General features: G+C 35.4%; 2 protein-coding genes across 2 annotated transcripts; one reads left to right on the forward strand and one right to left on the reverse strand.

The window, feature by feature from the left end:
• Window positions 1–18620: 18620 nt before the first annotated feature.
• LOC120167084 lies at window positions 18621–31868 on the forward strand. Its single transcript, XM_039176206.1, has 3 exons — window positions 18621–18941; window positions 31142–31592; window positions 31642–31868. Exons 1-3 carry the CDS (start codon window positions 18621–18623, stop codon window positions 31761–31763), a joined length of 894 nt encoding a protein of 297 aa, XP_039032137.1. The 3' UTR covers window positions 31764–31868.
• A 4064-nt stretch (window positions 31869–35932) lies between these two features.
• On the reverse strand, window positions 35933–37783 carry LOC120167076 (two-component response regulator ARR5-like). Its single transcript, XM_039176199.1, has 4 exons — window positions 37571–37783; window positions 37362–37507; window positions 37206–37276; window positions 35933–36455 (listed from the first exon to the last, which is right to left on the reverse strand). The coding sequence occupies exons 1-4, from the start codon at window positions 37665–37667 to the stop codon at window positions 36164–36166; spliced, it is 606 nt and encodes a 201-aa protein (XP_039032130.1). The 5' UTR covers window positions 37668–37783; the 3' UTR covers window positions 35933–36163.
• Window positions 37784–68303: the final 30520 nt, after the last annotated feature.

Below are 68303 nucleotides of genomic sequence, written 5' to 3' on the forward strand. Positions count from 1 at the left end.
TGTGATGCAAGCGATTATGCCATAGGAGCTGTTTTGGGGGCAACGCCGAGGTAAAATCTTTCATGTTATTATTACTCTAGCCGTACTTTAAATGAAGCACAATTGAACTACCACCACTGAGAAAGAATACTTGCCGTAGTATTTGCTTTTGATAATTTAGACCTTACCTAATAGGCACTAAGTTATTGTTCACACTGATCATCGGCTATAAAAATACTTAGTGAACAAAAGGATGCCAAGCCTAGACTTATTAGGTGGATCTACTTTTGCAAGAATTTGACTTAGAGGTGGTAGATAGAAAAGGAACTGAAAATCAAGTTGATGATCACTTATCTAGGCTAGAGAACAATTCTGAATGCCATGACACTGTAGATATCCAAGAGGAATTTCCTGATGAGAAAATTTTATATGCCGCGGAATCCGTGGTACGCTGACCTTGTTAATTTCCTTGTTAGTGGAATTGTGCCTTTTGATTTGAATAGTCAGGCTAAAAAGAACTTCAAGCACGATGCAAGGCACTTTTTTGGGATGAGCCATATTTGTTCAAAAAAATTGTGCCGATCAGCATTAGACGATGTACCTGAAGAGGAGCAAAGTGATATTTTGTACCATGTCATTCGGCCCCAGTGGAGGCCATTTTGGTGGAGCAAGGACTGATGCTAAGGTCCTGCAATCAGGCTTTTACTAGCCAACTTTGTTTAGAGATGCCCAAGCATTTTACAAAGGATGTGATCGATGCCAACGGACTGGAAACATCCCCAGACGACATGAGATGCCGTTGTAAAAATATTTTGGAGATAGAGCTGTTTGATGTGTGGGGCATCGACTTCATGGGACCCCAAGTGGAGGCCATTTTGGTGGAGCAAGGACTGATGCTAAGGTCCTGCAATCAGGCTTTTACTACCCAACTTTGTTTAGAGATGCCCAAGCATTTTACAAAGGATGTGATCGATGCCAATGGACTGGAAACATCTCCAGACGACATGAGATGCCGCTGTAAAATATTTTGGAGATAGAGCTGTTTGATGTGTGGGGCATCGACTTCATAGGACCATTCCCATCTTCTGAAGGAAAATTATATATATTGCTTGCTGTGGATTATGTGTCAAAGTGGGTGGAAGCAATAGCAACATCAAGGAATGACTCCAAGACTGTACTCAAGTTTTTGCACAAGTATATTTTCACTCGGTTTGGAGTACCTCGTGCTATCATCAGTGATGAAGGAACCCATTTTGATAACAAGTTGATTGCCAAGGCATTGCTGAGATATGGAGTTCGACACAAGATTGCCACAGCATATCATCCGCAGACAAATGGCCAAGCTGAGATATCTAATCGAGAGATCAAGCAGATTTTAGAGAAAGTGGTGAACCCAAAGCGAAAGGATTGGTTGCCAAAGTTGGATGAAGCACTTTGAGCGTATAGAACAGCATTAAAAACTCCTTTGGGGATGTCACCCTTCAAGTTAGTGTATGGTAAAGCTTGTCATCTCTCGGTTGAGATTGAACATAAAGCTTATTGGGCTATCAAGCGATTGAATTTCGATGCTCAACTAGCTGGGGAGCAGAGATTATTAGAACTTAATGAAATGGAAGAGTTTAGAGCACAAGCATATGAGAATGCTCGATTACAAGGAGAAAACCAAGAAGTGGCATGACCAAAAACTGATGCCACTGCATTTTCATGTGGGGCACCAAGTCTTGCTTTACAACTCCAGACTTAAACTCTTTCCTGGGAAGCTAAAATCTCGATGGTCAGGGCCATTTGAGGTGCATTATGTCTATCCCCATGGAGCTGTTGACATCAAGAGAATAGGCAATGGGAAGATCTTCAAGGTCAATGGCCAGCGTCTGAAAGCCTACAATAGAATTCCACCACCACACAACAAGGACGTGTTACGGCTGCACGATACTGAAGCGTGCCCAGAGGAGAACCAAAATTCGATGACTCGGCATTGAATTTGTGTCTGTGCATAAATAAAATTTAACATTCAAGTTTTTTTCTTTAGTTTTATTTTATTTTATTTTGTAATTAATTTTTGATCTGATTTGTAGGGACCACATTATTGCAAACCGTACAAGGAGCAGTTACCAAAGGGAGGAAAGGACAAAGCATTAATTGGAGAGATATTCTTTTGATTTGTTTCTTTTTATTTAATTTAATTTCTGACATTTTTTTTTCTTTCCACAAACTTGTCCTATCACCATCATTACCTTTTGGCAAATTTTTTAATTTTTTTCCTTCCCTATACATGCACAACCCCCCACCCACTAATTCATCTCTTAACCGTCCTATCACCCCTTTTCCCTCCCAAATTTTTAACTTTTTTTTTCTCTTTCTTCTTTTTTTCTCTTTCATGTTAACTTTTACTTTTTCTCTCTCTTTTACTCATCTTCTTCCCTTATTCTCTCCATAGCCGAAATACATCCAAGTTTTTAAAGCTTTCAAAAGATTCTTTCTTTTTCATTTTTCTTACTTCAAAAACACTGAAAATGGTGCGCTCAAGACCAGCTTCAACCGACACGACAGCTTGGCAACAGTTTGAGAACGATGAGGCCAAGGCTCGGTTCCAAAACTTCAAGAACCGAAAACTCTTTTTTGAGTTAGGATTTATTTTTACCGAGGAAACCGATGGTGGTTTTGGACCCGATGTTATGGACATCGTGACACCGCTCAGGAGGCAGAAGTTTGCCCGTCATCCTGGTTCGGTGAACGCCTCATTAGTTAAGGAGTTCTATGCGAACATCTCCAAGCCCAATCAACACTCCATCTTCGTTCGAGGTAAGCAAATATGTTTTACATCCACTACTATTAATCGTTATTTTCATTTACAGGAGGTAGTAGACGGCCATGCCATGTTCGAAGTGGAAGCCGATAGCAACACATATGATGGGGTCTTGGAGGACCTTTGTTTTGAAAACACTGAGTGGAATGGACGACAAACGAGTAGATACTCGGTCAACCGAGAACGTCTTCAGCCGCGCGCAAAGTTATGGAATCACTTTCTCAAGCATAAACTAATGCCCACTTCCCACAACACTATGGTATCACTTTCACGCTTATTGCTTTTACATTCTATGATAGTATCCCGTCCGATCGATGTGGGTCGTATTATTGTTCAACAAGTTCATGACTGTTTGGGTAAAAAGGCAAGTGCTTTGGTGTTTCCTAATTTAATTATCGCTTTATGTTGTAAGAAAAAGGTTGAGGAAAATGCTTTTGATGAAATTTTACCTGGATTATCGGGCATCACTAGGGCTAGACTTCCACTATTGTTGGGACTTGAAAATCCCAAGTCTAAAGACCCTGTTCATGAGCAATCTGCAGGTACTACAGAATCGAATGTCGAGGCAAGGTTACTTGCTCTCGTGGAAGCTGTGACACAGACTCAAGCTCAACTGCATGCTTTACACGGTGACATCCGTAATTTCTTTGGATACGTGAAGCATAGAGATGCTATGGTGGAATCGTTGTTTCAAGAAATTATTCCCCACGGTCAACGGAATTTCCCTGGTTTCCCAGACGAAATTTTGCCGGCATTCAATACCGAGGCATCTCCAGAGCCTGAGCACGATGTAGTCGATCCTCCTGTTACTGACCCTACTCCTGATACACACCGGTCCGAGACTCCTGAATATCCGCCCACTATCCTTGTCGAAGAAACACCCAGCCCCGTCCCAGCACCCAATCCTTCTCATGCACAACGTAGTGGTCACCGCACCAAGACCACGGCTGGACGCATTGCGCACTATTAATCCACTTATTCCGAGTCCAGCCCAGCACCTATCCGAAAGCGCAACCGATGAGGAGCTGCTAGCACCTCCAATGCACCACCACCACGTAAACATTGCCTCTCTTGCATCCATTTTCATTTAGTTGTATTTGATTGCATAACATATAGTTTATAGTTAGTTTAGTTCTCTTTAAAGCATTGAGGACAATGCTTCCCTTAAGTTTGGGGGAGGTATTGTTCTTGGTAGGTCATATGCATGATAGCATTAGCATAGTATTATGCCATGGCATCAGTAAATGGTAGGATAGTTAGATGAAATGTTTTGAGGATACCCGATGATGATAATTTTGTTAGGCTAGAATCTGAATGTAAATGACTGTTGAGAATGATAGAACTCACTCTAGGGATTGATGCTTTGTGAAAAATATTTACACGATTTGTATGTTTTCTATACTTAGAAAATTTAGGAAATTTTTATGAAAGAACTTTAGTTAGTCTTGGCATTGAAATATAGTATGGTGTTTAAAAGAAAAATCAAAAACAAACTCCCTTAGAAATGAAACTGTGAATAAATGCTTAAGCATAGTTGTAGAGGGACTCTCCTCTTTGCCGTGGTATTTCCTGGAACTTTCTTTAATAAATGGAAGCCTTGTGCATATGAGTGAATGAAAGAAGTCACGGGATGACTCTACTTAACTAGCTCAGGGATGGAAGGTATGCTCCCTTTCATCTAGAGTGTGGGAGAGTAGGTGTGATGAGCTGACTCCCTTCGTAACAGCATAAAAAAAATCAAAGAAAATGGAGTAAAAATGTGCTTAATGATAAGTAAATGCCTTGACAAAAACTAGGGGACTTGATTAGAAATTGTCTAAATTCGCTAAGTATAGATTGGATACAATCACGCACACATACTACCACAAAGGATTTTGACCTAGGGAAAAGTACTTGAATTCTTGATAAGTCTAGCATGTTGAAGCCTATCGTTCTGAGGGTTGAAATTCAATTTTGTCCTACTGTCTTACTATCGAACTTTTCCATGACATTATGTATGTACTGCTATCCATGCTTGAGGACAAGCAATAGCTTAAGTTTGGGGTGTGTTAACTTCCTAAAAAGGCTACTTTTAAAGCCTTTTTCACTTAAGTTATTGTTTGTTTAAAAGCTCATTTTAGTCATTTTAGGATCATGTAGTTGCATATAGTTGCATTTGTGGTGGTTGTGCTATTTTATTTCCTAATGGTGCTGTTTGAGGGAAAGGTGCAGTTTGTCTATAGTGTGCAGGGAATAGCAAGAAAAAGGATTCTTTGGGAAGTAATGCTGCGGCATCACACGTTGCTAAAGTAGATTGAAATGCCTTGGCATTTCTGGCGTAGAAAAAGACAAAAAGATATTTCTGCATAAGGACAGCTGGCACTGGACAGCTGTCTCTGCACGTGAAGGACTGCTGTAACCGCCTGCCAGAGCTGCCAAAGGACCACTGCCACTTGGAGGATAAGGTTCATGCACAACATGTGATTCTAGGGGTATTTTGCACCCAACAACCTCATCATTATCCCTAGATATTTTTATTATATATGACACCTCATGGGAGAGAGAAAAAAGGGGGACAGAGAGCACACGCATAGAGCAGAAAAAATCACATTTTTATTTTCTCTTTTCCTTTCTTCTTCCTTGGGATATTCCTCCATTGATAAAGCTCCAAGGAGTGGCAAGCTAGGCGCCAGAAGGAGCTAGCGAGCTAGGTAGTTCGTGGTGGCCGAGAGGAGACCTCCGGTGGCGCGTCAAAGGCTTCTTCTCACTTCTCTTTTGATGCTATTTTTCTATTAATTTGTGGGTTGTTGGAACGAATATTTTCATGACTTTGTGTTTAGATATTTCGAACCCCACCATGAACTAACTTATTTGGTGGTGGTTGGTTGAACGATTGTTTAAACTTTATTTTTAGGGTATATTTAAGTTTATTTTGGGTTCTTTATTTGCTTTGCTTATGAATGCTTCACCATCTAGGCTTGTAAGAGGCATGGAAATATCCATCTCTTAGATGAAGGTTAGGTATTCGGAAGAATCCTAAGCTAAAAATACTTGTAAGTATTCGGAAAGAAACGCAAGTAATATCCTCATAAGCAATGGTTATGGTATTTTCAAGGGGCTTTGAACCGGCTTAGGAATATTATAACTTAATCCCTTAGATCTCGGAAGAGACTAGGATAGGATTTCAACGACTAAAAAGGGTGTCTTTTATCAATAGGGTAGGTTGTCCAACATCGTTGAGTGAGAGCAGATACTTTGGCATCCTATTCTGTTAGGTTCTTTTGAACACCTTAGGAAAGCCCTGTCGAGTAAGTAAAGACAAGATAGCTTAAATATACTTGAGAAATAAGTTTAGCAACCTTAGACCAATCATTACCATTCATTTCATTGGAAGCTTGTCACGTGAGGATTATTTTCTTCTTATTTTTTTTTTACTATCTTTACTATTTCTCATTGCCTCAACATTTTACCATACTCAACATTAAACATCCATCATTGCCACTGCATTTCCATTTGCTACACCATCACACCATCGATCCGCATCCACCAGCATACACATATCCATTGCCGTGACATTTGTATATATCAAGACTAACTATACTTAGATAATTTAGTGCGTTGCTTTGGTTAGACTTTCGTAATTTCACCCAATCCCTGTGGAGACGATACTCACTCATCATTATATTACTTGAGCGATTGTGTATACTTGCACATTATTTGCGTATATTTTATAGTACTCACAACACGCGAACAACTCTCTTTGCCTAAGTGCTTAGACGTTGTGTGTTGTTGAGTACTTTTTGTATAAATTAAGTTATTTTGGAATTAATATCGGGTTGCATTTGCATGTGCATTTTTTGCATCTTTGCATTAGCATATATACATTGTACATTGCATGGTATATATTGCATCTCAACATGCATTAATCACGGATATGGGGAATAACTCACGGAGAGTATTGTGATAAAAGCTTTGGGGAAAGATGAAGTCACCCCCATCCGTACCTAAAAAGGATTAAGAGCTATGAACGTAATGTTAGCACCGTATGAAGTTGAAAAAAAGTCATCAAGATCCGTGGGGCACGGAGAAGCAAAGCCCATATTTTTTTGGACCCAAGGGTATTGACCTTTAACTCGTAATGGGACATTCTAGGGCCAATTACCAAGAAATTCTTTCATCCACCAAGAAACCTTGTTGCACCGGCCTTGTCTTGTTTGAACATGTTTTTGTTCTTTCCTTAGTATATATTTTTTTAATTGGGCTTATGTCGTTTTCTAAAGTTATGAGCAATAAATCAAGTTTTAATCTTGTAATTCTTTGAATATCGAATGGATTAAAGGTTCTTTTACTACTTCCTTAATTATAGATCTTTGACAAGGGGCAAGATTAGACCTTTCATGCCCCATCCAAAGCTGAAAGAACCATTGCATATTTCCTTATGCAAAATAACATATGCTTACTACCAAGGGACTAACCTTGATATCACTTCCCCGGAAACCATGAAGTCATGCCTCTATCCTTCCCGAGTCACCGAAACTTGTACATTACCTTCCCAGACAGAAATAACATTTCCATAACAATACCTTTTTCAGAATAACGACTTTAAAGTCAAACCTTTCCCTTCCTAGACATAGAACCAACATTCGTTTCCCAACCTCAATAAGTACTGGGGGCATGACTAAGACCTTTCCAGCAAAAAAGACAAGATGGAGTATTGCAGATCAAGTTTTGAGAATTCGAATAATTGGGGCATACTAGGAGCAAAGTGAAGTAGAAATAAAGGAAATCATTGAAATAATTCTATCATGCATTAATTACATTGTTTTCATGTAAATAAGGATAATCCTGAAAACTCGTCCCCCTGAGGATACCTCTTTTACGAAGACTTCCATGTATGAGATGATGAACGGCTTTGTTTCATTTATCCTTTCAAAATATGTATATATATCCCTTGTTCCCCTTTTGAGCCTATAATATTTTTTCTTCTGATTCAACCCTAAACAAGGATCACCCTCCACATTGGGTGGAAAAGGTGAAGGACATATACTCACATAAGTAAAGATCATCAATCTAGATTTCGCTACAGAAGCAAGTCATGATGAAATAGAGTGAGGAATACCAAGATACCATGAGTTATACCAAATACAAAGTGCTCGAGGATCAAATCAAGTTGATAACGCAGAGAAAAGAAGAAAAGAAAAAAAAAAAAATAGAAATAAATAGAAATAAAAGAAACAAAGAAATAAAAAAATAAAAAAATAAAAAAATAGAGAGAAAAAAGATAGAGAAGGGAAAAGAATGAAAGAAGAAAGAAAATCGATCAATCACTCCAAGACGGGCGGGTCAAAGATATAGACCAATTCGCCAGAAGATCATGAAACACCAAGGAAAAATAAGAAGAAAATAAAAGATTCACGCGAAAAGATTCAAGTCAAGCAAGACAAGATTGAAGACAACATGACGAATTGATCCTTGGTTCAATAACCCTTAAACACTTATTTGGGCCTGTTTATCCATTTCTTTCATAACCGTGAGCCCTAGCCTACATTACGTGCCTGAAAAGTCCCTTCTAATCATACATGAATTTCTAAGTGGAGAGACTATCTTCAGATTTCATTCCGCCCCTCAGGGTTAATTTCATTTGCAAAAATAGTTTTCTAAAATCTTTAATGCATGATAGGAAAAATAATAAAAGGAGGGTTCATGATGTATAATTTTAGATGACGTCTTGAAACCAAAGGAGGATTCGAGTTGAAAACCTGAAAAAGGAAGCTCGAACATGAAGGTTATCAACCACTGTACAGAAGGACAATCTTATACATCTTTTGATAAAGCTTTGCACAGTCCAAAGGCGCTCACAAGGACTGAGAACCAGTAAATATTTCCAGAAGAGAAGCATGACGGTTGCTTCATCAGATCAATGAACACCTGAATCAAGAACGCAAGAGGTGAACCTGAAACACATTACCTCCCTAAATTAACCTGAAATACATTACCTTCGCAAGTCAGCCTGAGCCTTTAATCATCATTAATCTTTACACTTTTCAAATGTATATAATGTTTGAATGATTAAAAGAAAATTTGATTTATTTGATATTCAATGAACTCTTGTTTTATAATTTGTTTTGATTGTGAGACAAAAGAAAATGAAAACATTTTTGAATTTTTTTCAACATATTTTCACATTTCCAAAATAAAAGAAAAGAAATATTTTCAAACAGGACAATCTCAAGTAAAAAAAGGTCCATGAAGTTGATGAGGCTCATTATGCCTCTAGCGAAAAAAAAGAACAAATGATGTCAGAACAATGAAGCATTTCTTGAAAGAAGATAGTCTGAGAGATCATAAGGACTAGAGGACAGAACCTCTAACACTTCATTGTGACATTATCAGAAGTAGATGATCGCCTTAGTTGAAGATAGCACATATCCCAGCTCTTAGAAAAATGAAAGGCAGCCATGATCACTTCTTAAGTGTCCATCTGGTTGTGGCATCCTGAAGAGAAGCCCTTAAGTTATTCGATAACATTGTTGATTAGTGAAACCATTCAAGATCAAAATTTTGTCACAAAGAGAGCCATATGTCATTAAGATAACAAGATTCGAATCAAATAGACATGATAAATGGCCCTCTTCGATTGGAGTGTCAGGGTCCAAAAATGAACACAAATTGAGCTTACCCAGAGAAATGAATCATTCACGCTAGCCAAGGACTCTAGAGAAACATTTCTAATTGAAGAATCAAGTCAAAAACGTGTAAGGTGCCCAGTCACCTACTTGATCGTAGCAAGAATTCAAAGGAGGAAGCATTTCTTATAAAACCATGTTATTGAAGAAGCAAGATAAAAGATAGAAGATGAGAGGGACGTGATTATTCCAGAAGATTAGTTTGACCATGCTGATGTTATGAGAAAACTCCATACAAGAGTGATCAAGTGAAAGAAAACCAAGATCTCCATTTTGAAATTACTGATAAATATTTCTGCACATAAGAAAATCATGCATTACATTTAGATACATGTTGCATTCATATTTCATGCATCAGAGCATATTTTTGTAGATTTTTCATGAAAATATATAAGAAAAAATGACGAAATTCAAGCCTTGAAAGAAGGGAATTATATTCTGATTGGCAGAACCTCAAGAATTGAGGAGCCCAATCCAAGGAGAATCATTACTTTGATGTGGGGGCATGTTACCCAAACAACATGATATTTTCAAATAAGATTTTAGAAACTAAGCCTTTGGGGGTTTCTTGATTTGTAAGTCCTTCAGGCTCTATAAGACCTTCAGTGCTGGAGGTTTTAAAATGAGATTTTAGAAACTAAGCCTTCGGGGGATTCTTGATTTGTAAGTCCTTCGGGCCATCCATAAGACCTTCAGTGTAAGATGTTTTCAAATGAGATTTTAGAAATTAAGCCTTCGGGGGTTTCTTGATTTGTAAGTCCTTTGGGCCATCCATAAGACCCTTGGGCAGGATGTTTTCAAATAAGTTTTAAAAAACTAAGCCTAATTTTCAGGGATTTCTTGACAATTATCTCAAAAAAAAATGTCTCACTTGAGACAATTTTTACTCAAAACAAGTTTTGTCTCTTTTGAGACAGTTTCTCTAAAAAAAGCATGAGTCAGTTTCTTTTGAAACAAAGTTTATCTCCCTTGAGACATGTTTTTGAAACAAAGTTTTGTCTCTCTTGAGACAGTTTCCCTTGAAACAACATCTTTGAATATGTTTCCCTTGAAACAAATTTTGTCTCCCTTGAGAAATTTTTCTTGAAACACAAAACCTTTGAGATTGTTTCCCTTGGAACAAATTGCGTCTCACTTGAGACAGTTTTCCCCTGAAACAAGAAATTTTATCTCACTCGAGAGAGTTTCTCTTAAAACAAGTTTCTTATTCATTTTCATCCAGATATTGAATATTTGACAGAAATTCCAAAGTTAGCAAATGTTTCAGTTCACAATTCCACGTTGAAGAAGATTTCAACAAAGAATCAATTCACGTCTTCATCTTTGAAAGAAATGGACCTCAGCAAAATTCTAGGACCTTTGGGTCAATACCTTCGAGTACTTCAAACACCAAATTATTGACACATGATAATCTTTTGCAGGTTTGAAAATATTCAAAGAGAAAATAAACCGATCAACATTTCTAGTAGAGAATTCATAATGAAGAGATTGTTCAACTGTTTGCTCGATTCTACCATAGAATGAGGTAGATCAACACCAACATTTCGTTCGATTCCATCACAGAATGAGGTGGATCGACATTTGTTCGCTCAAATCCATCGCAGGAGTTGGATCAGCGTCAACTTTTTGCTCGTTTCTATCACATAAGGAGGAAGATTAACACCAACATTTCGTTCGATTTCCATCACAGAATGAGATGGATCGACATTTTATTTTCGCTCAAATCCATCGCAAAAGGAGTTGGATCAGCGTCAACTTTTTGCTCGTTCCTATCACGGAAGGAGGTAGATCAACACCAACATTTCGTTCGATTCCATCACAGAATGAGGTGGATCGACATTTGTTCGCTCAAATCCATAGAAGAAGGAGTTGGATCAACGTCAACTTTTTGCTCGTTTATATCACAGAATGAGGTAGATCAGCACCAACATTTCGCTCGATTCCATCACTGAAGGAGGTGGATCGATATTTGTTCGCTCAAATCCATAGCAGAAGGAGTTGGATCAGCATCAACGTTTAGCTCAATTTTATCATAGAATGAGGTAGATCACCACCAACATCTCGTTCGATTCTATCACAGAAGGAGACGGAGTTGGATCAGTGTCAATTTCTTGCTTGATTTATCATATATGGAGTTGAATCAGAAACACCTCTCTAGAGGGATCAATATTTCCAGTGGAAAGACCATGACAAGAAGAACCTATAATCAGAAGAACTGAAGATGAATACTCAACCAAGAAAATGAAGCAAAGATGATATCATTTGTAGCAAAGAATCGATGATTTCACATAAGGAGAAGAATTGAAATTCCCCAATAAAGAATTCGCAGCATGACAAGAAGAGACCAAGATGAAAAATAGTGCTTTATTATCTTTGCTTCATTCCCGTTTCACAGCAATGAGCAAAGAGGGGCAGCTGTAAACACCATTTTTTATTATTCAAACCCCACCATCCCATTTTTTTCAACATCCTACCAACCATCACATTTTTTCAACACCAACCTCTCATCATCCCTTGATTCCTGCAAGAACATACGCAAAATCACCCATACTTTGTAAAAGTTTGGCTATAAAGCTGAATCAAAATGTATGAACTAGAAAAAGCAGGGGAGATAAAAAAGAAAAAAGTGAAGAGAGGATTCGAACCAAGGGAACCAAAATCAAAAAATAATAAAATACGAAAAAGGTGATTCAAGGGAACATGAGAAATAGAGTTGTTTTATTTTTAGTTTTGATGCATGTTAGTTTCGTAACAAACAATAAAAAAGTTTTTTTTACCTGAAGCGTGTGAATCTCCTTTTGGAGATCTAAGTTGCTCAGGTGATGTCATCGTCACCAAGGATTGACGATTTCTTTGCATAAAGCATCTTCAATCTCTTCCTTGTTGCGTGGGGTTCTGTCGAATAAGGAAAATAGGGGGAAGAAATACTGCAAAAATCTAAAACTACACAAAGGGGAAAGAGCCAAACCAAAAGTCTTACCTTTAAGATAAATCTCAGTTTTTTTCATAATTAGAGCTTGCAAGCCTTCGAATCAAAGATATTTCTGAGACCCTTTTTCATTCTTGGGTTGTTCAAAGGGTAGAGAATTTGTTTTGGATTTTTGCATGTTCATTTTCTTTCATTTGGGAGTGAAACAAGTTCAATAGATGAGATTTCTGCAATAATTGATTCGAAGTGGGTTGCCTAGGAGTTCTTAGCCTCTTATCAGAGCCCTTAGCAGCCGCGATCACGGTGGCCGACTTCATCAGGTTCGATTGTAGAGCTTTGGTTGAGCTCTCGGCCGAAGGAGGAAATACAGAGTTGAGGAGATGAGATATCGGCTGAAATGAAGAAGGACTAGGTTTTAGTTTTCACATAAAATAATATATATTAATTCACTAAAATGACAATGTTTAGCTTTAGGTGAAATACGTGTGTGATGAGTGGAGTAGGTTATTTGCTATTTTCATTCTTATATGGCAGTTTTAAAGCTTTGATTTTTTGGGCAGTAGGTTTTGTTTTGTTTTTAAATGATGAATTTCATATTATTTTAATATATGGTGTTCATATTTCTCTTGCATTTACATATTATATTATTAAATATCATTTTCAACTTTAAGTAAATAATATTAATAGTATATTTATGGTTGTTAATTGATTGATTACATGTTATTATAATTATAATAGACTTATTTATTTTTTTATATGTAATTATATGTGCACTTTATACTTAAATGTTTATTCAAATGGGTGACATTATTTAATTAATTTTTTGTATGTTTACCTTATTTTCATAATTTGAATTAATTACATAATTAGACTAAGGGTAATATTCGATCATTTTAAAATTATCAAAGAAACTTTCTAATACGTGAATATTTAATTATTTTAATATATTATTAGTATTAATACTAGAACTTACATTTTAGATTTGAGCACCTAGGTTCTTTAATTTTCATAATTTGACACTGTAGGTTAGAAAAGAACCTTAATTTATTTTTAGTATAATTAGGATTAAATAAAATTTTGCTTGATCACATTATTTTTATAAATCTAAGGTACTGTTCACTTATTAAGAAATTAATAGTATATCTCCCGCGATCACGCTCAGGGGGTGACTACTGGTAATTCCCTAAATAAGTCGACATCCTTTTCAAAACCACATCATTTTTTTTTAAAAAACGAGGCAATGTTCAGTTATTAGACACAATAGCTGATATCCCGCATTTACGCTCGGGGGCGAATTCTATCGGTCTCGATAAACGAATATCCTTTTCAACTTTGCATCCTTAATGATTTTAAATTATCAACTTTTTATTTAAATATAGGGTAATCAACTAGTACTAATTTTTGGGCACTTGTGGGGGTGCTACTCCTTCCCCACGCGTAACTAACTCCTGAACCTAATTTCTGGATTTTCGTAGACCCAAAAACTCGGTATTTTATTAAAATAAAATGTTTTATTAAAATCATCTGGTTTTTACTGTGTTCCAATCTCACCTTAAATGATTGGTGGCGACTCCTCACAATTCGAAACGATTTTCAAAGAGAAAACCCCCGAGTCGGTATCGGTCTTTCCCCGCCCGGGCGAAAACGGTGTCGACAAGAATAAAGAGGGAAAGAGATTTTCTCCCCCACTTTACGTCCAATCACAATTTTCTCATTAAATGCTAAAATCTTTTCACCTCGTGTAAGGATTAAACTACCCCGAAACCACCCATCACTTTCCAAGAAAAACTACCCAACTTCTTCTTCTTTATCGTGCTTCTATCTCTCTCTAAAAACAAGAATATATTTTCTTTCTCTCCAAAATACTTCCCCATCGCCACCACAAATTTTAGCCAAGAAAAATGGTGAGAACAAGGAAAACCCCACCCCCAACACAGAGTTTCGACCGTTTCCAAATAGCAGAAGCACGCTTCAAAATTCTTCAGAAATGGAAAGTCTATTTGAAAGATGGAGTTGTCTTTTTCGTCGAGGAAGAGGAGCCATTTGGACAGAGGTGATAGACGTAATAAATAAACATAACTAGGAAAAGTTTGCTAGCAATCCAAAAGCTGTAGAACCGGCGATTGTACGGGAATTCTATGCTCATCTTGAGGACCCATCAAACCACACAGTTTATGTTTGAGGAAAGCTCATTTGATTTTCCCCCTCTACAATCAACCGATATTTCAAGTTGGGGAAAGTTGAAGAGAAACACAAGGGATTTGTGGCAGAGGACGATCAAGAAATATACAGCGGCGTACTGCAAGATCTATGTTTCGGTTGGGCCAAGTTTGAAGGGAGTACCCCAACAAGGAAAAGAGTTTATCACCAAGCACTAAAATCGCACGTGAAACTGTGGAACCACTTTCTCAAAGGCAAGCTGATGCCAACATCTCACAACACCACTGTCATCGTGAAGAGATTGATCCACCTGTACTTGATCATTTACGGGAGAAAGATTGACGTGGGAGAAATCATCTTCGATCATATCCATGAATGCGCCAAGAGGAACTGGGGTAACCTACTGTTTTCAAACCTTATAACCGCATTTACAAGAAGAAGGTTCCTCAGGACCATTTCGAAGATTTCATCAAACCCAAGGAGGGTATCACAAAGAAAAAGGTCCCCGAGTTGATGAGTTTCAATGACGACGACCCAAAGGAAGGACTGGAGCGAGGAGCAAAATTCGTTACCCGGCCAGAATGGCTGCTGTGGTCACGCACACTCGAGAAACGCGTGAAAAGTTTGGACGTCTGGAAGACCACATGGAAATTTACTTCGAGTATGTTAAGGCTAGGGACATGCAACTCAACGCATTCATCAAGGAGTTGCTCGACCATAATGATCAGACTGCCGACCTTCCCCAATGTCCGCCTTAAATACACTGCGGGCGATAGCATATTCCATGCCTCGACATCATAAGTCCCTCCAGATGCTCCCCCAGGAGTACCCGTTGATGTGCCACCACTAGCAACGCAAGTACCACCTATACCAAAGGAAGGCCAGGGCGATACAGAAGAATTTCTCACTCCTCTTCCTTTTCAACTTCCGAAAGCAGTGATGATACTCCACCCCACTTCTTCTCGATGAAGATTTTACTCCAGCACCACCGTAAATCGAGCATGATCCTACTCAATCCCCTGTCCATACAGCACCTTCAGTCCCAGCAACAGCTACTAGTCCAGCACCAATCCCAACACAACCAAATCCTGTGACCGAGCAATCCACTCCAACACGAGCCTCATCTAGCAAGAAATGCTACAAGAAACCGCATGTCGAATACTTCAGTTGTCCCTTTCTCAACTAGCAGCAGGAGACTCTGGATCATAGAGTCCATCTCCTCCCAAACGACACCAAACGAGGGCGTTTAGTCAAGCCACCCCACCACAGTGAGTCTTTACTTTAGTTTTTTTCTTCTTCGCATAAGCATTTAGAATCATGTAGTTTAGATTTCATGTATTGAGGAAAATGCATCCCTCAAGTTTGGGGGAGGTATTGTACCATATTCTGTCATACTTTGTTAAAAAGCAATTGATGTTAATTGGTTGAGAATTTTGGTTGTCATGACACAAGCAGATTGAGATTATTGTTAGGAATGAATTAATGATGCCCAGTGATGAATGCAGAAATTTATTGCCTAGGCCAGAATTATTGTTAAGACTGTCTAAAGAAGAGAACCAACCATAGGCTTAATTCTTTGAATTTTATAAACACGATTGTAGGTTGTCTTTGCTCTAGGTAATCTGTAAAATTTTAAGGAAACAACTTTCTATTTGCCGAGACTTCAAAAATATTCTAAAGGTAAAATGAAAACTCTTTAGTGTTTAAAAACTTGAAAAAAAATTAAAAAATACAAAGGGACACTCCTCTGTGCAAAGGCATGAACAATAAAAACTATAAAACAATTTAAGAGTAGCCAAGGCATATGAGTGAATGAAAGTAGTCACAGGATGACTCTGCCCAACTAGCTTGGGGATGGAAGGTATGCTCCCTTTCACCTAGAGTGTGGAACGGTAGGTGTGATGAGTTGACTCCCCTAAAAATATATGAATAAAAAGAATAAAAGTTGATAAATAACTAGGAGTATAAACTAAGCCTTATGAATAATTTATTGCCTTGATAAATCAGGAGTGCTTACTTTAAGTTTTCAAATTACCTCTATGCATAGACTGGTTACAATCACGCGTACACAATAGCAAGGGATCCTGTCTAGGGAAGGGACTTGACTGATATGACTGTCAACATGTTGAGGCTAAACAATTTTTTTGCTGAGGGCTAAAATCTCAAACCAGATGATTTTCTTAATACTGCTTTGCCATGATAATTTTAATTCTCTTCTAGCTATTATCCATTGCTTGAGGACAAGTAATAGCTTAAGTTTTGGGGTGTGATAACTTAAGTTATTTCTCATCTAGACAAAGTGTGCATTGCATTTTTAGTTGCAATTAGTTGCATATAGGTTATATTAGATTGTGGTGGATAAGTGTTGTTTAGGTAAGATTTATTTGGTTTGACTGATGCTGCTGAAGAGAAAGGGTTGTTTGGGTTGTGTTTGTACAGGATTCCTACAGAGGAATAACATTTCAGTTGTGACAATACAAAAGTGCAGAGGCCAACAGAACATATGAGAACGTGAGGAGCAGATTTATCTAGCCAAGGCAAGATTTATTTGAGGAAATCTGAAGCATGTATGGCTAAACTGCCTAAGTCACACGCCAGTTGGATAACCTACTTCACGTGCAAGCAAGCCTCAATTATTTCGATAACCGCCAATCGCCTTTCCTTTTTAAGTTTGGGCAATTAATAACGGCTAGTTAAGGAAACTCCAAAAGAGGAGGCAAGGAAGAAGAGAGAAGAGTTTTACCTTAGGCGTGAGCAAGCAACTACAGTGCTTTCCCACCGTCTACCCACCAACCTTCCTTGGTGTCCCCCATAGCCAGACGATAGTAGAGCGGTGATCAAGCCTTGAGAGAGGGTGATCACCATGGTAGGCGCGGTGCTGATCAGGATTGTCATGATATAGCCCCCAGTTTTGGGAGTCATTCTTCCTTTGTTTTTAATTTTGCCTCAACCAAACTTTTTTGAAATCATTGAATTATTTTATTAGTTCATCAATATTAGGATAATACTTAGTAAGACTTAGTTTGTGACATTAGTTCTAGTTGTGGTAAAAACATATTCCTAATATAATCCCTGTGGAGACAATACTCACTCACTACTATATTACTTGCATCGATTGTGTATACTAGCACAGATTTGCTTGCCATAGCATATACATTTACAAGCGATCAAGTTACCAAGATTACCTCCAGATAGAGAGGTAGAATTTCAAATTGAGATGATTTCGGGAACAACTCCGATTGCAATAGCACCATATCGTATGGCTCCGAAAGAATTGCAAGAGCTGAAGAATCAATTGCAAGAGTTGCTGGAGAAGAGAATTTTGATAGAAGCTCATGTATTGGTTCAACCTGAATCTGGCACGAATTTTGGGGTTTTTAGTGACGCTTCCCATAATGGATTGGGATGTGTATTAATGCAAAAGGGGAAAGTGGTAGCGTATGCATCCAGACGGTTGAAACCACATGAAAAGAATTATCTAACTCATGACTTGGAAATGGTTGTTGTAGTGTTCGCTCTCAAAATTTGGCGTCACTACCTGTACGAGAATGTTGTTACTTGTATATGGATCATAAGAGTTTGAAGTATCTAATGACTCAAAAAGAGCTTAATTTGAGGCAAAGGAGATGGGTTGAGTTCTTAAAGGATTATGATGTAATAATTGACTTCCATCCCGAAAAAATCTAACGTGGTAGCAGAAGCTCTAAGTAGAAAAATGTTTGCAACCTTACAAGCTATGGACGCAAGATTATCTTTGACTGGAGACGGTGGTCTATGTACAGAGTTAAAGCTTAAACCAACATGGTTGGATCAAATTGGAGAACTACAAAGTAAAGATGAATTGTGTTTAAAAAGAGTAGAACAAGTAAAGAATTGAGAAATTAAAGATGTTGAGATTAAGTCGGATGGAAATTTGTATTATAAAGGAAGAATTGTGATACCCGACGATGAGGAGTTAATGAAGTATCACCGAATTTGTGTCTAGGTGTTTAGTATGTCAAAAGTCAAAGCCGAGTATCAAGTCTCATCAGAATTATTGCAACCGTTTTCCATTCCTCAATGGAAGTGGGAAAATGTGACGATGGACTTTGTTTCAGGGTTACCCCTGACTCTAAACAAAAGAGATTCAATCTGGGCAATTGTTGACCGATTGACCAACTCAACACATTTCCTTCATGTCAGAAATGATTTCTCTATGGAGAAGTATGCGGAGCTGTATATCAGAGAAGTTATTAGATTGCATAGAGTGTCTGTTTCCATCGTTTATGATCGAGACCCTCAATTCACTTCAAGATTCTGGAAATCCTTGCATGAAGCGTTGGGGACTCGCTTAAATTTTAGTACGGCCTTTCACCCTCAGACTGACGGGAAATCAGAGAGGATTTCAAATCTTGGAAGATATGTTGAGAGCATGTATAATGGAATTCAAAGGGCGTGGGAAAAGTATTTACCTCTGGCAGAGTTCGGTTACAACAATAGTTACCAAACCAGTATTAAGATGGCACCCTATAAGGCGTTATATAGAGGAAATGTCATACTCCATTAAACTGGTATGAACTCAAAGATCTAAGCGTTCTTGGTTTGGATTTGATTCAAGATGTGGAAGAGAAATTCAACATAATCTCAAAGTGGCATTTGATCAGCAAAAGTCCTATTCTGACCTTAAAAGAAAAGAGATTGAATTTGAAGTTGGAGATAAAGTTTTCCTGAAGGTATCTCCCTGGAAGAAAGTATTACGGTTTGGTCAGAAAGGAAAGTTGAGTCCGAGATTCACCGGGCTATATGAGGTTGTTAAGCGGATAGGACCAGTAGCATATCAGTTATCTTTACCACCGGAAATGGACAAAATTCATAACGTCTTTCATGTATCCATGTTAAGGAGATATATATCTGATCCCTCACACATCGTTACGCCAGAGCAAGTAGAAGTCCAACCTAATCTGACATATGAAGAAGAACCGTTGCAAATATTGGCTTATGAAGTCAAATAGTTAAGGAATAAAATGGTTCTGTTGGTCAAAGTGCTATGTAGAAATCACAAAGTAGAGAAAGCCACGTGGGAACGTGAAGAGGATATGCGACATCAGTACCCTCATTTGTTCGTGTAATGAAAATTCGAGGATGAATTTTCTTAAGGTGGAGATTTGTAACATCCTCAATATCAGGTTAGTGACCAAAGTGTGAGATTTTAAATTTCAGTGACCATATTAGATAGATTGAAAAGTATAAGGACTTAATTGGAAAAATTTGTGTAGGATGCATATCAAAGGAATGAAAGATGGAAGGGTAAAAGAGTCTTTTAGCAAGGGAAATGAATTAAAAATTTTAGCCAAGGGATTTTATAACACGTGCAAAAGGGGGTTATGGGATTTCATTTTCCAGATAATTCCTTACTCTTCATCATTTCTCCTTTTCTTCTTCGTGAGCTGATAGCTAAGGTAAGAATTCCTTTCGTTGAATAATTCTTGTAAATTATACATATTTTAGATTCTTGGAAGATTAGGAAACCTAAACTAAGGTTTAAAGTGGTTTAACATTCAAAGAATAGCAAGATATGGAGGATTTAAGGTGTGGAGTTTTTAAGTGAAAATTTGAATAAGAAGGTTTAAATGAATTTAGAAGTTGAATTTGACTTTTCATAGGTATGAATAAGAAGTTATAAGTGTTGGAACAAATTTTGGATTACATGGAAAAATTAGTGAGATTCTTAGTTTTAATAATTTGGGAGATATATGGAAGATAATAAGGTGTTGGAATGATAAAAGATAGTTAAAGTATCTATTGTTGAGTTTGGTAGTATAACAAGGGCTTTATATATGAAAATTGGGTGAAGTGTTTATAATTTTCGGGTGAAAATAGGTTGTTCTGGGCAAGGGGTATCGATACCCTATGAATGGGTACCGATACCCTAAGACCAATTTTGATGAATATCTTCATGAGGTACCGACACCCAAAGTAGGGGTATTGATACCATAGATACCGATACCATTAAGCATGTATTGATACCTGTAAATATCGAATTTAATTTGGGTACCAATACCCCAGTAGTGTATCGATACCCTTCTGAAGAGAAGTATCGGTATCGTACTTAGGGGTACCGATACCTCTTAAGGGAAAAATGTGAATTTTTTTCCTTAAGTAGCTTAAGTTATTAGAATCGAATTATATGTTTAGGTTTCTGATAATGTCTTGGAAATTATATTTATGTAGATATTGAGCCTACATGAGCTCCGTAACCATTTGCAAGTAAGAACAATCGAGGGAAAGGCAAAGAGTTATAGGTGAGTGCATATGCATAGTAGGATTATAATTGTATATTAAACTTTAGACTTGTGATAAGTCTAGAGTCAATACACTAATACATGATTACATTCTATATTATGATACATGATATGAATTTATACCATATGTATTATGTGACATGCTTTAAATGAATATGTATGAAAAGTTACATGAGCCATGTGATAAAGGTAAAAAATTATGTCTATGAGATACACTATGTGAATTGTAAAAAGCCAATGTTATATAGATGAGAGCTATAGGTATAGTTGGCATACCATGAGTCGAGGGTCTATGCGGTCCTTCGGGACATATATGTATCATTTGGAACATTTATGAGGTCCTTTGGGATATATGATTGGTCTTTGGAATATGTATATGATTCTTAAGGAATTTCTATGTGGTCCTTAGGGACATTTTTTATGGCACTGCGGTGCAATTCTACACGGTACTTCGGTGTAAATCTACGTGACACTTGGCTGCATTTATATTAGTTGTGGTGACATCATAGTGCACAACCTTATTGTACTCGTATACCTTAGGTTCTCAGTATAATACCATGGGCTAGTGAACTTATGAATATGAATTCATGATTGGTTAATTTATGAGCTTATGTGTAGGAAACATAGTTATGTAAATTGCATTGATTAAATATATGATTTCATTACACTTCATCACATTATGCATTATTATTATATTTTATTTCTATTATTGTTATGCCTCACTAAGTCGATGACTTAGCATGTAAGTGTTTTACATGTAGGATCTGAGAAGGTAGACAATCAAGATTAGTCAGTTGGGACAACATTACTCCTGCAACCATCAGATCAGAAGCAACTTAAAGTGTAAGTCATTTTGTTATGTAAATCACTGTTGGCATGTAACCAAAAGTTTAAGTTGTGTATACTCTAAGTATTTTGTGAACTTGGTATAAACCTATGTATAATATCGTATTTTCTTAATATAAGTTCAAATGTTTTATTATTTTAGTTAAGTTATTGTTTTAAAAAGTCAATGTGACATCTCGAACTCGTATCCGGGTCGGATACATGTTGGGGGTGTTACAACATGAGTATAACATAAGGTGTGCACTAGACACATCACAGTGTCAATCTTAACTGAAACATATAATGCACTTCAAGTGCAATCATAACATGAGCACCAATAGTGCAGATCATTACGTACACGAATGTACCATAACTTAAGTGATAACTGGAAAGTACTCAACTTAATGGCATGCCAAATGTACCTACAACTCGCAGGGCAACATACAATGGGCTTATCTATCATAATAGAATCATTAATTAATCAACATTTGAAAATCATAAGCCTTTAAATTCATCATCATAAAAATCGTACTTAGGCAGTTCACATCCAAAATCATTCATAGAACTTATTGAAAATATTATGGAAATCATCAATAATTAAAATTTATAAATCATACTTGAAAATAAAATGAGATTGACTTATCGCAAGTCGTTCTCAATCATAATAATTAAATAAATAAACTACTCTCACTTTGATACTTTATTTATAATTCAAATATAAGCATCATTAAGTTTTAAATTTAATCCTTTACTTTCAACTGCTTCAATTACATAATTTATCAAAATTTCATACTCTGGTAGTTTGTACTACCTTCAAAGAAATATTATTCTATATCAGTATAAATTCTTAAAAATTATTTTGTTTATACCATTAGAAACTATACTCGAATGAATCTAACCACATAAGGTACTTCTTCTAGTTCAACTTGTACAATTTATAGCGAATTTTTAAAGTTGACTTACAAAATTTGTTTTGAGCATAATCTGCTGCCCTATTTTCTAACTTATCATCGATTAAAAATTTATATCTTTTTGTGTACACCTCTAAATCAATATCCGTTTTTTTTAATTGAAACTAAACTGATATACAAATCGAATGGTATAGATATCATTCTCTAATCACTTCTCTATAATTTTTGGTGATTTTCTAAACTTATTATTCAAATCATAATTTCTAGTCAACTTTCCCTAATTAACATCTTTAGTTTATTCCATAATTCTATTAGCTTTCCAAATGAACATTTATACATGAATCACAAATCTCATAATATTTAGGAGTAACTTCTTACCATAGTGACTCCGTTACTGGCTCATCGTAAGTCAAAGTTCGTACGTAAACATAAATACAAATTAAATATGCACTCACCTTTGCCTCACTATTGAACATTTTCTACGATAATCTTCTCAATCTCGCACTTTCCTTCCCTTTCGAGTCACTTGGATCACTAGACTTATCTTGGTCTGGCAACATCATTTAATAACATAAAATATTCAAACTATATGATGGTATCGTACTAAAATAATCTAAACTTAATAATATAAAAGTCTATAGAAATAAAATCGATAATTAATCAATAAAAAACTAAATCATAAATCCATAATAATTTCAACTTCCCAAAATCTTCATTTGATTCCATAAATATTTATTTTCATCATCCTCCCTTCAACTGTTACAAATTTCACAATTAAACCACTAGTTATGAATTTCCTTTTTGAATTCATATCAGCCTTTCCATTTAATTCATAATGATCCTTCACCATTATGATCATTTCACATAAATTACTAAAATTTCCAGCATTAAAATTTCATACTAAAATAATACCATCGCATTTGAAAATTCATAATTAAGTCCCAACTTTTGAGACTATTCAAATTCCATCACCAAATTTACCCAAATTTACACTTTGATCCCAAATCACTTATTTAACTTAAAATTCTAGCATTCTATAATTAAAATTCAACATTGAATACTCCAATTTACACATTTATGCATAAATGTCCCTCAATTCTCGAAACATGCAAACTAGCCCTTTTTCTATTTCAAGGTTCTAAATTAATTCAAATTAATTTCCAAAGCATGTAGAATCATTCCAATATTAATTCTAAACCATAGGAAATTTTTGAATAATTTTCCCCTATTTTCCCCCTTTGGCGAATCTTCATTAAGCAATAGGGCAAGGATTTCATTCAAATTCAAGCATGAATTCAAGCTCCTAAGATCAAATTCATGCAATTCCAATTATCATAACATCAAATTAAATCAAAATTCAACCAAATTTCCCAATAATCCCTAACTTGGCCAAAACCCATATAAGCTTTTATACTTGATTTTGCTTATCACTAAGACTTGTAAATTAATCTATAACACCAATAACATAAAAATCAAGCTTTAAATCACCAACACCCAACTTGTTCTTCAACCAACCAAATCATAAAATTCATCATCCAAGCATGTTTTCATGAACTTTTTATACCAAATGATAGAAATTTCAACAAGATTAATTCTCTATCTAATAGCTTAATCCAAAAATCAATTAAATAAGCCTAAAATTGAAATTGAAAATCCTTTCCTTACCTTTCATGGAGTTTAAGGTTTGAGGAAGAAGAAGGTTGAAAATTTTCTTTTTTTCTCTTCCTAATTATCACTCAAACACATGGCTTTATCCTAATTTAAATGAATTTAAAATTTATTTTATGAGAAATCCCAAATTTGCCATTAATAAATCTAGATAATTACCATTTGCCATTGAAATATCTTCCATTAAAATATCCCATAGTCAAAGATGAACCAACTTATAGTTGATTTTCTACTTTGGCCTTGCAATTTTTGAAAATTGCAATTTAGTCACCAAACTTTCCCAATTTTGGCTAAATAATGAAAATTAACTTCAATTCCATTGATCCATATTAATTTCGCTGTTCTAAAAATATAGAAATAATATTTTCAACCTTTATCTAGCATCCTTCAAATTTTCATGAAAATTTGGTTGATATCTGATTTCTTATCAAACTTTACTACTTTATAGCTTTTAGTACAAATCCCGAATCAAAATTCTGATTCCCACAAAAACATTTAATTCGGGACAAACTATTCATTTACATAACACAATATATAACTTTTAAAAATTATATTTTTGGTCCCTAAACTTTTACAAATTTATACTTTGGTCACTAAACTTTTAAAGCTTGCATCACTAACCAAAATTTGAGGTTTCACATTAGATATGATTCTAAAAATAATAAAAGTTTAGGTACAAAAACTGATAATTTAAGTACTAAACATGTAATTTACTCTAAAAAATATCTAGCATATAATTAAAAAACGAGCAATACATTTAATATAAGTATTCAATCTTTATCATCAATGTATCTTCAACAAGACATACCTATCATCCAAACGTATCATATCACAACATATTTGTTTATATCTTTCCAAAAAAAAAAGGCAACATATATGTTTATATGTTCACATACTTAAAATGCTTCTCTACGCAATAACTAATATAATGATCAATCAATATACATATAGTAACTATATATCAATTTTACATACATACATACATACCTAGCAACTAACTCAAGGCATTATTCATATATTTATATTACATCACAAGCAGTGGCGGACGTACGTTAAGTAAGGTGGGCACGTACCGATCCTGGAATTTCCTAGAATTCAAATTTCTTCTTTAAAATTTGAAGTTTTCTTCATTAATATATGTGTGCTCACCTTGAAATTTAATCTATCAAAAAAATTATATTATTAATATATGTGTGTCCATCCTCAAAAAAATTTCTAAATCTGCCATTGATCACAAACATACATCTAGCTTAATGTATGCACACAAAACATGTTTAATTACTATACATACATATCATGTTCATCATAATTGTACACATATAGATCTTCAATATAATATATACATTTTTTTTAACAACATGATATATACATAGTAAGTATTAAGTTTAACATGTCAATATAATTAGTTACACAATTAAATACATGTCATCATTTTAGGAGTTTCGAAACAGAAACGAATTTACATCAATTAATGTAAAAAAATGGCATGATTTCTCAGTCTCATATATAATTCAAAAGCAATATAACATAACCAAATTCATGAGGGGAAAAAACAGCAAACAGATAAAGTTTTAGATTTTTTTAGACCAATGGATGAGAGAAATTAAAGGCTGAGATTAACCGTAAAGATGAGAAGATATTCACTAGAACAAAGACAATAAATTAATTATTTTCCTCAATCCATCGATCCTAAAAAGGGTTTTGGATAACGAATTTTTTATATATAAAAAAGTTAATATTTGCGGTGATTCTATATAACACCCATATAATTCGGTTTTAGTTGAGTCAAATTTAGGGTGTTACATTGTGTTGATTATTATAAAATTATAAAAATTTATAATAGAAACAAGAGATAAACGAAAGAGAGAAATAACAATATCAAGGAGAAGTTTTTGCTTTAAATTGCTTATATCTTATGGGCTTTACAAAGCCGCTGTTTATATGGATAGAATCCTACACATTAAGGAGTGTTATAAGGATATTAAAGATAAATAATTATTTTGTTTTCAACTAGATTTATTATTTTTTTCAGTAATAGTATCACCAAGGCCTTTGGTATTGGTTGCTTCTTCATTTTCTCTAACTTGCCGTCAGAGTGGCCTTTACTAAGAAAACTACCTTAACATTTTACAAATCGCGGCGTTTATATGAACGCCACTAAATGTCAAAATTAGTGGCATTTTTTGAGAAACGCCGCAAACACAATTACTTTTATTGGCATTTTCAGTAGAAACACCATTATAAAATGATAAACAGTGGCATTTTAGACAAACACCGCTATAGACTTTTATAATAGTGCCTTTTTTTCAAACTCCGCAATAGACTAGTACAAGTGATTTTTTTGAGAAATGCCGCAAAAGCCATTTACTTTTAGTAGCATTATCAGTATAAACGCCGCAATAGACTAGTACATTGGTGGCGTTTTATTACAATCGCCACAAAAACCATTTACATTAGTGGCCTTTTTAGTAGAAATGCCGCTATAGATTTATAAACGGTGGCTTTTTTTTGATAAAACGCAGCCATAGGATGTATATATCTCTAACATTTCTTCCGCCCGATCCCTAATTTATTTTTAATCTAATCTTCCTCCATCCTCAGCAGTAGACCATCTTCATCAAATTGGAGCGCCAATCACCACCGTTGTGCCGTCGGTCAATCCTCAAGGCTCAAAATTCAGTTTCGCTCTCTACTAGTTTGATTCTCGCCTTCGCCTTCTACTGGTTCGTTTTCTCTTTCTATTCTCGCCATTATCTATGTTTCTTGCCTTTTATTTATTTTATTATTATTCTGCCGCCTTCTACTGGAAAACTGCTACAAACGCTAAAAGGATATAACTGGTCGGCTCTTTATCTAGCAAATTCCAGGAGGGGAAAAGGAACAAATGTAATTTTGGTACAACTATAGAACAATACTTCAATTTGTTTTTATGCGAACAGAACAATCAGTCCATTGTTTTTATTTTGGTTCTGGGAGACTTTAATTTGATGGAGAAACTTGGTGCCCATTAATGGAATCGGAAGACCCAAGTCAGTTCCCATGTTGATGCATGCACGGTGTTTGATAAAATGCTATGATGACAATTCTGCCACTGCCCATGACTACACGTATATCAGTGGGCGTTGGCTCTTATTGCCATGAACTTTTGGCTGTGGTTCATGGACGGTCTGCAGAATTTAATATGCAGTTTTCGAAGAATTGAAAAAGAGTTTTTTTAGTGTTATGGTAATAATCATTTCAAGAAAAATTGGTTTTTTTTTTGTTCATTTCAGACTATTACCAATTTTGTTGGAAATAATCATTTCAACTAAATGGGTTTCATTGGAAATAATCATTTTCTTGTCAATAATGATTTATTGAGGTAAAGTTTTCGGACTATAAGCTTTTGTTAAAACATGAAATTTTATTCTTTGTTTTTTCAGTGTTAATATATGATTGCTTCCCTCAGAACTAACTGACAAAATATTCACAGTATGTTGTATTCTCCATGCCAATCAGCTTTGTAGCAAAATATTGGATTAAAAATTTGACCTGTAATGGCAAAATTTGACCCTTTTTTACTTCCCGGTGATCCGGAACTAAGGGATTTATTTGGTGAAATGGATGAAGAGATTCTCCATTTACAGTTTACATGGAAGAAAAATTTAACGATGCTTCATCAAACAAGAAAAACTGTTTCTTTTTTTTACTTCCTTTCCCATGAAAGGGCAATGAAGGCTCACAGATTGTGCATGTAAATTCTCTATCTCTCTCTCATGTTGTTTTCGTACTTATTTCATTTCATTAGACTCACAGATTGTTCATGTAACATAGGTTGAACGTGTGAGAGCTGAAAGGAAGTTGCTTGCAGAAGTTGCCAGTTTGAGAGAAGACATTATTATTGTTTTCAAGATGCTAAGTATCTATCATGGAGTATCTTCCTAGTGGTGACATGATGACTTTGCTGATGAGAGAAGCCATTCTAACTAAGGCAGTGGTTAGAATATGCATTGTTCAAAGTGTTCTTGCCATTGTTTATTCTAGTTAATGATGTTAAAGTACATTACATTTCACTTACATGTTTGTAAACTTTGATTTATTTATGTCAACTATTTTTACTTAATTCGAGTCATAATTAAATTTTAAGATTATTGTTATTGGATATTGCTACATGATATTATATTTGGGTAATAAATAGCAGAAAATAACATTTGCAAATCAGGTTTCATTTGCAGCGGTTTAAGGTAAAAACGCCACTAATGGACTACATAATTACGGCGTTTGTTCCAAAAACGCCGCTAAATGACCTAACCTTTTGCGGCGTTTGTTCCAAAAACACCGCTAAATTACCTAACCTTTTGCGGCATTTATTAAAAAAATACCGCTAAATTACCTAACCTTTTGTGGCATTTATTCAAAAAAATACCACTAAATTACCTAACCTTTTGCGATGTTTCTTGCGGCACTTTCTTTTGCGCCATGAGCTATTTTAGCGGCGCTTTAAAATGCCGCTATTGGGCTAAAAAGGTCATTATAGACCAAGTCTGTTGTAGTGTGTTCATCATTTTTTTCATTTTTCGTTAGTAAACAAGGACACTAGCCTTGATACTGGTTTTCGTCGTCGATATTTCTTTTTATCTTGTATCTTTGTTTTCTTTGTTTCTAATAACTTTGTCTTTATGGTATGATTTTCTTTACTCTTATAGCATATTTGTTCTCTTTCTTCTAGCATTTTTTTTTATTTTTTTCGGTCTTTTTCATTTATTTTTCTCAGGTTTGGATTTGACATCACCGTGATTGATTAAGATGACGCTCATTTGTTATCCCATTGATCTTTCCTACTTTGGACTCTCGAATTGGATTTAGATACGCAACTTACGATCGTAGATAGTTTTTTCACGATGCTTGGTACTAATTTGGATTTTGTCAACGATCTTTCAGTAGTTTAATCCATGTTATTGTTTATTTATCGTAGCTATTAGTCAGATATGTTCATATCTACCTTTTTTTGAGTTTTTTGGATGACAGTTTCACATTTTTCTTGTATGGTCCTTATATGATATTCAGTGCCTAGTTACTTCTGTTAATGGTTATAGGAGAGTATCTCAATTATTAATTTACGATTTTAACCATAAATATATATTGTAATTTTGGATTTTTTATTTATTAATAAAATTAATTGTTCTATATTGATATATTCTCATAAAGTTTTATTAATATTGATATATCATATAACAAATAAAAAAAATTATAACTAATAATAGAGATGGCAGATAGGTATAATTTTGTGGATTCTGCATCACACCTGCTCTAATTGGGGCGGGGATGGGCATAAGTTTAGTGGGTAGTGGGCTGGTGTGGATGTAAAAAGGTGTACCCACCGTGGGTAGTGAGTAGGTGATGGGTTCGAGACCTTACCAGTCCTGCATCCGCCTGCCCCTGTATCTGAGTGCCCACTAATTACTCACCCTATAAATTTTAGACCATTACGAATTGGGTTAATTACCCCATTCATACATGAAGTATATCAAATTCTAAGTTTCACACACAATGTTTTAAAATTCTCGATTTCATACGTGGTGTTTTATGCCGTTAACGGATTCACCCACTTTCGTCACGGAAAGTAACATGAAACCTATGACCATTGACAAAATGACATGTGGCACTTACATCAGTGTAAGTATGTGTTATGTGCTACACTTTTTATTTTATTGACTTACACGATGTGAGTATGTGTTATACGTTTTTGTCAAAATAAGGAGGAATGAGTTTTATTTTTTTTTTAAATTAAAAGTATATATTTTTTAAAGTAACACGTGTCATTTTGTCAGTGGTCACAGGATCACGTGAGCGGGTGTGGATTTGAGAATGTATCTGTATGGGTGGGTGTGAATTTAAAAAATTACTCGTCGTTGGTGATGGGTAGGTGGTGAATACAAAAATATTAGGTGTATGGGGATTGAGGAAAGGGTATCCGCACTCGCCCCACCCGTTTGCTATCCCTAACTAATAAGTACCTGACACCTTTATAGCACATACATATATAAGCCGAGAAAATGTATGTTTTCAAATGTACACAAATAAATTGAGGTGTACCTAATCTTAGTTTATCAAAGGATCGATAGTCCGAATTGTTACATGTTCGTCAATATTTAATAATATTGTAAATCAAAATGAAGATGCCCAAATCTTAATGTTCAACTGGTTTCGGGTTCAAGCATCAAAAATATTAAGGGTATAAGTATTTAATGTGAAACGGTTGAAAGTTATCTTTGAACATTATACTTACGTAGATTAATAAAAAAAACTATTTCATTTAATTTCAAATATTATCTAATTATTACTATTATCCTCAATTAACTTAATCTATATTTTAGCATTATTGATAATATTATAACTTAACATTTTAATAAATCAATCTCTTGATAAAAAAAATTAGATATACCAAAAAATTTGAACATAATTTAATAGATAGATACACAAAATATATCAAACTTTTTAAGCTAAGTTGAATAGGTAGTGAATGTAGTCATCAATATCTTATTGAAATTGTTGTCGAGAAACATTAATCAATAGTTAAGATAATTGAGTGAATTCATGTTGATAATGTGTTAAAAAAATAATAGAATTTATAATAAGAATGAGATATAAACAAAAGACAGACAAATAACAATACGAGAGAGAAGATATTGATTTTCAATTGCTTATATCTTATGAGATTTACAAAGTCACCATTTATAGGACTAGAATCACATACATAAATATAATGTTACGAGGAGGGGGAAAATCACTCGGTTTATGCAAAAATTAAATGATTAAATATAACTTTATATCAATATAATTAATATCTTTCTTGAACAGTCCAGTCCCCCAAACTTCACACTTTCTTTGTTCATTCTTCTTTCATCCCATTCCATCTCCTTTGTATGCAAATGCAGGCTGGTTCGGTTGTTTCGGTTTCCTCGAACTTCAGCACTCAGTCTTCATCACGCGTGCTGGCTGAGATCGCTGCAAGAGTTGTCGAGGAAGACGACGATGGTTTCGAGTTTGCATTCGTGTGTCGAGACCCGAAGATGTCTCCGGTGTCCGCGGATGAGATCTTTTACAACGGACAAATCAGGCCAACCTATCCAGTTTCCGACACCAGCTTGCTCAACAACAACATTTATCAAACTCATGATGTGAAACCACGATCGCGCCGTTTGCCATTGAGGGAACTCATGGGCGAAGAGCGCGAAACAAATTCATGTTCAGCGTCGGAAGGCGGTGAACTCGACAGGGTGACGCCGGGGACTTACTGTGTCTGGACACCAAAGGCGGCAACATCGGCAAAGACCGACGACCCGGGAGATGCGACAAGAGCGACGGTAAAGACGCATATGCTTTCTTAGGACAGAGCAAAAGAGACAAAACTTGAAACGTTCTTGTTAATAAGAAGCCGGTTGTAACCGAGACGAGAAAGCAGGTGACATGAGAAGATCCATTTTGCCTAACAGGCAGGACCTGGTGGGAATATTTTCCAATATCAATGGCTTGAGCAGGAGCTTGCCTCCATTTTGAACATGCCAATATTATTGTTTGAGGTTTGCTTTTTTTCTCTCCTCCATTGTTTGTATTTGATAGTTTCTCCTTTAGAAAGTAAATATGATTAAGATGGGCTCTCATTTGCAGCTTAAATCAATACACACAGTGCTTGGATTGCATAAATCATCCACTCTTTGCTTTCTGCTTATATTCATCATGTTCATCTGTATTTTTTAATAATTAGTACTGCTATTTCACGTAAAGATAATTTGAATATATATACAATAGTTTTAATATATTAATGCTTCATTCTTCCAAAAATCATCACTCTAATACTTTGAAATAGTACAAATAGTTTAAAATACTTAAGAATACTTTGATAAGATTTGGTGGTTCTGATTTTAATGAGAAAAATATTCTATCCGAGATAATAATTATCTCTCAAATATTTAGAAATAATATTATAATAATTCTCTCTATATTTTTTAGTTAAAATCCTATTTTACTTAATAAAAAATGGCTTAATATAAAAAAGTTTTTAAACTATACATTTTATACATTTTTCCATTAAGGTTCCTAATTTAATTTTGGTCAATCTAGGTACCTAATGTTACCATTTTAAGTGTCCCGATCATAATATCCTTAGAAAATTCATTAAGTGATATACGTCACATTATTGTAATTTATAAAAAAAATGAAAAATATAATCTCTTTTTTAAAAATCTTAATTTTTTAAAAATTACAAAAAGAATCTCTAAAATCATCCCCAAATCCCTAGCCCTAGTTTCTCTCTTGCCAGCTATGATCGCACAGTCGCCATTTTCATCTTCTTTTTGGTCTTTGCTAGCACCGTTGAGTCCAGTGGGGTTGTATAAATGTCGTAATTTTTTTTTTCTTATCATTCATCGAGTTTACATCTCGATTGGGGTTCATCAGTAGATGTTTGTTGGGTGGAGATACAATCGGAGGTAGGTCTAGTTGACATAAATGACGAAGAAAAAGGATGGTGGCTGGTGAGGATATAGAGATTAAAATTAAGGTTTTCAAAGTTTTGAGGTTTTCTTAAGATTTAGGAAAAATTTGGTTTTTAAAAAATTATAATTTTAAGTTTTTTATTTTAAATAAAACTTTCAAATTATATAAATGCGACATATGTCACTCAACGGAGTTTTTTAATGTTCGTTACAGTCAGGACACTTAAAATGATAATATTTAATAACGTTACGCACATAAATTGACAAAAAATAATAATTTAAGAACCCTAAATGAGAAAAAAATGGTATAAATTGGACAATTTAATTTTATATTAAGCCTAAAAAAATTATATATATATATATATAATTGTGAGAGACAGATGTGTGTACATGTTCAAAATTTTCTAAAATCATATCAAATTTTAAATCGAATCAAGTAACAAGTGAAGACATACAATACTCAAATAAATTTTAATTTAATCAAAAATCTGATTTGATCCAAACTATATCCTATGATTAGAAAATCCACGTTACATGATTTTATAATCATATCATATTTCAGTTATCTTTTTATTAAAATTTTAAAATTTTTGCAATCATATCATAAGTTGATGATGGAAGATATCATATCTTATTCCAGGAATGATGTTCTTAGCCAACTTTGGGCATATTTACTTTTTTAAAGTATACTCAGCAGATTCTTTTTGGATTGAAGAAACTAGGTTAATACCAAAATAAGTATCCAAATTATACCGATTTTCTCAAATAGGTGTCTAAACTATTTTTGACTCATTCAGGTGCCTGACGTTACAAACGTTAGACATTTAGGTGCACGGGCCGTCAACAGCGTTAATTTTCCCATTAAATGACACGTGTCACAATCAGGTGATTTTTAATTTTATTTTTTATAAATGTTATGATATTTATAAAAAAAACACTAACTTTTCTTATATTATAAAACAACCCCAAAATCCCAAATCCTAACCTTAATCTATCGTCGCTGCCCTTTCTGGTCACGACCACCGCCACCGACATAGCGCCTATCATCCTCCTACTCATATGTCATCGTAGTTTCCGTCGATTGGCTTCAGAATCGTGTGGGATCGTGATTTTCATCCTAAGTCTCGCGGGGTATAAAACGTTGATTCCTCGTCAATCGACCATCGATCAGTCACGATTTCACAGGGGTTTTGGTCTCCAGGGGAGGGGAGGTCGGGTGGAGCTTCACGACGGCAAAAGGCGATGGTCGGCGTGGGTTTAGGGGTTGAAATGAAGGTTTTCAAAGTTTTGAGTTTATTTCAAAATTTGTGTTTTCTTTTTAATATATATATATATATATAATTTTAATTTTTTAGTTTTTAAAATTTATCAGGTTATGACACGTGTCACCATTGACGGTCTGAACACCTAAATGTGTAACGTTTGTAACGTTAGACACTAAGATGAATCAAAAAATAATTTAGGCGTCTATTTGGAAAAAGATGTATAGTTTGAACACTTATTTTAGTATTAAGCAAAGAACCTATGAACAATTTTGCTTTCCCAAATGAAGATGAACATATTCCGATTAAATTAGATTAGATTAAACATAAAATCATTACAGCATCGGCATGCTTATGAGTACAATACCTAAGAAATGATAGAGTTGACATCGTTTTTGGGAAAACACACACCATTAAATAAAAGGATAAATTACACCAATCATCACTTAACTTTCCTCTCATATTTCACTCCTTGTACTTTAAATCCGTTTAATTTTCTCACTAAATTTAAGATAATTAATATGTTTGGTCACTCAGCTGTTAAATATTTAACGGCGTTAAAACAAAACCGTTTTAGAAAAACAAAACTTTTACCAAAACGACATCGTTTTGCATTTATATAACAGCTCATTTATAACGCCGTTTAGCGAGAAAACGGCTGAGTGAAAAAATGTTAATTATGTTAAATTCAGTGAGAAAATTAAACGGATTTAAAGTATAATGAAGGAATAAGAGAGAGAATAAAAATAAGTGATGATTGGTGTAATTTACCCTAAAATCAAAAAGTTGCAACCAAAAGTGATGAAGAACCATTTAAACTGTTTTTTAAGACGTGGGTCCTTAGTATCCCAGAAAAAAAAGGCAGTAATGAAGAATCATTTAAACTTTTTTCTAAGAGGTCCTTGTTCTTGGCTTTCCGATTTGTGTAGAGCTCTGGTGATGTATTCTAATATGGTTTATGGTCTTATTCTTCTCTTTTTCTTCCGACTAGTGGTTGATCATCTAATATACTCCTACAATTTGTAACATCGAGTCCCATAAACTAGCCAAGGAAGGGGAATCTAGAGACATGGACTTTTGGGTGTTTTCTTTTAAAGTCTGTTGTTGAATTACGTTCGTTTATTAAGCTAATTAAATAAGTATGAATAAAATTTTTATGTTCATTTAGTAAACGAACAAATACGAACATAGGTGTATTTGATTCATTTATATTCACAAACAAACTCGTTTATCAACTCTTTTATAAGCCCATTTACCCGGTTCTCGTTTCCTTTTTTTTTTTTTTTTTACATTTTAAATAACAATGAAGGTAGGAATTGAATTGAACCAAGGGTGGACTTTGAAGTTCAAACTATGACGCCTAAAGAAATTAAAGACCAATGACATAGTTTCATCATTTATCTTTGACTTGCAAGTAAAAATATAAAATGAGAGTTTTGATTGCCAAACAGTTAACGGACATATTCACGAGTGTTAAACGAATCGAACATTAACAGCTTTAAAATAAACAAACAAACACGAACAAACGTACACAAACAAACAGAAACACAAACTTATTCGTTTGCACATCAACTCAAGTTGAGAGCAATGCCAAAGAAGGCGGGTTTCCTCTTTCCACATGCACGTAGCTTAGAAATGGCAATTTTGGAGGAGTTGTCAGATTCTGAATAGTCCTCCAACATGCAATACAGCACTCCCAGCAGTGCTTCAATTCCAGCGATTGTGCTTTGCAGACCAGGGGCATCATTGTATAGTTTTAAGGCCTTTTGTAGCAAGCTCATTCATTGATTCATAGATATAGAATGTTTTAACTTTTAAGAGACGAATATGTCAAAATCATCGATATTTAGGGAAGACAATAATAATTATTGTTCCCTTTTAACTTAATTAAGCCAAATGGAAGCTAAAATCTTGAACGCCCTTCATAATCCAGTAGAATAGAAAGATCATTCATATTTTGACTGCTATTTTCATTGAATTTGGTGGAACAAAAGGGATGTCATTTGTATTTCTTCTCCTCTCTCTCTCCATTTCTCTGTTTCTGCTCCTGCTTATAGTTCTTTTCAACGACTAAACTGGCCAGGGTAATGCAATATACACAAAAGTTATCCTTCACCTCATGGCCTATATATATATATATATATATATATATATATATATCTAGAAACTACGAGGCTACTGACAAAAATCGAAAATCGAATTAGTCACTGCTCTGCAATTTAGACCTCTTCGATGAATGTCGGGGTGATGATGGTAGTTTCGACGCTGTTGGATCACAAGCAAACGGGGATACAGTCAGTGGTGAGGGTGGTAGGGGTGACGGAGGTGTTGCCTTAGGTGGGGGAAGGCAATCATCCTCAAATTTTCTCTTGCAGACTTCTCCGATGCCGTTTTCCTCCGGCTCTCCTCTCTTTATAAAATCCTTCAACCTTTTTACATCCGACAGTTTTACGGGCTTAACCAGGAACTCCTCTGCTCCTTCCTTTAAGCACCTGTAGATGAAAAGAATGCTTTAGCCATTTTTCGCCCCATAGAGCAACCGTTGTCAACATAAGGGAATCGATCTGATTTTTCATATTCTACATCAAATCTAATCATTTGAGATTATGAGATCAAATTTTATCATATCTTAGTCAGCAGGTTAACATATAGCTCAGACTGCCGTCGATAGTCGGATGATCATTTTATGACTTTTAATATTCAAGGGACTCAACCAAGCAACTCCCTATAGTCAGAGGATCGTTTTGTAAACTTTAATAATCGGAGACTTAATAAAACAATATATTTTAGTAGGGGGACCATTTGTGTACTTTACCCTCAACTAAAACTATACGATGCAAGTGTCGAATTTCGGTAAACGCCGGGGTACGCTTGTTTTTTCTAAGTTGTTGTACGCATTCGGAGAGTCCTTGAAGGATCGTATCTCCACATGGCATCGGTCTTTCAAGCAAAAGGAAAAGAACTCGATGCAACAATAGACCTTTTCCCACAAAAATCCACTAAAGTATACAATCTTTCAATCACTCGTATAAACAAAGACATGATTGACAGATTGTACATATAACAATGGCTCAAAATCAACACACTCGAAGGGATTCATCCGTTTCAATTTTCGTCGTCACGGAATTATGCTAAAACAACTTGAAAGCATGTGAATTATATCAGATTTCCTCTGAAAGAACATCATCAGACATAGAGAAATGCACAAAATCAACAGCAGACCGAAGAAATGAAGAGCGTACCGATTGATTCGAGTGAGGATGTTCTCAGAGGACATAATCACAACAGGGATTTCTCTAAAAGCCGAGGAATGCTGTTCCAAAATACAAATTAGTCATAATCATGACATCTCGAAATCATGGTTAGGAGTTGTTCATATAAATAGATTCAATTATGACCTTGATCTTCTTGAGGAGTTCATATCCGTTCATCCCAGGCATTGAATAATCAGTCATTATAAGATTCACCTTCAAACCCAGAGACCCTCCTTCTCCATTCAAACCAAGAAACTGTAAAGCCCTCGTTCCACTCTCAACAGTCGTCACTACACGAAAACAACGAAATCAAACCCACTTATCAAAATCCAAAACCATAAAAGAAGAAGTACCTTTACAAGAAGATATCTTGAGCAGCTTCTCAATGACCTTACGATCCACGAGGCTGTCATCGACGGCAAGAACATGCAAATCCTGAGCAATCGCCATAACCCAGCAAGTGTTTTTGTGTGGAGGGTTTGTGTTTGAGTTAAATAAAAGAAAGAAAAAGAGTAATAAAAAAGACAGGGAAAAGGTGAAGATTTGAGGATCCAATAGTGTAAGATCTTTGCAATCTTTGAAGCAGAAAGAGGGGGAGCATTAGCGCCCACTTGTTCCTTGTCCTCTTAATTTTACTTCTTTTAACTACTTCCACTTCCATGCGATCCTACTAAATCTTATCAAAAAGTTTTAAAAAATTAGTACTTTATTTAAAATGTAAAAGATAATTTAAAAGAATATTAGTTATTAAATTAATATTATTTAATAGTTCGAGATAATTAGAATGTAATATACATTCTAACTCTGTTGATAATGCATTGTATGCAAGTACTTGAATCTAAGATTTCTCATAGCTTAGTAGACTATTTGTAAGCCAAAGAGACAAGGGTGTTAGGTCTGCGGGACCTTCACTCTTTCAAATTGGCTATGCTAAAAAAGTATGGCGACTCATAACAAACCCTGATTGTTTATTATCAAGAGTGTTATGCGCGAAATATTGTCCTTATGACGATCTCCTCACTGTGCCTATCAGAAATAACAGCTCGTATGCATGAAAAATTTTTCCATAAGACGATTCGAGCTTTTAACGGTGCATTCTAGTGGATAAGTATGGACACTAAGCTCAACTTACTATGTAACAAATGAGGAGCCTCTCATAAAGGGACGGATCTAGGATTTTAGTTTAACGAGTAAAATATAATTAATAATAGAAAGAAGATAAAATCAAAATAAATTAAAATTTAAATATTTAAATTAGTAATTATCTTTATTTTTAATGGTAAAAAAATTGGAAGGCAGTGGGCCCCCAGGGCTTACATGGCTCCGTCACTAATTTAACAGGTGTATGGCTCATTCCCCATTCAATACTTCAAGGCATCTTTATTTCGGCTTCTAGGTCATCTCAGGGCCGTCTTGTAAATTTTGGTGGTCATGTGCCATAACAATAAAATAGGCCTTTTAAAACTAAAATATTAAATATATAAAGAAGTTCACTAATATTTTAAAATTTGGTGATCCTATACCATAACAGTAAAATAAGCCTTGGACTTAAAAATTCTTGAGCTAAATATTCTAAATACACATACATACAAAAGGCTTAAAAATTTTTGGAGGCCCTTATAAAAATTAGGCCCTGTGCGGTTGGGCAGCCCGCACAGGCCCAAGACCGGCCCTGGGTCACCCGAGTTGGGACGAACTGAAAGGCCACGCCACCTTTCAAGGTAATGATGTAAACACGATCCTTGCCACCTCTATTGCACCCAATTAGGAGGAGGTCCTTGTGTGGAGTTACCTTGACTCTGGTATTTACTCTGTTCGTTCTAGGTATTAGTGGTTTTGACGTCCGTCACATTCCCCCAAGCTAGCTTCTGGAGTTTGGCAAATCATATCTAAATTGCAGGTTCTTCCAAAGATTTTTTGTCTTTGCATGGAGATTGGCACACATAGGTTTATCTATTGGACGTCGCCTTAGGATAGTTTGCATAGGTGACAGTATTTGTCCCATGTGCCAGTTGACAAAGTTTGAGAAAATGGCTAAATGCCTATTTCACTGATGAACTTCTCTTTAGATAGGAGTTGTTGTACAACCTATTTTAGACGAGTCAATATTTACAACAATTACACTAAGTGTTGTTAATCTACTTTAGGTAATAACATACAGCTAATACACAAATTATATCTTCAAATCTCATCCACAATTTTGCCATAATCACTGTGATAACTCCGTAAAAAAGATTATTTTAGGTCTTTTTACTCAAATTATTGAATGTCTAAACGTCATTGACATAGCATTTTAGTTACATATAATTGCATTTAGGGCATTTCTGCATATGGTGGATAAGTTTTGCCTCGACAAAGTTTATTTGATTAAACTGATATTGTTGATTAAAAGGGTTGTGTTGGTTGTGATGATGCATGTGATAGGAAATGACCAATGAGGAATTTACTTGTCGAGTCAAATTCTGTGCCAGGGTCAAAGGAACCGAAGATGATAACCGTGAGGAATAATTTTTGCGGCTGGAATTTTTATCTTGCAAGTCTGACGTAGTACGAGACAAAATTGCTAACGTCATGCTGCTAATTTGGGACCACTGCTAGTTGTCTTGTTTTCACGAATTGGGCATGAATTCAAGGAAAATTTGGGGAATTTCAAGGGCACTAAACCCTAAAAATTCTCAAATAAAAATAGGATATGATGCCCACCATTTGAGAGAATATATACCATATACCCTAAAAGAAAGGCTTAGAGAAATACGATTGCAGTACCTCTTTTCCACCGTTCCCCCTCTCATCCGTCCTTGGTGCCCTCCATAGCCAGGCTTCACCTAAGCATCGGCTAGGCCCTCAAGAGAGGCTAGCATGCTAGAGCAGTCTTGGTGGTGGTCTGACGTCACGGCAGACCTCTGATCTGGGAGTTTCTCTTCCCCTTGTTCGTCATTTCTTATTTTTTTAGGGCTTGTACTTAACGAATATTTTTGGGATGATGTTAGCCACACCATAAATTGTTTTATTTGGTGCTGGAAATACTTGGATGATATTTTATTTTATGGTTAATGGATGATTAAGTATGTTTTTGTTAAATGTTGTTTTGTTCACTGTTTTAATTTTTTGTCTTAGCATTGTAAGAGCTTTTGAAAGATTGTTTGGTTCCTTGGCAAAATATTCCTAGTCTTTGTAAGAGCTTTTGAAAGATAGTCGATTTTCTAGGAATTGATACATAATATCGAGAGAGTTAGGTTAGATATATGTGAACAAGAGAACTAATCAGGGATGGTGAGGTTCTAATCCGCCTTAGAGATAAGGAGAGGGTTTCATTCGACTAAGAATGATAAATGCTTGAGTAGATAGGCTAGCTCTGCAGTTTACACTGAGGGGCATTGCCGCAGCAACAGTTTGACAAACCAAGGGTTGCAATTCAGTTGTGTAGTATTGTCATAGCAATAGTTTATCAGGTTCCGTGCTAGATATACTCTTGGTACACTTTAGTAAATCCTGTCAGGCAACATAGGCATAATGTACTTAGATTACCCTAGCCATAGAATAATTTCTCTCCGTAGAAAATCCAACTCAAGTGCTCTGTTAGAAGTCTGATTGTGTGAGGTTGCCAGTCTATTTCTAGCTTTTTTGACAAATTTTAGCCTTAGCAACTTTTTTTTTACTATTACATATTTTTCTTGCCACGAAAAAATTTATTTGCTTACTTCATTTCACACTTTTCTTGCCTCGGCAAACTTTTTTCATCTGTTCATACCATTTGCCACTGCATATTTTCCTTGTTTATATCATTAGACTTAGATACCTAGGATTACTTAGTGACACCTATTCCTAGCTGTAGCAATCTTTCAAAAGCCTTCCAATCCCTATGGGGACGATACTCACTCACTACTATATTACTTGCATCAATCGTGTATACTTGCACAGGTTTACGTACCACAACACTATATATCTACAAGTGATCAAGTTTTTGGCGCCATTGTCGTGGATTGGCAATTAGTGTTTTTAAAAATTTTGTTATAGCATATCTTGTTTCTTTATTATTTTTTTATGGATTTATTCGTTATTTTTGTTTACCCTTTTCAGGTGAAGTGCGGTTCCATGACTTGTAGAAGTCCCAATGAACCATTATCTCATTTTGAAACTTGAGATTGAATAAATTTTCTATCAAAGAAGATATGTTCAAGGAGCTCAAATAACTATATATGAAGTTCAAAATGAATTGGAAGAACCTAAAGAATTAAATGTTGTGGAAAATAAAAATACAAAGACTACTGCAAGACCACAAACTATTAGAGATCACTTAGTTCCCACATTGGATGACCTAAAACATGCTATTGTAACTTCCAATATTCATGTAGCCCACTTTGAGCTAAAATTGGTTATGTTCGACATGTTGGACTTGATTGGACAGTTTGCTGGTGCTCTTCATGAGGGTGCAAGGAAACGTGTTCAAGAATTTTTAGAGGTTTGTTACTCCTTTCGACAACAAGGTGTACATTAAGATGTGCTAAAATTGAAGTTATTTCCATATTCTTTGAAAGATCACCCCATAGCATGGCTTAATGGAGTATCTTCTGGCTCGATAAGGTCCTAGGTAGACTAGTGCAAAAATATTTTGCTATGGCATAATCCACCCAATATGAACAACCATCTTAGGAATGTCGTAAAATGTTTTCACCAAGGCAATGAAGAGTCTATGTATAAGTGTTGGACCGATACAAAAGTTTTCTTCGCAAGTGCACCAATCATGGATTCCAAAACTAGACTCAAGTTGTGATGTTCTATAATGGAGTCAACGCAACCACTCGCATGATGTTGGATGCCTCGGTGAATGGTACTTTGCTTGACAAATCACCTGAGGAAGCCTTTGATATCCTTGATAGGATATCAACAAATGATTATCAATTTTCATCCATAAGATCAGGGACTGGGAGGAGAACCCAATGGACTTTTGAGTTAGATGCCAAGGATTCTGTGTCAGCACAATTATCTGCCATAACAAATATGTTGAAATATTTACAGTGCCCTAGTGCAGTGCAGGAAGTGAAGGTGGCCAATTCTGCATGTTTTTTGTGACATGGAAATCATTATGAGAGTGAATGCCCTGACAACCACAATTCAGCCAACTACGTGGGGAATTTTAACCGAGGCAGCAACAACCTATATTTAAACACTTACAATCTAGGATGACCTCAACATCCAAATCTTTCTTCGGGGAATCAAGAAGCCAACAATTCCAATAACTCAAATTGGCATCATAGTATGACTAAACCCCCCATGTTGTCAACAGAACTTGTCGTGGAAAAATTTTCCTAAGGGGTAGCATCTTCAGTGAGCATCAACTCTTTGGGAGCTACTCTCCAATACTTCATGGAAACTATCAAGGATCTATTGCAAGATCACACCACGTCTATTGAGAGCCAAGGAGCATTATTACAGAGCCAATTAGTGTACTTGCAAAGTCATAGTTCATCTTTGCGAGCCTTAGAAATCCAAGTGGAAAAAATTGTCATGGCAGTACTTACATACCCACAGGGCAGTCTACCTAGTGATACTGAAGTCACTAAGGCTCAGGGAAAGGAGTATTATAGTGCATTCACCTTAAGGAGTAGTACTCATATCTACAAAGAAGCTAAGTTTGGGGGGAGATACTCGAAGAACCTAGCCATGAAATTGTGCACGAAGATCCGGAGATGCAAAATGACTCACATTCTATGGAGAGCATGGATGAGGGTTCGAAGTGTGCAACCAATGAAGATAAGAAAAAGGTTTACACGAAAAATGATAAACCCCCACTAACAGGAGTGAATGAGTAAATGGTAACTTCCAATGTCTTCAACACTATTAAATATGTTGATGATTCTAGGGAATGTCAATTTCTTCAAGATGTGGAATTATGATAGAAGAGGAAGCTGCAGAATTTTGCCACGGTAAATTTTTATGCACTGATGATCACTTGAAGCTTGATGAAGAAGACGAAGATGAACTCTAGGATATTCCAATATAGATGAATCAGTTTAGCTTGCTCATAGCTAGACCAGGTATGAAATTTGAACCTTTGGATTTCATTGAATTTACTCATCCTAAACCCCAAGTAGTTACCCATCTGTCTAGGCTAGAAGTTATGAAAGAATTAAGGAATGAAATAGAGATTAAGGAAAAATTCCATGATAAGAAATTATTATTTGACGCGGCAATTTTGTGATATGTTGACATTGTCAATTTTCTCGTTAGTGGTCTTTTTCTTCCTTACTTGAATAGTCAGGGAAAGAATAAGGTCATACATGATGTGGGTTATTGTCATTGGGACGACCCCTACCTCTTCAAAGAATTTACTGCCTAAACGATTAAAATTTGCGACAGTGAAGAGGAGCGCAAAGAGATATCATTCCACTACCATTTACCTTCATGGAAATAGCACTTTGAAAGAGAGAGGACTACTAAAAAGGTCCTACAATTCATATGTGAAAGAAAAAAAAATGTGAGGACAAAATATTTTGAAGGTGGAACTATTATATGTGTGGGGCATTTTGTTCTATACTAGTGCTCTGATCGAACGTGACAAAACTGCCATATCAATTCAGGATGTTTGGAGTTTGCATCCCTTCAACCATTTTTATTTTATTTGTCATGGAAAAAATAATTTTTTTTTTGTGTATTTGTTTTTCTTTGCTTTATTTCTTTATTTACTTTTAATATTAGTTTTTTAGAAGAACATACTCCCAGCATATGGACAAGGGTAAAGCCCTTATGGTTGCGCACCCACTTAGAAAGATACTCATTGGTGTTGGCACAAATGATGACATTGCTGATGATGTCCACCCATCTGCATAAATGCCACGGGGAATTGCAACACCTCTGATCAAGCATCACCTGAAGAAGACATACAATCACATTTGGACTTCTCCACCTGAGGAATCTGTGCAAAACAACCCCACCACCATCAAAGTAGATGTTAGTCAAGGTACCTTGCATTTCAGTTCATCTTTAGTTTAGTCTTCAAGCATTGAGGACAATGCATCCCTCAAGCTTGGGGGAGATATTGTTCATACTTAGTCATTTGCATTGATAATGTTTAGTAGAATTTTTTATGGCATTAGTTAGGATTAGGCTAGTTATTTGGAATAAGTTCATGATGCCGATGATGATAAAAAAAACTAATTTGCCATGGCTGGAAATTAATGTACATGACTATTAAGGAGGATTGAACCAACCTTAGTACTTGATTCTTTGTGACTCTTTGAACACGATTGTATGTTTTCTATGCTTAAGGAACTATATAATTTTATGAAGGAACTTTTACGCGTCGTGGCATAAAATTCTAGTAATGAACTAACTGTTTATCAATGTTTGAAAGGCTAAGTTAAACTCCTTAATGTATTGAATTGTGGTGATTTGTGAATAAATTCCTAGGCATAATTGTAGAGGGACACTCCTCTGTGCAACAACATTACCTAAAACCACCTTGAATAAATGGTAGCCTTGGAACATGAGTGAATGAAAGTAGTCATAGGATGACTCTAACTGACTAGCTCGGGAGTGGAGGTATGCTCCCTTTCACTAGAGTCTGAGATGGTAGATGTGATTGGTTGACTCCCCTCGTAGCGGTGTTAAATTAATTAAATTTTTGAAATTAAATAAACATAAGTGACGTTATGCTTAATGAATAATTTATTCCTTAGAAACCAAAAGAACTTACTTAAGAGCTTTCTAAATTCATTAAGCATAGACAAGATACAACCACGCACACACGCTGAAAAAGGATCTGGCTTAGGGAAAGGTACTTGACTTCTCAATTAGTCTATCATGTTGAGGCCAAACTTGTTGCTGAGGCTTGAAATTTAAACCACTTGATTGTCCTGATTTAGACTTTGCCATAGTTTCATTTCTATTGCATTATACATTGCTTAGAACAAGCAATAGCTTAAGTTTGGGGGTGTGATAATTCCGTAAAAAGACTATATTTAGGTATTTTACTCATTTATTGATTGTCTAAAAGACATTGACATGGCATGTGGTGGATAAGTTTTTCCTCGGTAAATTTTATTTGATTAAACTATTGTTGCTAATAAGAAGGGTTGTGTGTTGGTTGTGATGAGGCAGGTGATAGGAAATGACCGAGGAGGAATTTTTCAAGACAAATTTTGTTCCAGGGCCAAAGGAACTGAAGACGATGACTGTGAGGAATAACTTTTGTTGCGGTAATTTTATCTTGCAAGCCTGACACAGTACAGACAAAATTAACGTCGCGTAGCCAGCTGTCCAATGTACTTCACGTGAACCTATTCTCCACCTGCTAATTTGTGACCCCTACTAGTTATCTTGTTTTCACGAATTGGGCATGAATTCAAGGGAAATTTGGAAAATTTCAAGGGAACTAAACACTAAAAATTTCAACTATAAATAGGACATGATGCCCACCATTTGAGAGAATATATACCATATACCCTAAAAGAAAGGCTTGGAGAAAGGTGATTGCAGCACCTCTTTTCCATTGTTCCCCCTCTCGTTCGTCCTTGGTGCCCTCTATAACTAGGCTTCGCCGAAGCAGCGCTAGGCCCTCAAGAGAGGCTAGCGCGCTAGAGCAGTCTTGGTGGTGGTCTAAAGTCACGGTAGAGCTCTGATATGAAAGTTTTCTTCCCCTTGTTCTTCATTTCTTATTTTTTAGGGCTTGTACTTAACGAAATTTTTGGGATGATATTATCCACACCATAAACAATTTTATTTGGTGTTGGAAATGCTTGGATGACATTTTATTTTACAGTTAATGGATTATTAAGTATGTTTTTGTTAAATGTTGTTTTGTTCATTGTTTTAATCTTTTTCCTTAGCACTGCAAGAGCTTTTGAAAGGTTGTCTGGTGCCTTAGTAAAATATTCCTAGTTTTGTAAGAGCTTTGAAAGATATTCATTTTTTTAGGAGTTGATACCTATCGAGAGTTAGGTTAGATCTATGTGAACAAGAGGAGAACTAATCTAGGATGGTGAGGTTGTAATCTGCCTTAGTGATAAGGAGAGGGTTTTCAAACTAAGAAGGATAAATGATTGAGTAGATAGGCTAGCGTTGAAGTTTATGGCGAGGGGAATTATCGCAATAATAGTTGACAAACCAATGGTTGCAGTTCACGCTAAGTAATTTTGTGTAGCAATATTTTATCAGGTTCCAGCTAGAGATTTCTTGTAACACTTTAGTAAATCTTGTCGGGAATCATATACATAATGTACTTAGATTTCCAGCTAGAGATTATTGTACACTTTAGTAAATCTTGTCGGGAATCATATACATAATGTACTTAGATCATCCTAGACATAGAATAATTTCTCACCGTAGCAAATCCAACCCATGTGCTCCATTAGAAGTCTGATTGTGTGAGATTTCCAATTTATTTCTAGCTTTTTTGACAAATTTTAGCCTTAGCAACTTTTGTTTGTTTACTATTATATATTTTTCTTGCCATAACAAATTTTATCTGCTTACTTCATTTCACACTTTTCTTGCCTCGGCAAACTTTTTCCATATGTTCATACCATTTGCCACTGCATATTTTCCTTGTTTATCATTAGACTTAGATACTTAGGATTAGTTAGTGACACCTATTCTTAGATGTAGTTATCTTTTAAAATCACTACAATCCCTGTGGAGACGATACTCACTCACTATATTACTTTCATCGATTGTGTATACTTGCACATGTTTATGTGCCACAACACTATATTTACACGAGATCACATAGAAATTGACATCCCATAAAATCCCTATCATTGATATCCCCCTCTAATCGATGTTGAATGATCAGAAAGCATCAATTTGGTAACAAGAAAATGATGTCGTTGTCATGAAAGGGCTTTAGCAAATACAACAGTGTTTGTTGATCAGTGATGATGTGAGGAAAAGAAATGACATTTGCATCTTAAGCTTTACGAATAGAATTACAATCTACTTCTATGTGCCTGTGAACTTGTGAAACACTTGGTTAGTTGTAATTTGGATAGCAATGGTATTATCTGCATGAAGCAGAGTAAGTTGTTTTTGAGGAAACCCAAGCTCACCCAATAGTCATTGAAGCCAAACAATCTCAGAACAAGCAGAAAACTTAACATGATATTTGGATTCGGTGGAAGATTTTGATACTTGATCTTGCTTCTAGTTCTTCCAAAAGATAAGAGAGTTGCCAATGAACATGCATCATCTAATAATGGAACATCGAGTATCAGAACAACCAACCCAATCAACATCACTATATGCAACCAAGTGAATAAGAGAATCCACTGGAAAAAAAGATCTCGAGTAAATGTGCCTTGCATAGAGAATAATGCAACGAACAACAACCAAGTGAAGGTGCCGAGGGGCCTTCATAAATCGACTTGTTGGACAGCAAAAGAAATGTCGGGCCTAGTAATAGTTAGATAATTCAAGCTCCCCACTAAATGTCTATATAAGGAATGATTAGGTAGAAAATCACCCTCATCACGATAATATTTAACATACACTTCTAAGGGAGTATTAACAGATCGACCATTGTGAAGACCAGCCAATGTAATAATCTCTTGAATGTATTTATGTTAATTTAAGAAAAGACCAGCTGTTGTAGATTTCACTTCTAGACCTAAAAAATAGTGCAAAGGTCCTAGGTCATTCATATGAAAAGAGCTTTGAAGATGTTTTGAAGATGAGAAATCAATTCAGAGTCAGTGCCTATAAAAATGATACCATCAACATATATCAGGAGCAAAACAAATCCTTTAAGAGTCTTGCAAAGAAACAAAGATAAATCATATTGACTCGAGATGAAAGAGAAACTAATGAGCGTAGATTGAAACTTATCACTAAGCATGTGGAGCCTGTTTTAAACCATAGAGTGACTTTTTTAGTTTACAAACATCAGAAGAGGCTATAGAAAATAACCCTTGTAAAGGAGTCATATAAATTCCTTCCTTAATATCCCCATGCAAAAGGCATTATTAACATCCATTTGTCGTAATGACCAGCCCTTGGAAGCAGCAATAGCAATAACAGTCGCATTGTCATCATTTTTGCCACGGTACGAATATCTCCTCATAATCAACTCCATACTCTTGTTGATTTTTGAGGGCCACCAACCTCGATTTGTATCAATCAAGTGACCCATCAGATCTTAGTTTAATGGAATATACCTATTTACAACCAATGGGTTTAACACCAGTAGGACATGAAACAATATATCAAGTATGATTCATATTGACTCGAGATGAAAGAGAAACTAATGAGCATAGATTGAAACTTATCAGACTAAGCACGTGGAGCCTATTTTAAACCATAGAGTGACTTTTTTAGTTTACAAACATCAGAAGAGGCTGTAGAAAATAACCCTTGTAAAGGAGTCATATAAATTCCTTCCTTAATATCCCCATGCAAAAGGCATTTAACATCCATTTGTCGTAATGACCAGCCCTTGGAAGCAGCAATAGCTAGAACAAGTCGCATTGTCATCATTTTTTCCACTGGTACAAATATCTCCTCATAATCAACTCCATACTCTTGTTGATTTTCGAGTGCCACCAACCTCGATTTGTATCAGTCAAGTGACCCATCAGATCTTAGTTTAATGGAATATACCCATTTACAACCAATGGGTTTAACACTATAGGACATGAAGCAATATCTCAAGTATGATTCCCAACATACATGTTTATTGGCTTGAGAATAAGAGGTAGAAACTAACATATCAGTTAAAACAACAAAAGACTATACCTATTAGGAGGATGACTGATACGAGTATATCTTCGAAGAGCCACTGAAGTGGGTTTTAGATCAGGGTCCGGAAGGTTTTGCAATGATATAGGTTGTCATCGCTGATAGACAAACTTGGTTTAAAAATGCTCAATGGAGGGAGATATATCTTCAAAGCTAGGATGAAGTGTAACACCCCAATCATCGAGTCAGTGACAAAAATGTAAGAAATTAAAATTTAATGGTTTAAGTAGAATAATTAAATAGTTCAAGGACTAATTTTGGAAATTTTGATTAGGATTTGTTATCAATATGAGATATTGGAGGGGTATTATGGTATTTTTGAATGAAAGGAAATTTATATTCCTTTTTAAAGGGATATATCACGTGTGGTAAAGAAGGAAAAGAAAAATCTAGAACCCCTTTATTATCTTTTCTTCCCGTGAGTTCCATTTCAAAGGTAAGTGATTTCAAGTTGTTTGTTTGTTCAAATTTCGGTTTGGTTTTGAAGACTTGGGTGATGTATAAGCTTAAGGGAAGCTTTAGGTGGAGTAGAACTAAAAGATAAGTGAAATAATTATGAATTTGTATAATGGGTTTTTAAGGGAATTGTTGATATGATTTAGTTTTTGGATTTCTATTGATAAATTTGACCTGTCAAGGGTCTAATTAAGGAGTTAGAATGATTAGAAATGATTAAGAACATGTTAAAAATATGGTATTTGAGATTCAAGTGTTCTAGTGAGATTTTGGATATTTATGAGTATTAAATTGAGTAATTTGGTTGTGATGAATGAAGTTGAGTTTAAAGGCTTAAAATGAGATAAAAGTAGGATATTTGGGTAAGTTTTGGTTAAATTTTGAAATGACAATGGTGATTTCTGGGCAAGGGTATCGATACTGGAAGAACAGTATCGATACTTCAAGGCAAAACTAGTTTGAATTCGAGGATCGGTATCGATACTGATTGATGAGGTATTGATACTGAAAGGGGGTATCGATACCAAGGGTAAGGTATCGATACCATTATCAAGTTTGAAATTCCAGAATGCCAAAATGGTATTAGTGCCGAAGTGGGTATCGATACCATAGAAGGGAAGTATCGGTACTATAGAGGAGTACCGATACTAGTGCACCTGAAATGATGAATTAGATATTTTTTTCATCTTAAGTTGTTATGATTGGTATTAAGTAATATGAACTTCGATATTCATTTCGATTTTACTTGTATAGACATTTAACAAAGACAAATTCCGGATGACTCAACATTATAGATTATCGATCAAAGTGATAAGGATTTCGTTTAGGACTTCAGTGAGGCAAAGGTGAATGCAACTCATTTGTTTTATATTAGATTTGAGGGCGGCTTGCGATAAGCCAACCTCAGAGTTTTTGATCGAAAACCTTTCAATTTCTTTTATGTTATATTTGTATAATGTTTTATTCAAGTATATTACTTAAGCTATGTTTTGATGTTTATGTGTACATAATTATGAAGATGTGGCATGTGAATACGTGTATACAAAAATATTTGATGTGAAAGTGCCTATGTGAACAAGATACACTTTGAATAAGGAAATGATAATAATTATGGTTAAAGCCCAAGGTATATGTATGAGGATTAGAGGTATAGTTGGCATGCCAAGAGTCAAGGGTTCTATATGGTTCTTCGGGACAAACTATGTGGTCCTTCGTGCAAATTATGTGAGCTGTGGTGACAACATTATTGCACAACCTCAATGTACTCAAATACCTAAGTTCTTAGTAGTATACGTTGGGCATTTGAAAACAAAGTTGAGGACAACATACTCCTGATAAGATCATATTAGAACAATTTAAATGTAGGTTTCTTGTTATTTTGTAAATGTCGAAACAATTTTTTTCTTAAAGGTGAAAAAATGATATTTTAAAAACCACATTAATTTTTAATTTACCTCTTTCAATGATTTTTAATTTAAAATAAATGCAATTTAAAAACCTCTCTCAAAAAAATTTGGACTTCCTTTACGATCGAAAAATACGGTTCAAAGAGTCGCCACCAATCTTTGATTAGGGTGTGATTGGGTACCAAAAAAATGTTTGTTATTTTAAATAAAAATAATTTAATTAAAACAACAAATTAAGGTCTGCATTACCAAATCCGAGTTTGGGAGTCGGTTACGTGCAGGGAATGATTAGCACCCCCACAACGCCCTAAAACGGTACCTAATCGATTAATTAATGTCTTGCAGTGAACTTTACAAATTCGAATTTAATTTGTTTTTTGATCCCATAAAAAAAGTGAATTTTACAATGAAATGTAGTAATATTAAATTATTTCATATCGAGAAGGAATAATTTATCAGTACTTGAGAAAATTAATTCCTACTCAATCAAAATAATATAATATTAAAATTTCATTATAATATTCAATGCACCCAAATAAATTTAATTAAAATTACCAAGTCATTTTAGAAAGATAAAGAATGTTTGATTATTTACAAATATCGAGACCAGATCTTAAAAGCTATAACAACCTTTTCTTGATAAATTTAAATTAACGAACATTTCCTTTTCTTTCGTTCCCAAATTTTAGGTGACGAATCAATTTTTTTGGTTTCACTTTCGGGATACACTTTTAATTTAAAATGGTCATAACGGCCTTCTAATCAGTTAAGACAGGCCACTTAAGACAATTTTAAATTAAGAGGATATTACCCTTAGTCCGATTATTTAATAGGTCGAGTTATGCACATGAGGTTATCATGCGAATAGTGCAAAAAATGAGTCATGCCAAATTAATTAACAAAATTAAAAACATCATACAACATGACATACAAAAAATTACATACATATATTTTAATTAAGGATTATAAACCATGCATATTAACATACAATGTACACATGTGACCTAAATATAAAAACAAATCATAACATGCTAAATAATAATTTTAAAAAAGATACATACATATTAGACTAATAACTAAGTCATATTAAACAGAATTTTACTATCTAAAATGCAAACAAAATGACAATTAAGGCATAAATACGATATTTCCATATTGAGTACTAAAAATTATTACAAAGGATTAAAACCATAAAAACCCAATATATACAGGACTAAAATTAACATGCGAAAATTCAGAGGTTAAATGTCTAAAACTGCGTAAATTAATACAATCACAATTTGGACCATATTTAAATGCGGATAAAATAAAGTACAAAATTAAGAATGTAAAAGACTCGACTCTAGGACTAAAATGACTTAAAACGAAACATTGTGTGGCCCCTAAGGTAATTAACCCATACACAAACGGGGTAACAAAACACTGTAGTTTTAATGCATACATATATACCAAACTTAACGTAAGTTTAACCCTAACTCTCATTTTCTCTCCTAACATTCCCTAGCGCCGTTCTCTCTACTCATTTCCCCACTACCTTCTTCTTCTACTTCTCTCCCTCAACACGAACGGCTGCCATGGCCACCCTCGCAGTTGGCTCCGATGAGGAACCAAAACTCCTCTCTCTAACACTCTCCTTCACGAACGACGTTGCTCCAAGCGCAACCCTACACGGCTGGCTACCCCAACAGCCGTAGAAACTACGGCCACCACACACAACAGCCACAAAGGCCAAAACTAAACCTAACCAAAACTTTTTAAACCTCACTCCCCCAAGCTGTAAGTCGGCGACGTTCAGACACCGATCTCCCTCTAAAACGACCAATGGAACCACACCGAACCAAGGCCAATCAGAACTCTCGTTTCCTTATACTTGGTAAAGACAGAATCAACAAAAAAAGGTAACGAACTAAACTTTTCTTTTTCATATCTTTCATTTGCTAGAAATAAGAACATCGATAAAGAAATACTAGAAATCGAAGTAAAGTAGAAAATACCAAAAAATGTTCCTTGCTTTATTTTGCGTTACAATGGCTATTCTTTTTTTTGTTCTGTCGCCTGTAGGAAAAAATGGTCTCTCTTCCTATCCTAATGGTCTGTGAAACTCGATAATTTTTTTAAAAAACTCCTCTCTCTCTCTCGTATTTCTATTTTTGTGATCCCCCCTTCTCTGTGTGTTTTCTCCTCTTTTTTCACACTTGTTAACCCCCCACCATCTGGTTGTTAACTGTTAAAACTGATCTTGATTTTCCTTCTTCAACTGCTGATGACCGTTGGGCTTGATATGGGCCTCCAGCTTGGTTTTGGGCTTGAGATGGGCCTCCAGCTGGTTTGGGATCGGGTTAGGTTACCATTGCTTCGGGTCTGCTCCGACATAACCCCGGACAAATCGAGTATCTACAGCTGCCCCTCTTTTCTCATTATCATGTAACGAGAATAGAGAAAATATCAAAAGATGATCGAGTTTGTCCGATCCTGATAACTTCAAAAGATTAAAGCACTCCACTGTTACTTCGGGACAAATGAAACTTGAAAAATCTTCAAATGACGGGTCCGCTCCCTCTTGTTCAGGGATTAGAACTCGAACAATCATCTGTTTACGGGTTCGCTCCCTCTTGCTTCAGGGAGTAGAACTCGAACAATCTTCTGCCTTCGGGTTCGCTCCCTCTTGCTTCAAGGAGTAGAACTCGAACAATCTTCTGGTGTGATTATGCTTCACTATTCTTCCATGAAGGCTCAACTTCGAAGGTTAAACCTCGCAACAACTAGATATAAGAATCTTCTTGGACTCGACTATCATCTGAACCTATCTCTTCCTGGGACTTTGAATTGGTTAATGACTCCTCGTGCGCATTTCCTTTTAATCAACTAATCCGCTTCTTTGTACTCGAGAACCTTCACTTTCCTCCCACATCTAATGATCTGATGTTTGCTCTAACACTCTTCCGAGAAGGCTTAAAATTGCCCGAAGGACTTATCATCTTGCTCGAAAGACTTACAAATGACCCGAAGGATTTCATCATCATGCTCGAAAGACTTATTGATGGATTTGCTTCACTACTCTTCGGTGAAGGCTTACAAATTACCTGAAGGATTTAATCATCATGCTCGAAAGACTTACTGATGACACTTACTGATGGGTTTGCTTCACCGCTTTTTTGTGAAGGCTTACAAATTACCCTAAGGATTTAATCATCATGCTCGAAAGACTTACTGATGGCCCTAAGGATTTAAGCATCATGCTCGAAAGACTTATTGATGGCCCGAAGGACTTACTAAGTGCGAAATTTTGGAAAAAAAATCCTTTTTAGTTTTCAAAGGTTTCATTTTCTTAAAACATCACTTTCTTATTTTTCAAACTCATGTGAAAACATCCTACCCGAAGGTCTTATGGATGGCCCGAAGGATTTTTAATCATCATGCTCGAAAGACTTACTGATGGTCCCGAAGGACTTAAATTATTTACTGGATAAGAAACCTTTCTTATTTTTCAAAATCTCAAATTTCATATTTTAATGAAAAATTCTTCTCATTTCACTTCATAAAATAACTTAAAGGTCGGGCCTCGTTCCCCGCTTCAAAGTAATGCTTCCTTTATGGATTGACCCCTGCGTTCCTCAGGTTCTGCCTCTCTAAACATGATTCCCTATATTTGATGTTTAACTTCTACCTTTCAATTATCGGGATTTTAACATCCTGCATCTTCTCTTTTCACTGGAAGATCTGTCAAAACCATAAGTTTATGCATGAAACACGAATGCAATGAAATGTATCAGTGTAATGCATTTTATTTTATACAAATGATGTTCTCATTAATGCATAAATATCGATTCAATCTTCATTTGACTTCAAAGTGACGAACTCAATCTTCTTCTACTTGATCATTCCTCTTCGGGGTTTACTTTAGATATCCGTATAACAACTCATAATTTCTAACTTGCATTTTTGAAGAGCCTTCTAATCTTCTTCTATCTTCTTGTTGTATTCATTTTCTATCTTCATTTTGGAGAAATTGCTTTCTCTCTCAACTTCTTGCTATGATCAGAAATACCACTGTGTTGCCCCATTTTTGTCTTTGGCTCAATTACGATTTTTGAGTTGTTCTTTAAGGACTCTGCCATTGATTGATGTTCGGTTGGCTTCCTCTACAACTTAAGCTCAGCTCAAATTCACGGTCTGCCCCTGACATTTCAAGTTGTGAGACCCATTCTCAATATCTTCTTGGTTTAAATCTTGTCATCCCAATATGATCTGGATTTCTGGTCATGCCCCAAAGTGGGTACTCATGGATTTCTTTGTGCCCAATATATCATAACTTGAAAAGTCTCAATCTGGTGTCACTAAACAACAATATTATCAAATAGCTCGAGGGCTTCTCTTCATGTCTCCACAAAAACTTAAGAAGTGGTCAACTCTTTTAACAAAATGTCTTGCATTTTTATACAAGCTGGGATAATGCCCCTTCCGAATAATGAGACCATCTTCTTCTTGACGGGTTACTAACAATGTCACAAGGAAATGTTACAAGTTGTATTCTCTAGTCTTTCTAATCTCTCGGACCACTTGCTTTCAATACTGTGAAATGCTTCATTATTCTGGTATCATTTATTTTTTCTTCAATAGAGGCAGAATGAATCTTTCCAGCTTCAAGGACCTTTGACATTTGAGACTGTCCTATTTGAAAATGTTTTTCTCTTTCTTTTATTTTAGGGATCAAAGAATGAAAGAATTTTATAAAAAATTGCCCCTTAATTCAAGCTCACAATTAAATCAAATCATAAACATGAGTTCAAAGAATATCAAAAAGAATTAATAGCTCTTTTTAATGTTTTCAGAGTTATAACATTTTGACAAGTGCCGAAATTGATGAGTTGGCTTCAGGTTGGCTTTCCTTTTTTTTAAGGTTTCGGTCACCAAAATTTCATTTCTTTCTCAGTCTTCGTGAACATTTTAACATGCACCTCTTTCTTGGCTTGGTATTTTAATCGGATACGGATAAAATGACGCAACTTGCATAATCAATTACTAGACTTTCTAGAACACTTCTATTTCAGTTCTCTGAAATCTTCCATTTGTTCAAGCCTCGTAGACTCCTCTAACAAAGGTAGTGCAGAAATATCGGTCTAAAAATGAAATCCCTGAGTGCCCGTGTGAAATTTACTATAACAGGTGTTCCTTAACTCCCTTAATCCATTTTTACCGAATCTCCTTATTCATAAAATTGATTTAATTTGCCATTGTCTGGCTAGCTGAAATCAGCTTTATTGTAATTTGCCTCTATTGGGCTAGCTGAAGGGTTCATCTCATCACAAAATCTTTGACTTGACAATCACAGTGGAGCATACACCAAATTGCCAGGTACCCGATCAAAGTCATTGTTTGAATATAATCTATTCATAAAGCCAGGGCTTTCGAGTTTCCTCTATAACCAATTGCTTTAGCGGAATAACTCAACTTTATTGTATATATATAATATCATCACCTTTATTAGGCTAGCTAAATTATGTTCATAAAGCCGGGGCGTTTAACCAATTGCTCTAGAGGGACAGCTCAAGCTTTATTGTATACATATAATATTATAATTTGGGTATGCGGGTCCAATTTCTTATGCTTGTCAAGAAGAATCTGTCATAGTCTAGGTGTTGTTGAAAGTCAGAAAATCTCATCGTTAGAGTTCAATTTCCAAGCAACTGACCTAAACTAGATTCACCTACTCAACTATTCCATCTGTAAGGATCATAATCATCATTGAAAGTCATCAACAGAAGTGTAATCTAGTCGGTTTTGTAACATCATACACAAAAGATGCCTCATGTTGTCCGCTCCTATACATACCTGAATACCAAACCTATTGTTCATCTCCTTATGATAGAAGAAGGCTATATCGGACCCTACAATAGAAGGGTATGGTGTTCGATTGTATCTTTTGGAGATAAGGTAAAGGTCTTTGTTTTATCAGGTTTCAACCGTGTCATCTTGTTAAATATTTATAACTCTAATCATTTATAGAGTTTTTAATTCAGTAGATATTCAAAGAATTTCAACTTGCAAATTCGATTCAATGCTCACCATCCTCAAAGTAACATTAATTTATTTAAACATCATTATAAAAAGAACTGAGAAAGGATGAAAAACAAGTTCAAACATGATGTTGCAAATGAAATAAAGCTCCATGATGAATGAAATGATCTCTTCCTAATTAGGATGCCCCATTACCCATCTAATGTCGTGGTATTTAACTCAAATGGATGTTACATATTGTTCTTTGATGCCCCACTCAAGCTCATCATCCACTGTTCCACCAATTCCTCTGTTAATGTCCCATTTGCCACAAGTATCTCTATCTCCTTTAACAGCGGCCTACAGTTTCCTGTAGAATGTCCCAATGCTCCCAAATGGAAATCACATACACTATCTTGATCATAGCTGTGAGCAAAAGGGTCTGGTAGCACTTTCACTGGCCTCGGTGTGAGGTATTGACCTTCAATCAAATGGGGATACAGATCTGAGATAGGAGTTTGGAACACTTTCAAAGCATTTTTCGATCTTGGGACTTTCTTTGGACATCTCGAGTAACCCGCTGCCCCTTTTCGTTTGTGGTTGTGGGAGCTATGGATGTGACACTCATTCACCTCATCAACCTTTTCCTTTTGATCAATTGAACGTTTAGAAGTGTCTTTCAAGTTTCCTTTGCTGGCATCTTCAATTATCTCTCCAACCATCATAAGATCCTTGAAGCCCTTCGTCGAATTTCCCAGCATTAACTCAAAGAAAGGAGCTGGAAGAGAATTATGAAACATATATGATATTTCTTCTTCTAACAAAGGAGGTTCAACTTGTGCTATCATTCCTCTCCATCTTAGGGCATATTCTTTAAAGCTCCCAGTAGCTTTCATTCTTATCCTTTGAAGGTCATGACGTTTTGGGGCTAAGCCTTTAACATATTGATATTACCCCATAAAAGCATCAACTAAGTTGACCCACGTCTTGATATGATCTTTGTTCAAACGGTTATACCATACTATAGCTGGCCCAGCCATACTATCATGGAAGTAATGAATCAACATATTGTCATTATTTAGGTACCCTTCCATCTTTCTACAAAACTTCTTCAGATGAATTAGGGGACAACTAGTGCCATAATATTTCTCAAAATTAGGCACCCTAAATTCATGTGGGATGACCAAATCAGGGACCAAACTGAGTTCTCTAGCTTCTAACTCCTTGTGAGGGGCATTAACAACCTTCATATCTTTAATGGCTTCATTCAACCACCTGAATTTGTCTTCAAATTGCTCAAAATTGACGAGGTTCATCCCTAGGTTTGAGTTAGACGCTCCAGGGAAAATTATCACTCCTGATGTACCAGTCTGACGAGATTGATTTCCTTTATCCTCCATTTTCTCTTTACCAGCAGCCTGTGGTACTAGTACTTGGATCATTTGATTCGATACGCCTTGCAAAGAACCCGATGCTTGATTCCCCGTATCTTGTTGTGACCTGACTAACTGCTCTTGCAACTGATCTTGTGATCCCTTATGAGATTGCTTCATTGTTTCCACTTGCTTATTAATGACGATGAGGAAGTAGTATGAATGGATGATCTTGTTTTTACTGTCACATAACCTTCCATAAATTATTTCTGTGTTTTTATAATTAATGCATGTAAAATGCTTAAATAAATACATGTAATGCAAATGCAAATGCCAAATGCAAATACAAAAGGTGTCATTCCAGAGTGACCATCTTAAAACAACTTTCATTGAACACAAAGGTGTCGGTACATCAAACAAACTTTACATATAATGGACAGCTTTCACTCTGAACTTTTCTATCTCCTTCAAAAGCCAATTTAATTTCCACTTATGCTCGGGGGTCGAGTTGTCAATCTGCTTCAATTCTCTTACAAAGCCAGCTAAATTAACCCATTTCTGAGCCATATTGCTTGCTTGGGTCATAGCTTCTTTCATGACGTTGTCTCTTTTCTCTATCCTGAGTGTCGATTCTCGGAGCTGTAGACACTGCTGTTAAATCTTCCTTGTAAGAAAGTCATTTTGGTTATGAAGCTCTTGTATAAGATCACTACAATCATCCACAATCTTCATCAACTTCTCATTCTTGGCTCTAACGACTTCTAGCTCACCGTCATTCTCTCGCTTGTGGCGTTGATATGAGACTTCCATATTGGCAATGGATCTGTTCAACGTCTGAATTTCGGCCTGATATCTTCCCAAATTATCAACAGCTATATTGCGTCATTTTTCTTCAATTTGTAAATCATGAGAAAACTTATCAGCTCGACCTTCTTGCACCTTACAATTCCTTTTCCACTGTTCAGCGTCATTCTTCAGTTTAGCGACTCCTGTTATCCACTCATCTGGGACATTTCCTATACCAGCAAATTTAAAAGCTTGACTGATCCTTTGAAAATCATCTCGTATGGTTTCCATCTCTCTGCTCAATTTATCATTTTCATTTCTTAAATGACGAATCTGAGCTCCGTACTTTGGCAAACAATCTTCTTCTTGGATGTCCTCACTAATACTCTTACCTTTGGTCACTTTTGGTTCGAACCCAACATGATAATATGTTACCAAACTAGGTTGTCCTTTCAATTCAAACTCCAATACTCCATGATCTAGTAGAAGTTGGACTCGACGTTTGAAGGTAGAATAATTCTCAATAGAATGTCCTTGAATCCCAGCATGATAGTCACAACGAACGTTGACGTCATACCAACTTGGATATGGAGGCTGCAAAGGTTTCACATAATGCGAGGCCACTTCTCGGGCTTTTAACAGTTCATCATACAATTCCTTATATGATATTGGGATGGAATCACAACGAGAGTCACCTCTCAACTTGGGTTGAACTGGAGTTTCTAGTTTTATTTCCCTGATGTTGGGAGTAGTCTATCAAACACCAACGAGTTTTGACTGTATGTCTTCTTTTCATCATTCTGAACTTCTATAGTTGCCAATATTTCCTTGGCATTTCCAAACAACTTGTTGATACGAACAATGATTGTGCGTGATTTCTCATTTTGGCCAGAATTAGCAGGTTCTAAAGTAGTCCCTTGCATATTTGACACCTCAAGATTGTTTTCATCGAGCTCTTTATTTTCTTTGGTAGAAGTCTCCTTTCCTTTGGAAAAAGCATCTATTTTATCCATCATCTTGGACATCTTCTCTTTTATCTCTCTTATCTCCTTGTGCTCTTCATCAGACATATGATATTTATGTGCGCAACTCTCCACTATTTTCGAAGCTTTCTCAGGATGTCATTTCTTGACTGTTTTATAGTCTGTTTGATCACGAAACCCCTTGTCCGCCATGAAAACCTTTTACTATGATGACCACTCACAAATCAACACCTCTTGAATATGTCATGATCGTGCAATGCAGACAAAGAGAAAAACAACATAAAAAATAGGTTAGTACAAATAAAATAACAAAAGGACAAAAAAAATTGAAGCTAATAAGAATGCAAATGCGAATACAAATGCAAATGCAAATGCACAAGGTGTTAATCCTAAAAGTGACCACCATAGAACAACCTTCATTTAGACAACAAGAATTCAGAACACCATGTAGTCAAAATATAAATGTGATTCTTCATTTCCTTGAGCCATATTCTTCATGGAATCTAATATTGAACCCAAATTTGTCGGTGTATTTTATCACCTTTGATGACGCCAGATGTCTTTAAATCGAATCGTGAGGTCTCCATGTTTAATTTCAATACGAAGTGGTCTTCATGTCTTTGTGAAGGGTCTTCTTGTCCTTAGTATGATTGTATCTATCTCTTGAGTCAACATCTTGGCCTTTTCCCCATTAAAGGAAGTCTTCAATCAGCTTGGTTTCTTTATTCAGCGGATATCATTCTTCATGATCAGTCGAATATCTTTGGATCTCCTGGTTTTGACTACATGGTTGAGAATTTCTTGTCTCATTATGTCTAGCCTTCTCATTAGTCAATCACTTGTGAATTAACACCTTGTGATGACATGAAGATGTAAATGCAATAAAATCCAAAAAAATAGACATATAACAAAAATGGGTTAGTGCACATAATATAAACAACAAAATAAGTACCATAAACATCAAATAAAACCTACCCTCGCATGCTGGCTAACCAATCATACTTTAGTTGATCCTACCCAACATGATATCTACCCCATACTTTTTCATTCACAAAAAATCCTAACCGCATGATATCTAATTCGCATGCTTGTTCAAGAAAAACAAACCTAACAGGCATGATTTCTAGTTCGCAGACATTTATTCAAAAAGTAAAATTAAATGACTCAAAAAGCTTTTCCTTGTGTACCCTTCTCATGGGACTCTTAAGGTTCAGGTTAGGCTCGACCTAAATTCAGGCTCTATGTTCACTATATGTTGGGTTCGGTTCTAAAGTAATAGGTTCTCGAATTGTCCTTGTCGGTGCCCCCTTGGGCTACCAAACCCTCAATCCTGGCCCAACACAGGCTTTAGGGGATCGAGTTCAATTTCGAGAGAACACACCTTCTTATATCCGTGCGGAGGTGAATACCATCACGAGGACCATAAGGCGTGAGCTCCAGGAGTGATCCACTATCCCATGCGGAGGTGAAAACCACACGAGGGCATAGTCTCTCACTCCTACTTAAATAGGACGGAGTGGGGTTTTAGCTCATGTTATGATAATGCAGTTGTGTAGTGTGTGAGGAAAAGAGAAAAAACACACAATAAAAAACTCAAAACCAATTCCCAAAACACACAATTATTCTGAAACCATTAACAAACAGATCAGTACCAACTATTTAATTATTAATCGAATTAAATTAAAAAAAATCAAAATACAAACAAAACTTATTAAAAAAACAAACAAGAGATCAAAAACCAAATTAAAACGAATTTATAACTTTCAATTGCAAAGAAAATTAATTAATTGACTATCGGCCTGACTCTCTAAAAAAATGTCCCCAGTGGAGTCGCCAAACTGTCGAAACGATTTTTTTCTTAAAGGTGAAAAAAATGAGATTTTAAAAACCACATTAATTTTTAATTTACCTCTTTCAATTGATTTTTAATTTAAAAATAAATGCAATTTAAAAACCTCTCGTCTCAAAAAATTTTGGACTTCCTTTACGATCGAAAAAATACGGTTCAAAGAGTCGCTACCAATATTTGATTAGGGTGTGATTGGGCACCAAAAAAAATGTTTATTATTTTAAATAAAAATTAATTTTAATTAAAACAACAAATTAAGGTCTGTGTTACCAAAATCCGAGTTCGGGAGTCGGTTACGTGTAGGGAAGGATTAGCACCCCCACAACGCCTTAAAACAGTACCTAATCGATTAATTAATGTCTTTGCAGTGAACTTTATAAATTCGAATTTAATTTGAATTTTGATCCCATAAAAAAGCGAATTTTACAATAAAATGTAGTAATATTAAATTATTTCATATCGAGAAGGAATAATTTATCAGTACTTGAGAAAATTAATTCCTACTCAAATGAAAATAATATAATATTAAAATTTCATTATAATATTCAAATGCACCCAAATAAATTTAATTAAAATTACCAAGTCGTTTTAGAAAGATAAAGAATATTCGATTATTTACAAATATCAAGACCAGATCTTAAAAGCTATAACAACATTTTCTCGATAAATTTAAATTAACGAACATTTCCTTTTCTTTCGTTCCCAAATTTTAGGTGACAAATCAATTTTTTTGTTTCACTTTCGGGATACACTTTTAATTTAAAATGGTCATAACGGCCTTCTAATCAGTTAAGACAGGCCACTCAAGACAATTTTAAATTAAGAGGATATTACCCTTAGTCCGATTATGTAATAGGTCGAGTTATGCACATGAGGCTATCATGCGAATAGTGCAAAAAAGGATGTCATGCCAAAATTAATTAACAAAATTAAAAACATCATACATGACATACAAAAAATTACATATATATTTTAATTAAGGATTATAAACCATGCATATTAACATACAATGTACACATGTGACCTAAATATAAAAACAAAATCATAACATGCTAAACTATACATTTTAAGAAAGATACATACATATTAGACTAATGACTAAGTCATATTAAACAGAATTTTACTATCTAAAATGCAAACAAAATGACAATTAAGGCATAAATACGAATATTGCCATATTGAGTACTAAAAATTATTACAAAGGATTAAAACCATAATAAACCCAATATATACAGGACTAAAATTAACATGCGAAAATTCAGAGGTTAAATGTCTAAAACTGCGTAAATTAAATACAATCACAATTTGGACCAGATTTAAATGCGGATAAAATAAAGTAACAAAATTAAGAATGTAGAAGACTCGACTCTAGGACTAAATGACTTAAAACGAAATATTGTGTGGCCCTAAGGTAATTAACCCATACAAAACGGGGTAACAAAACACTGTAGTTTTAATGCATACATATATACCAAACTTAACGTAAGTTTAACCCTAACTCTCATTTGCTCTCCTAACATTCCCCAACGTCCGATGAGGAACCAAAACTCCTCTCTCTAACACTCTCCTTCACGAACGGAGCTGCTCCAAGCACAACCCTACACGGCTGGCTACCCCAACAGTCGTAGAAACTACGACCACCAAGGCCAAAACTAAACCTAACCAAACCATTTTAAACCTCACTCCCCCCAAGCTGTAAGTCGGCGACGTTCAGACACCGATCTCCCTCTAAAACGACTATTGGAACCACACCGAACCAAGGCCAACCAGAACTCTCAGTTTCCTTATAATTGGTAAAGACATAATCAACAAAAAAAAGGTAACGAACTAAACTTTTTTCTTTTCTATCTTTCATTTGCTGAAATAAGAACACCCATAACGAAATACTGGAAATAAAGTAAAGAAAATACCAAAAAAACGTTCCTTACTTATTTTGCCTCTTCGGTTTATGCATACAATGTGAGTGAAACTTCCGTTACAATGGTTCTTCTTGTTCGTTGAATCCACTGTTGCAAAATGATTCCTCTTTTGTTTTTCTTTTTCTGTTCGGACCCCCCCTTTGTTGATGAAATCCCCTGTTTTTTTTGATTCTTCCTTTCGTTCCAAAACTGAGCCCCCTCTTTTCGTTTACAGTGTTTGATCTGGTAATATGAAAATGTTGTTTACACTGTTTTCTATTTTTTTGTTCTGTCTCCTGTAGGAAAAAAATGGTCTCTCCTTCCTATCCTAATGGTCTGTGAAACTCGATAATTTTTTTAAAAGACTCCTCTCTCTCTCTCGTATTTTATGTTTTTTTATCCCCCCTTCTCTGTGTGTGTTCTCATCTTTTCTTTCACCCTTGTTAACCTCCCACCATCTGGTTGTCAACTGTTAAAAACCGATCTTGATTTTCCTTCTTCAACTGCTGATGACCGTTGGGCTTGAGATGGGCCTCCAGCTGGTTTGGGATCGGGTTAGGTTGCCATTGCTTCGGGTCTACTCCGACATAACCCCGGACAAATCGAGTATCTACAGTAAATTGTTGGCATGTACTACTTGTTTAAATGGAAATGCTTTGATCTATTTTGTAAACTCATACTTTTTGTAATTATGTGAATTATTAAGTGTTTATTTAAATATTAATGTGAGTTTTTATTATTTACTTTAATTCAAAGGTACCCCCATTTTAATACAAATAAAAGTTTAAATTTTCCCCTACTTTTTAAGAGTGAATGTTTTGAAAGGTCAATGTGGCACCTCATATTCGCATCCGGGTCGAGTACATGTTAAGGGTGTTACAAGAAGAACACCGTGTGAAGGGAGATCCTACTGTTGAAAATAGTACTCGTGTTCAAAGAAAATAACATTTCTAGAAACACACAATCAAGTAGTGGTAGCATAATAACACAAAAATCCTTTGTGAGCAGTACTATATCCCATAAATATACACCTTACAGATTCAACTTTAAGTTTGTGTCATTCATGTGAAGGTAAGTGGACAAAACAAACACATCCAAAAGTGTGTAGCTTATTATAATCAGGTTGCATACTAAAAAAACAAAAGCAAGGAGAATCAAAATTCAATTGTTGAGAAGGTAGCCAATTAATCAAATAAACTATTGTCGATAGAGCTTTCACCCAAAATCTAGGTGAAACTGAGGCCTCTAAGAGTAAGGTACAAACCATATCTAGTAAGTGATCATTTTTTCATTCGGTTGTCCCATTCTGTTGAGGGGTATCAATAAAAGATTGTTGAGATATAATGCCTTCTTGTTTTAAGAAAACATGTAAATCATGTGACATATACTCACTTCCATTATCAGACCATAAAACCTTAATGAAGGTGGAAAATTACATCTCAACATAAGCTACAAAACTTTTAAAAACAGGTAACACTTCAGCTCAAGTACGGAGAAAATATATCCATGTAAAACGACTATAGTCATCAATGAATGTCACAAAATATTTATATTGTGCATGGAAAATGATATGAGTAACACCCCAAACATCACTGTGTATTATCTCAAAACATTTATTATCACTGTGTACTTTACTCTTCCCTAATTTACAAGTAGAACAATTAAGAGATAGACTATATTAAAAGAACACTTATTTTTGTTTCCAAGAAAACCATTCCTCATCAAATGAGATAATATCACATTATTTGGATGGCCCAATCATTTATGCCAAATATCAGCCTTATTTTCAAAAGTAATAAAAGCCATAGATAAAGTTTTAGGAATAAATTGTAATGGAAATAATCTACCCACTCTAGGTCCCCTCACGATCACCTTACTTCCCTTAATCCTAAACAAGACAACCACAACGAGAGAAATTAACATTATAATTATTATTCACCAACTGCTCAACTAAAATTAAAATAGTAAATAATCTTGGAGAGACAAATACATGACGAAAAGAAGGTCCAATATCACCAATAGTTGTAATTAAAAGATTACTTCCATTAGCATTCTAAATTTGTTGTTTACTGTTGGTTTTTGGCAAATATCCCACATTGGTTTTGTATAAGGAGGAGGGGAAATTCTTTTGTTATAAATAGAGCCCTCCTCCTCCTTAGTTTAGCATCCCACAAATATAAGCCTTCTTCACTATTAAAAGCTATTTGTACTCTTTCTCTCTTTGTAATATTTCCTCTATTAGTGAAATATTATTTTAGTAGTGTTCGAGGAGGTAGGTAAAATTTTGGCCTAACCTCGTTAAATTTTGGTGTTTTATCTTAATGTCTATTTAATAGCTATTGTCGGGTATAGTTGTTAATTATTGTCCTATTAAAATTACTTGTCTTGGTAGTTCTGTCTAAGGAAAGTGGGTTTTAAGAGGGACCATTGTGACCCCTCCTCTTTCCTAGGAATCTACCTTGGTGTGATTTTTAGTACAATCGTTTTCACACTAGTCACCTAGATAATAGTTTTTAAGATGAATTTGTTATTATTGGTGGAAATTAACCTGAATTCCACAACAATTGGTATAAGAGCTCTTGGTTTATTTTAGTATGTTCTGTGGTTGCGGCTTAGGCTGATCTTCAACATCAGAAAAAAATTTCTTGGGATAATTGGTATTCCGCATTGACAGCTATTAAATAGAATTTGTAGCAGAAATGGCAGACACAATAAAAACATCCACATCGTCGTCAACAGCTGTGACAAATGTTAGATTTGCAGTGGAGATTTTTGATGGCACCGGTCATTTCGGCATGTGGCAAAGTGAGATTCTAGATGCCCTATTTCAGTAGGGTCTTGACATTATTGAATGAGAGAAACCAGATGATGTTGAGGAGAAAGAATGGAAGAGGATCAATAGATTGGCATGTGGTACTATTCGATCGTGTCTTTCTAGAGAGCAGAAGTATGCATTTTCTAAGGAAACTTCTGCAAGTAAATTGTGGAAGGCATTGGAGGAGAAATTTTTGAAGAAAAGCGGTCAGAACAAGCTCTACATGAAAAAGAGATTGTTCCGCTTCAACTATGTACCAGGTACCACTATGAATGATCACATTACTAGCTTTAATCAGCTGGTGACTGATCTGATGAATATGGACGTGACTTTTGAAGACGAAGATCTGGCTCTGATGTTGATGGGATTACTTCCTGATGAGTTTGAGTATCTTGAAACTACTCTACTTCATGGGAAAGTTGACATGTCTCTCAGTGAAGTAACCGTTGCCTTGTATAGTTATGAATTGAGAAAGAAAGACAAACAAGAAAACACAAGTGTCGAAGCAGAAGCTCTTGTTATTAGAGGTCGTTCGAAGAGTCAGAATAAAGGAAGGAGAGGGAGATCGAAGTCAAAGTCCATATTGAGCAAAGATGAATGTGCCTTTTGTCGAGAAAAAGGGCATTGGAAGAAAGAATGTCCCAGGCTAAAGAACAAAGGCAAACCTGAAAGGGGAAAGGTTGTCTCAGAATCAAATGTGGTCGAGTATGATGATGCAGATTCAGATTTCGCATTCGCTGCTACTCCATCAACCAGTTGTTCTAGTTCATGGCTGTTAGATTCAGCTTGTAGCCACCATATGACCCCCAATAGAGAATGGTTCTTTGATTTTAAAGAACTAAAAGGTAGAATTGTCTACACAGCAAATGATTCCCCTCTTGACACACTTGGGATTGGTTCAATTCGCTTGAGGAATCAGGATGGATCAATCAGAACCTTAACAGGTGTCTATTATGTACCAGATTTAATGAGAAATCTTATCTCTGTGGGAACCTTAGAGTCAAAAGGTTTATAAGTGAGGGCAAAAGATGGGATTATGAGGATTATCTCTGGTGCACTGGTGATAATGAAGGGAATCCAGAAAAGAAACAATGTGTATTACTTTCTGGGTAGTACAATTGTTGGGACAACAGCAGTGGCAGCTTCTACAGATGAACAGGAGTCAGAAGCAACTAGGCTATGGCATATGCGCTTGGGGTATGTTGGTGAAAAATCCTTGAAATTGCTGATAGATCAAGGATTATTGAAGGGTGCTCGGGCTTGCAAATTAGCTTTTTGTAAGCATTGCATCAAAGGGAAGAAGACGAGGGTGAAATTTGGAATAGCAATTCATAATACTAAAGGTATTTTGGATTATGTTCATTCAGATGTATGGGGGCCTTCCAAGACAACTTCATTGGGAGGAACACACTATTATGTCACCTTTGTTGATGATTTTTCCCGGAGAGTTTGGGTGTATACAATGAAGACAAAGGATGAGGTGCTAGGATTTTTCCTTAAATGGAAAAAGATGGTGGAGACTCAAACAGGCAGAAAAATCAAACGTCTCCGTACAGACAATGATAGATAGTACAAAAATGATCTATTTCTGAAAGTCTGTGAAGAAGAAGGTATTGTCAGGCATTTCACTGTCAGAAGTACACCACAACAGAATGGGGTGGAAGAGCGTATGAACCGAACATTAGTGGAGAAGGTTCGATGTATATTGTCTAATGCTGGGTTAGGCAAAGAATTTTGGGCTGAGGCTTTGGTCTATGCTTGTCACCTTATCAACCGCTTACCATCGACTGCTA

The sequence above is a fragment of the Hibiscus syriacus genome, unplaced genomic scaffold (genome assembly GCF_006381635.1).
Source record: "Hibiscus syriacus cultivar Baekdansim isolate YM2019G1 unplaced genomic scaffold, ASM638163v2 tig00111662_pilon, whole genome shotgun sequence".
NCBI lineage: Eukaryota > Viridiplantae > Streptophyta > Magnoliopsida > Malvales > Malvaceae > Hibiscus > Hibiscus syriacus.

What these genes read in the sequence shown, in the direction of transcription:
- LOC120167084 (XM_039176206.1), top strand. Translation starts at nt 18,621, where the DNA reads ATGGACTTTGTTTCAGGGTTACCCCTGACTCTAAACAAAAGAGATTCA. An exon ending in TTTCAAATCTTGGAAGATAT is followed by an intron (nt 18,942 to 31,141) that starts GTTGAGAGCATG and finishes ATGCAAATGCAG; the next exon opens with GCTGGTTCGGTTGTTTCGGT. An exon ending in AAAGACGCATATGCTTTCTT is followed by an intron (nt 31,593 to 31,641) that starts AGGACAGAGCAA and finishes GTTAATAAGAAG; the next exon opens with CCGGTTGTAACCGAGACGAG.
- LOC120167076 (XM_039176199.1), bottom strand. Translation starts at nt 37,667, where the DNA reads ATGGCGATTGCTCAGGATTTGCATGTTCTTGCCGTCGATGACAGCCTC. An exon ending in CAAGATATCTTCTTGTAAAG is followed by an intron (nt 37,508 to 37,570) that starts GTACTTCTTCTT and finishes GTTTTCGTGTAG; the next exon opens with TGACGACTGTTGAGAGTGGA. An exon ending in ATCCTCACTCGAATCAATCG is followed by an intron (nt 36,456 to 37,205) that starts GTACGCTCTTCA and finishes TTTCATCTACAG; the next exon opens with GTGCTTAAAGGAAGGAGCAG.